Source organism: Camelina sativa, chromosome 16, assembly GCF_030686135.1.
Source record: "Camelina sativa cultivar CO46 ecotype springtype chromosome 16, ASM3068613v1".
Lineage (NCBI taxonomy): Eukaryota > Viridiplantae > Streptophyta > Magnoliopsida > Brassicales > Brassicaceae > Camelina > Camelina sativa.
The window spans coordinates 8,755,240-8,806,767 of NC_141895.1; the positions used below are offsets into that span (position 1 = coordinate 8,755,240).

Consider the following 51,528-nt stretch of genomic DNA (forward strand, 5'->3'; position numbering starts at 1 on the left):
AATTTGGTATTATATTTTGAATTTTAGTATAAGTTTTTTAAGTTTGCAATTTAAATGTTATTTTTAAAATTTTTAAAATTGTAATATATTTTAGATTATTATATTATTAAATCTTATAATCTTAAACATGTTTTCCCGATAACCAACTTCTTAAACAAAAATCTAAACTAGTGTTCTTACATTATTTTAATAATATTATTACTCTAACAACACCCAAAAAAATTCTCTCCGATGCAGATGCCCTTCAGCTTTTTGCGTACTTGAAGTCCATGGGCCTACAAAAACAAAAACACATTAGATAATAAGCATTATTAGATATTTAACTAATGAAAAAATATAATTAAATTATGCCCATGTTTAGAAAGAAATCCATGAAAAATATACATAAATGGTATGCGAATAAGCATTAGCCAAACTGTAATTACCATTTGGACAAGATTTTTTTCTTTTTCTCACCACACAAACTGCATAATAATAGTTGTCAAAAAAAAACTGCATAATAAAAAAGGGTTGAAAGACAAAATTTTCTCATTGCACCCAACAAAAATTGCTCTGAGAATTTTACTTTTTGATTTAAGGTATACACTCTTTTGAATCACTCTCATGTTTACTTTTTGATTTTGTGATTGAAAGTTCTCAATTTTGGAGTTTCTCTTTACAGTTTTCGTTATATTTGATTGTTTGGTCTTGAAATTGAAGGGTATGTGTGTTTTTCTCTTTTGTTATGGCAGTGAATCTGAGGTGGAGATAGACGCCACATCAGCGAATTCAACAACCCTTAAGGTAACACCACCACTAAACGAAAACCATTTTTACTGCACATGTACACTTCAATTACCTTGCTTTGTGTATCTCGTAATAATACTCATAGATAATATACATTTATGTTTCGCACATTTAATTTATATCTCTTAACTTTTGGGATTTCTAAGTGTATTAATCATAAGGGTTTTGTTTATACCAGTTTCTTTTTGTTTTAAGTGCTATTTGATGCGGACATAAAAGGTGTTTTAACTTAGAGTTCTGGTTGTGTCTTTTTGTGATGTGTAGTTTATGGTTTAATCAACAGTTATGTTTTTTTTTTAGTTTTCCAATAATGACCATTTTATTCAAATTTTGTTTTAAGGATTATGCCTTTTTAAGTATCACAATTAATGTGTGTCTTTCTTCTATACATGGAAGACATTAGATCGACCAATTATTATAATACTTGTTTGGTTTCAGTTGTGTACGTTTATGTTAGAAGAAGAAGTCTTTCCTATGACACTTTCTAAAACTTTCTTCTCTATTTACGCTTGTTTTTAAGGTGTAACTCGATCTTTGTGTTCTCTAGACGAGAAAAATGTTTTCTCTGGTTGCCTTAAATTGTGATCAACTTTGTGTTTTGTAGCTTATATGGTTCTTTTCTGATTCTATTTATTCAAGTAACTGGTGTTTATCTGAGTATAGTTTTATTATCACATAAATTTCATATTTGTATTATGCAGAGAAAAGCCAGTACTCCAGGGGGAGATTGACATTTACTCTGCACAATGTGAAGAGTTCATGAAATGAATGAAGATTGATACCGAAGAAATCAGAAATAAAATAAAAAAGACCCGTTTGTGTGCAATAAGAGAATATATCTCCTATGAAGATGCTGGAGTCCTAAAATGATTCCTCTAAAATATGGGTCCAATAATAATTCTCACAAACATGGGTCCTATGTTCTTGAGGAATCATAGTTTAGGTCTCCAGCATCTTCACATGACATACTCTGTTTCTGCTTGCACACCAACGGGTCCTCTTTTCTTATTCTACTTCTGATTTTTATGCAGTCTTCTTGGGTATCAATCTTCCTCCACTTCAGACACTCTTCACATTGCAAAACATAGATATCAACCGACCTCCCTTAAATACTGGCTTTTCTCTGGACAATACAAATATGGAATCTATGTGAAAAGGATAACCACTATCACATACACTGATACACACAAACTAGTTGGATAAATAGAATTAGACAAGAACCATGCCGCTAGTCGAAATCAAGAAAAGTTGATAACACAGCTCGTCTAAGCCAAGAGAAAAAATGTCTAGAAGTGTCACACCCTCAAAACGAGTGTAAACAGAGAAGATGTTCCAAAAAGTTTCATAGGAAAGACCATTTTCTCTAATATACAGTCGGAACCACAAACTATAGATTGCAACATGTCAACATAACAAGGCCAAACATACTAATAAAGAATCTTTGTGAACAAGAACCAAAAAAAAAAAAAAAAGAAACAAAACTCGAAGCCGCAGCCCTTGTCTACTTGAAACAAAAAAACAAAAAAAAACAAAAAAAAATTCGTTTTACAATATACAGTAGCACATTCATTAGGAGCACTGTAGATAATGATTGAGGTTCAATCTAAGTTTGCTTAATGATAAATTGTTGATTCATTGATCTGGTTCTGATGATGCTTGAGTTTAATGTGTCCTTATATTTGATGAATTGGTGATTAAATTCACTTAGAATGGAAAATTGATGATGACTAATGCCTGATTCAGATTGGAATGGATTTAACCAAAATTTCCAAATAACCAAATTTAACTGATCCAAATAATCGTGAAATGAGCCGAAAAATTGATAGGTAACTTGTCCTTCGATTTGGTTTGGTAACCAAATTAAATTAATTAATAACCAAACTGAACAAACAATTTATTCGCTTATTTTGGTATACTTTCCAATTTCGGAACTACAATAACCAAAAACCAAATCAGTTTAACCCAAAATAACCGAAATTGCATGCAGACACAGGATAAATTAAGGGATACTCCAATCATATTCCGAAGGTTTAGGAAAAACCCTATATTCTACGTAGAAGAGAAAATGTTATGTGGAGTAGACTCTTTTTTTCTTTTTCTTTTTTTCTTTTTTTTGGTCAAAATGTGGAGTAGACTCAATCATATATTTTTCTTGAGTTACTACCGATGAAAATTGTCGATATAGGAAAATAATTGTTGAATGGAATTAATGAGATACACATAATTCATCTTGTTGCTCTGATCTTATAATTGCTCTCGTTCATTGGAAACAGTCAGCAAATTGTTTTAGAATATAAAAAGTTTGCGGTCAATTTTTTTTTTTCCTTGTAACCTTGAAAAAAATCAGAACCAGCTCTATGCTTGATTTTGCAGATTTATTTTCGAGAGGACGGACCAATCAATATGTATTATTTAGGAATTATTCAGTCACAAAGTTTTATTAAAATACTTAGAATGCGCAGTTTACGTGTTCTAAATTTGAAGGTTAGTGGAAAAAAGAAAAGATGCATGGCTATGAAATAATAAAAAAGATAGTAAACTATTTTAGAATATGTCTCCTGAATAAATTACGAAAATTTAATCTAACAAAAATAATAGAAAAAACAATTTTCAATAAAAGTTACGTGCTGCAGTTCTTTTTATATTATCAGATTTGTTTTCCTATTATTCGGAAAATATAAGTGCTTGGTTTGATAAGTCTATAGTTCTTAGCTTCTAGAAGTTAACGAAGATGGAGGTAAAAGATGCAATTTCAAAAGCACAGGAGAATAGAGAACTGTCAAATCAACAAGTTGTTTAGGCCGATTTTGTACTGTGTTTGGTTGGGTATTTAGGTTACCAGCGACCTTTTTGGATCGCTTGTATTTTCGTAGCTGCCTTGATTCTTGTCAATACTCTTTTTTCCGAGGATTTTTTCGTCTTGATCATCATCTCAAATCCTCGGATGAGGACAAGTCTCATTATCTCAACGTTTAAGAATAAATTTTGTTTTTAAATTTTTTTTAATGTTTCCTATCATCTAGCTACTATGTGAATTATATCATCTAGCTACTGTGAATTATATATAATATAACATCCTTTTTTCACAGTGTCGGTTGATTTTTTTATATTTTTTCCTAGATAAACATATATTTGGCTATACTATGAATGGTTAAATTAAATCTAATATCAACAATAATTAAAGTTTAAAGAAGTTTCTTCAACGTAATTGATACCGTAATTTTATTTTCTCTCATATAAATAAACAACGGTTGTACTATTGTTCATCCATCAAAATCAAGCTTGATAAAGAAACATATTTAAAGTTTTGTTCCCTAGTGCAATATCTCATCATATCTATCAAAAATGTTGTTTTTCTTCTTGCAGTCATATGCGTTGTGGTCAGGGTCGGATCTACTGTGTAAGTAGGTGGGGCACGTGCGGCTCCACACTGATTATTATATTTTATTTAGTAACTATGTACAATAAGTATTCGTTGGATCTGTTGTAATGATTATTAATTATTAAAAAGGGCAGGTGTAGTGTTTCCTGTTTGTCATTTTTTGATATTTTTGTAGCATATTTTTATCATATGTATTAGTTGTTAAATATATTAAAACATGTGCCCCAACTTCAAAACTCTCCTAGATCCACCACTGGTTGTAGTGTCGGTAAATGCTCAACTACCACAGTTTCAGCCTCCCTTTCCTTTTCAATCAATTTTAAGTGTGCTAGAATTATCTGATATAACAAAATGTTGGTCAGTAGTGATGGATATTCCTGGATGCGTTACAGAGATTGCTCAATCGATATTCATTGGAAAATTTAGTAACATAGGTCATGCTTGTTGCAAAGCATTTTTGGATGCAGAAGCCAATTGCATGCCGAAAATTCCATTTAATCTGTTTTTTCCTCCTATATTAAAAAACAATTTTCAAGAATTGCTGGTGTTGGTGCGGTTCCTACTCCAAAATAGAGTTTAGATTTTATAATCTGTAGTTTTTCACTTTTCAAAAATTTTATAATAATTAAGTTAATCCAACATATTCAACTCCCAACAGAAAAATACATTAACAACCAACACAAACAGGGAACAAAAGTAAAGAAGAATAAATTAGCCACATAAACTAGTAGACAAAAATAACCATAAATTCACATTAGAACGTGTGGAAAAAGTGGCAAGATCAAAAACGTTATAGTGTTCGTATCAGTCTAGAGTCACTATTACTCCTTAATTATCTAAAATTTAGAAACGTTAAAGCTTAAAGTTAAGTAACGGTTAAAGCTTAATTAAACTACGTGACGTAAGAGTTCTTTAAGGAATGAGAAAGTAACGTCGTAAGATTGCATTTGTTACTATTTCAGTAAGATCTGGCTACATCTGTCAGCATAGGTACACATGCCTGGATACTTTAAAAAAAAAAATCTTTCTCAAGAATAATAAACAAAACGTGACGCTTGCATGTTGATGTTGGCGTTATAACGTTACAGTGATGTGTGGCGTATCTTCTTGATAAAGGGGCTTAAAAAACATGCAAATAATTGGATGGCGACATCGCAAGATTTAAGGCAAGTAACGTAAAATTGCATTTGTTGCTAGAAGTAAGTAAGATTCGGCTACATCTGTCAACATTTTCATTATGTCTTACTCTTGCGTTACACATTGATATTGAAAATTTAAAATATAAGAAACTAAATAATGTAACACTTGTTGATCCAAATTTATTTTATCTTTCAAATCCATATATCTATTAAAATTATTTCAATCCAAGCAAAAAAAAGTGATTGATATTTGGAATGATATAATACATAGTTTATGTGTCTATATTTTTGAAAATTATGTTGAAAATATAATTCTTGAAGTTTATAAAAACCTAAATATATAATATATATATAGGTATATTTATATATATATATATATATGTGTGTCTTTTCCATAAGATACTCCTCTTTTTACTTAGGATATATGAAATTTCGAAGTAAATTGAACAATTGTTTGCTAACTTAAAATTCATATAGTGTCCTCCAAATATGTTTCGTGCTAATTACAGCGAAGTTAAATGTAGTCCTATATAATATATATGTTGAATATCTGGTCCAGTGCTTGCCACATCAACTTGTTAGAAATAGTACCTATAAAAAAAACAATTATCGCATTGATATTTTTTTCTTATCATACTCTCCATCTCTTCTTCAATCGTTTTAGACTACCGGTTTTTAACTCGGTACTTGATAGAGGCTGACGATTTATTTCCTCCCCATCCCAAAAAAAAAATATTGTATCAAGATAGATGGAGCTCAAACAATAACCTCAACCTATATGTTCTCGAAAAAAAGTTTGAAAATCTTCAGAATAAACCTTTTTTTTTTGTAAATTAAGGGTACAAAATCCGATCCAAAACAGTATCTATCATCCTTTCTTATTTTTTTCGAACGGTAAGACTCTAATTTCCAACATCCAGATAAGTCATATTCAAATCTCCTACAATTTAATAACTTCTCAACTTCTAAATAGTTAAAAAGAAATTAGAAAAATATATACACATTGCTAAAGTTGGTGTACAAAAAGACACGACAAAAACTATACATGTTGAAATATGTCATTTTCCCTAGATTTGGGTTGTTAAATTTTACCGCACAGGAGTTTGATTAATAAGTGGACTCCGGAACACCATTGCAAGTAGTTTTAGGGAAACTGCCTCCAAGAGATTTGAAGGAAATGTATCTTAATTGGTGGGGTTTTCATGTCACTTTTTTTTATTTTCATTACAAAAAGATATGAGAATGTAACTAGAGATGTTCAAAGCATTTTTAGATTTTCTTATATATTTGTGTTATTAATTATGTGATGTTGGGTATAATAAAATATAGCATAATTTTTCCTATTAATTTCCATTTGTTTTTTTCTTTCTTTGAAGATGTTTTGATGTAGGGATTTGATTGTTTTATCTAAATTATATTTGAAGTTTATTACAGTTCTGTTGGAATATAATTTGTATTTCCTAATATATACATTTTTTTTTTGGTCTTGCAGCATATACTATGCATATTCTAGGATGGTGATATAACAACGACAATAGCACACATTACTAAGTTATATATATTTTGCTATTTTTCCTGATACCTTATAATAACATTTCATAATCAGTTTTTTTTATTTTTTGGGAATAAATTCTTCAAAATTTTTTTTTATAATTCTTACATATTTTTCTTACTAAGTCTGATGTCGATATTTAATACGGACAACTCAACGAATTATATCGCTTGTTAACTAAGTAAATTTAATAAATAAAGTCTAATATTTGACAAACAAAATTCAGTAACTAAATCCAGTGAAACAATTTACAACTGAAAATATTCAACAAAAGAAAACTTGGATAGTAATACACGTTTACATCATTGATCACGATTTCTCAATAAACTCAGTATTTTGAAGGTGCGAGTTGTAAGCGTTATAAATAGTTTTACATGCAAAAGTATTTTTGATCACAAGGATATATATGCATTTCCACATAGATCAAAGTCAAGTCACGAGACTTGGTTCTATATCTATTAGTAGAAAAGTGCATTGTTTGTTTGTTTATTGTTGTCGTCTTTTTGTTTGTTGTCTTTTGGCTGGAGAAAAAAAAAAGCACATTGTTTGTAACGTCTATAAATTTCAACTCTTTATCACTTCGAAAGAAAATATACAAGCATCTTTGAATTCAAGAACCAGAAAGAAAAAAAAGATGAAGGTGCTATTTTTCATGCTTCTTTTGATAATCTCATGGCTTACACAGAAGATTACTTGTGTTCCTCAAGAATCTCGAGTACTAGATAGAAGTAGTTTTCCTGATGATTTTATTTTTGGAACTGCTATATCAGCCTTTCAGGTATTTTAAGATGACAACTATAACATGCATTAACGAAATAGTTGGCAACATGAAATCAGTAATCGGTCCATTTCCGAAGTTTTAATGTTTTGTATTGTTCATCTCTTTTTTTTTTTTTTTGTCAACATGTTTTGTTCATCTCATATTCTTGTTGTGATTAGTTGAAGAATAATATGAGATCATTGAAGCCGTATATAATTATTAATTCCTTCTATGTCTGAAAATATTAAAAAAAAAAAAAAAAAAAAAAAAAAAAAACAAATCAGCCTTGTACTAGTAGTGTTTTAATGGTTCTTCTAAAATAGATTAAATCTTGGACATTAGTTTTGTTTTTGTTTGGGAGGAGGATCTGACTCATGTAGGTTCATAATCTTCGACATTGTGGATTATAGGATAGCTCCAATAAAGTGATATAAGTGAAGGTTTTTTTTTTTTTTTAAGGTAAAAAAAATGAAGTTTTTTTTTTTAAAGAAGAAAATATATAAAAATTAATATGTGTTAAGAAGTTATTTATTCTTTTATTTATTTATTTTTGATAAGGGCTTTCAAATGATAATAAGTTAGTTTCACCTTATCAAATTATAATAATATACAATGGTTTCTAGTTTTGTCTGCATATTAAATTTAGCTAGTCAATTTATCCATTATATAGAGTGAAGGTGCAACAAGTGAAGGTGGAAAATCGCCAACTATTTGGGATTACTTTAGCCACACATTTCCAGGTCTTTTTGTATTAAAAAAAATATTTATGGAATCTTCACTATATTAGTGAATAACAGATTTATAATAAGTGAGTTACTTAAGGGCTTAAAAGTGCAGAAAGAACCAATATGCATCATGGAGATGTGGCCGCCGATTTTTATCATCGTTATAAGGTATTACAAATTATGTATGTTACTGTGGATCCTTAGTTTTATTTACCTAATTGTTTAAATGACCAAAAAATCATTAAAATCAGGATGACATCAAACTGATGAAAGAGTTAAACATGGACGCTTTTAGATTTTCGATTTCGTGGGCCAGAGTAATACCTAGTAAGTGTAGTAGTGTTTATATTCTTGTTTTTCTCAAAAATGTATTTATCCAAATCCAAGTATATCAAATGTTATACTTTTGATATAAAGGTGGAAAGGTAAAAGATGGAGTAAACAAAGAAGGTATACAATTCTACAAGGCTCTTATAGACGAGCTTATTGCTAATGGTATGTCCCAATCAGTTAATATATATTAATAAAACTAAACCGTACCCCTCTAGTCAAAATCAACTACAACTGAGTAGGTATGGATGATTTTATATATGTTATACGGTTTGGTGGGCAAAATTATATAGGCATTGAACCTTCAGTGACTCTCTATCATTGGGACCATCCTCAAGCTCTTGAGGACGAGTATGGTGGTTTTTTAAGCCCTCAAATAATGTAAGCTAACTAAACAAAATATTCAAAGAGATATTAACTTACCTATTTTAGTTGTTTACAAAATATTATGACTAACACTTCTTTTTATTCGATAATTCAGAGATGATTTTCGAAATTTCGCAAGAGTTTGTTTTGAAAATTTCGGAGACAAAGTTAAGATGTGGACAACTATCAACGAGCCTTATGTCATAAGTGTTGCGGGCTATGAAACAGGCAACAAAGCGGTTGGAAGGTGCTCAAAATGGGTGAATAGCCGGTGTCAAGCCGGTGACTCAGCTGTTGAACCTTACATTGTATCACATCACCTTCTTCTTTCCCATGCTGCAGCAGTACAAGAGTTCCGAAATTGTAACAAGGTATATATATATATATATAGATTCTTTTCTATCATTTATAACACACTTATACACATTCATTATTGAATTTGAATGTGCATTACATGACGGTCGTATTACTATAAATATTTTGATGATATAGTTTACTAAGAAATAAATAAATTGGATGAATTTGGACAGACTTTACAAGATGATAAGATTGGGATAGTGCTATCGCCTTGGTGGCTTGAGCCTTCCGACTCAACTTCTTTTACTGACAAAGAAGCTGTTGAACGAGGCCTTGCCGTAGAGGTAGATTGGTAAGTTATACTTTCGAAATAACGGTAGAAAATTATATATTTTGGGGTCATATATATTCTAAATGTATTTCTGTTAGGCATTTACATCCGGTGATTTACGGAGATTATCCAGAAATAATGAAAAAGTATGTTGGGCATAAACTCCCTTCTTTCACACCAGAGGAATCAAAGATGTTAATAAATTCATCAGATTTCATCGGACTAAATTATTATAGCGCACGCTTCACCGCTCATCTTCCTCGCATTGATCCTGGTCGGACCCGATTCAGAACTGATCATCATTATGAGAAGAGAGGTAAGGATGCCAACTTGTAAAATCCCCAACATTTATTTTTCTTGTATGATTTAATTAAGGTGAAACTAGTAAACTAAACTATTTTCTATATATACATTACTTGTGTGAGCAGTAACAAATCACAGTGACCACCAAATCGGACCAGGGGTATATAACGTTTAATTATTTATAAATTATAACCCACATTTTTTAAAATATCTTAACAAAACTATCCATAAACATTTTAAGAACGTTTATTTTCCTTTGTTTCAAACAGGAAGAGCGAGGCATAATACACTCGTACCCAGAAGGTTTACGAAGACTTCTTAACTACATCAAAGATAAATATAATAACCCTATCATCTATATAAAAGAGAACGGTGAGACAAAAAAAAATAGAATAATTGCTTTACCTTTTTCTTAGTGAAATTGAATAATTATTTTTTCTTGATTAATTTATTTTATTTGCTAAATAACTCACTTTGCAGGAGTTAATGACTACGATGATGGTTCAAAATCACGGGAAGATATTCTCAACGACACATTTAGGATAAGCTACCATAAGGACCATCTTAAACAACTTCACAAAGCTATAATGTAAACTCCAGTCCACAGGTTACATATACATAACATATTAAAAGTATTATGTTTTAAAGGCAAGAAGTTATATTATGTTTACTACTAAAAATATTTATGTCTTTAAACATATTAAGTTATTTATTCTTTTCACTAGTATTATATTGGAAATTTTTTATATTAATTTTAACACAAATTATTAATATATAAGCATATACGAAAATACCAGATTCGATATAATTTCATCCAAAATTTTTGCAGTACGCATTTTTCATGTGCTAATAAATTATTATTTTTTTTCTTTTCTTTTTCAAAGATCTGTCCATAATCATTTTCACCAAATTTTTAACTGTTTTGGAACAGAGATGATGGATGCGACGTCAGAGGATATTACGTGTGGTCTTTACTAGACAACTTCGAGTGGGAGGTTGGATACTCATCCAGATTTGGTCTGTACTATGTTGACTACCAAAATCTCAAACGGTACCCTAAAAATTCCGTTAACTGGTTCAGACAGTTCCTGAGTAGACCAACGGTGGTAAAAACTGGAGAAACACACAATGAAGAAGTATGGAATGTGTTAGGTGATGAAGAATATAATAGTAATAAGACTGGTTTAGAGGGTTTCAAGAGTTCAGTTGATCCTATTGTCTATCTCATGATGAAAAATTGATCGAGAGTTGAAGAAGACGAAGAAGAAGAGGAGAAAGGTTTTTGTGCTCTTTTGAATCCTAATGACCAGTTGCGTTTCTGACTAAAGCCACGAAAATCTTTGGGGCTCTAGAGAACTCTATAGGTTTTCTAGTTGTGGTGTTTTAGTTCTATGGATATTATCAATAAGGGAAATATGAAGTCTATATGTATCAGTGAGTATGGACTCTAATTAATTACGTGAAACTAGTAGTGTATACTAGATATGTATGTTCTTTCGCTTTTTTTGTTGTTTGTTTCTGTATAAGGTTTAATTTGAAAATTGAAACAGAGAGATATTATCTCACTTGAGTAGACAAATTTAAGAGTTCTGTAGATAATTGCAAAATATATATAACACGATAGGCGAGTTTGTCGGAAGAGATAAAGAAATATGTGTTAAGTCTAAATTTGTTAATTTTTTCAAAAGAAATTAAATATGAGTACGCAACATCAAGCGACTAAATTTTTATTCGAAGATTTAATTAAGATGTACAGTAGCACTTGGTTGTAAAAACGGTTTTTATTTTAAAAAAAACAAAAAAATGTAAAATCTATTATTTAATATAGAAAAATGATCAATTTTTAGAAAAGAAAGATTTAAAGTAAAAATCATCTATATTAGATTTAATATTTACAATTTTTACAGATTAAAGGTGCAAACCTTATTGGAGGTCTAGAGTATCGCATCTAGGCCTTTTATTGTGGTCTTGTATGTTACTTGGAGAACATGTCAATTTTAGGTATGTCGTAAATGTAAACTGTCTGTTGTGGATTCGACTGCTCGGGATAAAGTTGTACCATGAAATCGTTGTTCGTGGGGTGGGAGTTGTTCATTATAATTACTTATATAACATGTATAGTTTTAGTACAGTAGAACCTCTATAAATTAATAAGGTCGGGACCATGAAATTTTATTAATTTATAGAGATTTTAATTTATCGATAAATTAATAAAATATTAATTTATGAAGAGAATTTTTTATCAGAAGTTCATAGTTTAGAAGAAATTGATAATACTATTTTTCAAGGTGATGATGTAGTTGAAGAAGATATGACGGTACCTTTAGAACCAGTTACACGTAAGAAAGCAATTATCGCGTCAAGAACTCTCTATAATTTTTAGATGCGATTTGAGAACACAACACTAGAAGTTTTTGATGCAGTCAAAAAGATTAGAGATGCTCTCAAACAAGAATGCAAATTCAAGAACAAACAAACAACAATAGATTCATATTTCACTAGATTTTCTTAGATATATATATATATATATATATATATACTAGTTTATTTCGTATATATATATATATACTAGTTTATTTGATTATTAATTTATGATATTGATGGACCATATTTTTACATGAGATTTTCAAAAAAATTATTAATTTATTATTTTATCGAATAGTGTCCAAAATTACACTGGTTCCAACTTGGGATCGAAGAAATTTATTAATTTATAGAGGTTATTAATTTACCGAATATTAATTTATAGAGGTTCTACTGTATTATCATAATAGGATTATTATTAGATGAATCATCTCTCATGGTGAATTTAGTTGACTACAAAAAAAGTCAAGGGTTTAAAGGCTTTTACACAAGGTCTTGCATTGAAATCCCAACGAATGCACTTTTCTGCATATTAATGATGCAAGACTAATCGGAAGTCTTAAAAATATTATAGACAGAGCCGTCCGTTATGGTCTCTGGTGTTAGAGGTAAGAATATTCATCTTGTAAAAATCATCACTAGATCTGAGTATTATGAGGAGGGCTGGACGTAATGAAATTGTATGTGGAGTCGTTCATGATAATCATATATTTTACATGTAATAAAATCTGATAAATTGATCATGTGTAATAGGAATATGTCAAAATATCTATGAAGATAATGTAGTTTTACGACAAAACAAATATCTTCTTTGCAACAATTTCTCTATCTTATTTGACTTTCATTTCTCTTTTCTGACTTGATCAATCTGATAAATTGATCATGTTCTTTTCACAGTGACCGCGATTGCGACAGCAACCAGAAAATAACACTGTTACGGGAACAAACTCAACACAAATGAGTCGTTGTGACTCTAACGGCAAGCAAAAACAGTTTTTAAGATCGACACTGGAATTTCCAGCGACTATTGAGACTCTGTTTTTTCTTAATTTTTCAGTCGCTGCGACAACATCGGCTCTCTACTTTACCGGACTGCAAACCGTTTTGGGCTATTTATTTGTGTTGCAGTCGCTGCATCTGCGATTGTAAAAAGAACACGGCCGACATAGAAAAAAATAGTTTATTTTTTTCCTTTCTGATTTTACATAAAAGAAAAATTACTTTCCTTTTTGTTTTGATTATTTCTCCCTTTAGATTGATACGTTAGCTGAGATGTAAAACTATTTTTTTTTATTTTAATGAGATTAACTTTTAATATGTTAGCCTTTCATTTTCTACTGTAACAACCAAATAAAAGTAGTTTGATTTCATTTTCCTTTTTTTCGTTATTATATATTTTAAATAGTATTTTTTTTTTAATTAGTAACTGACTGCATAATTTTACTAAATTTAATTTGAAAATGGCCAGAAATCAGAAGTGGCCAGAAGTGATGGAAGCAAGGAGAGCAAAAACTGTCATTAATATATAAATATAGAGAATATAATTGATAGATGGTTAGTATAGTTAGTTTATGAATTATGATTTTTTTTGGTTATACAACCCAATTTCCCTAAATTTTAATAGTTGGTTTGATAAAAAAAAATGTTAATAGTTGAAATTTTCTTAAAACTTGTTAAACTCATTTACATCTATAAAATAAATAATTTATAATAAAACTAGAATTTGTACCCGCACACACGCGGAATTTTAATTTAAAATATTTCTTATCAATAGAAATTGTTGAGAACAAATATTATCATTTCAATTTTTGAATATAAATCTATATAAATACTAGACTTACTTTACTCCGTGATAGACAACATATATATTTTTAAAGATAATATTTCTTTGTTATGTCTATTTGCGATTTTACGTGGGTTTAGCTATTTTTTTTTATCAATAAGAATCATTGAATATGAATATAATTTGAAGATTAAAAGATAAATCTATATCAATGTCGTACTTATTTTATTAATCTATATATAACATATATTGTCTAGTGTCGCAATAATATTGTTGACAATTTTCTGACCTTTTATCTTTGAAAGAGTCCATTCCATATCTATAATTTTAAAAGTTTTAACGTCAATATCGATCATTGACCTAACTATAGAGATTATTTAAACATATCGATATGCTACATTAATTGCGAATATACAAAGTTTCATGAACAGTTTTAGTGTTATATCGCTATAATGAGGTTGTCCAAAATACATCATCTGCCATATAAAATTTCCGACTAAGTCAAAAATGCTTAAATGATGAAACGTTTAAACTCCACAATATATATCTGTTCACTAATCCAAGTTACATATTTTCTAAAATCTCATATGTTATTTGCAGATGTTAATTTTGTGATGCAACCCCAGCTTCGTCTTTACAAAAAAAATCATAGTATGCTTTAAATTTGTTGTTTTTGCCAATGTTTTGGGTTAAAAGAATTTGATAATATATATATATATATATGTTTTATTTGTTATATATGTTTTATATCATGTTATAAAATTGTAGCTCCACAAATCACATGCCACTTTTTGTAACGACTTACATATCATTTTTCTATATTTCCTAACCATTGATTCTGTATTTTAGATAGATTATTTTTTCAAAATTCTTTTTCATAGTTTTCCCGAAAAAAAGTGTGCCCCTTACAATGTCTTTGTTTTAGGTCAAAACTTTTAAGTTAATTTAAGTTAAGTAATTAATCTTTTCTTTTTTATAAGTAAAATTTAGTAATAAATCTTTATGGTATATGTTTCTTAGAAACTAATGTTTCACTTTAATTTTATTTTCATGTTTAGATTTTAATAAATACAATTACATAACTTGTTTTTCTTACTCCACCATGCATTAAAATATTACTTATATTCTAAAACTCATTAACCCATTCTAAATTTTGGAATATAATCATTTTGGTAATAATTTTAATTATAATATTATTACTAAAACAAATTTATAGTACTATTTTTACTATTTTAAAATTTTCATTTTTATTTTACTTAATTCAGTTTTAGATAGTTATTATTTTTATTATTTACTAAAAAATTATATTATTGTTTATAATATTTTAAAATTTAATTAATTTTAGTTAATTCGTTTTTTATTTATTTTTTACTATTATTAATTATAAGTAATAAATATGCCATAATTGAATATTAAAATAATATTTTTTATGAAAAAAAAATTTGATTAAGTTGATACTAACCACCTAGTGAGCAAAGTTAACTTTTATACATATAGATACCAACCTCTTAGATAATAAGATATGTATGTTAAGTTTAATTCCTTTCCTCTAGAAACCTCTCTTGATTCAAAACGGGAAAGAAATCTACAAAAGAAACCACAGAGAAATCTCTCTATCTATCTCTACAACTAAAATCCACTGATCAGCTTCTACTCCATTAGCTGATCAATCAATGATCATCATCATATCAACAAATCGATCTCAATTTTGTGTAAATTGAAAGTAAAAAAGACGACGACGGACGAACAAGACACTGATCAATCATCAAAATCAAATGCGTTCTATTTTTTTTTACTTTCCGTTCAAAGGTAATATCAATCGTCTTTGGTTTGTAACCTCACGACACTGCCTCGAATCGCTTCTAAATATTGTAGTTTTGTCCTAATCTTAGACGAATTTAGGGTTCTTTGTAGTAAAAACAACAGTGTTAAAAGGACAAGCCTTGTCGGGTTTTTAATTGAATTCTAATTCTAGATCTATTCTGTCATAATCTTCATCTGGGTTTTTCAATTCTTAGTCTTGTGTTGTAGTAGTATCAGTGTTATCACCCACTATTGCTATGTTTCAGTGGTGCTTTCTAAAAAGCTGAAATTGTTGACTTTTATGTTTCTTTGTCTTCATAATTAAACTCCATGAAATTATTGTAAGCTTGGAATTAAAAAAAAAAGAAGAAAAGATTAGGTATTTTGTTGATTTGATTCCTTTGTTTTTGTTTCACTCTTTGTTAGTTTCATTGCCCAAAGTGGTTAGATATCAGGGCACTGAGTTATTTATATAGCTCTTGTGGATGGTTATACTGGTGTACAAGATTTTAGAATGGTTCTGTGAAATTTGTCTAATTTGTATAATAATATATTCTCAGAAAGTGGTAAGATAGTAGAGATTGGCTAACTTTTATTTCTTTTATGAAAGTGAGTTGGGAGATATTTTGTTTCTCTTCTCTCGTTTTATTCTTCTTGCGTGTTTTTAGTGTTGGGATATTTTGTTTTTGTTAGTGTTCTCTCTTGGAAAGTATTGTAGAAACTAGTGACTTTGGTTTATTATATGTTGTCATTTTCCAACGATCTGAATCCTGTGGGTAGATATTCTGATAATTTACTTACACCTTTTTTGACGTTAATATAGGAAGACTGGTGCTTTGATGGGATGATGGGACATCATATTGCTAAGGTTTATGGTGTTATCATATACTACTAGTACGTCTTATCTTGACCATGGAATCTCACCTGGGAAATGGAGTAGGCAGTTCGAGATCTGCCAAAAGTGTAAAGAACACTTCTAGTTCAGTTGATTGGTTGAGTAGAGATATGCTTGAGATGAAGATAAGGGACAGGACAGATGCTGATGAGGAGAGAGTAAGTTTTGCATCTCCTTTTTAGGTGTTTTTTTTTTATTTCATCTTGAACTGTTGTAGCTTATCTTCCTTTTCTCATCGACCACCCATCTATTGATGAACTAGTTTGCTATGTTGCAGGACAGTGAACCAGATATCATTGATGGAGTTGGTGCAGAACCTGGCCATGTGATCAGAACTACACTCCGTGGACGAAATGGTCAATCAAGACAGGTTAGATGGTCATAGTGTGTCTAGAATACTAGTGAGAGGTACTGATTCTTATAAAAAATGTTTAATTTTGATTGACAGACAGTCAGTTACATAGCAGAGCACGTAGTCGGAACTGGTTCCTTTGGGATGGTTTTTCAAGTAAGTTTGATTATCTTTCTTGTTGTCTTGCTATTGGTTTAAGATTCCCAAACTTTTTATATATCCTTGTGGTAGGCTAAATGCAGAGAAACTGGGGAGGTTGTTGCCATCAAAAAGGTTTTACAAGACAAGCGGTACAAGAACAGGGAATTACAAATTATGCAGATGCTAGACCATCCGAATGTTGTTTGTTTAAAGCATAGCTTTTATTCAAGAACAGAAATGAAGAGGTTTATCTGAATCTTGTCCTTGAATTTGTTCCCGAGACTGTCAATCGTACTGCCAGAAGCTATAGTAGAATGAAACAGCTGATGCCATTGATTTATGTCAAGCTGTACACTTATCAGGTGATTACTTCCTGTTTTTGACATTTATTGCTTATCTTTATGTAAGCCTCATAAGTACTTATTCAAGATATTCAGTTTCTTTGATACAACTTTTCGTTAGAAGTTGGAACTGTTGAACATAATTGATTGTCTCTATGCTTGAAAATTTTGTCGAAATCTAAAGTATGAAGCGAGCTTAAGAGTTCATAATTGGGTACAGATTTGCAGGGGGCTTGCTTACCTTCATAATTGTTGTGGTCTTTGTCACCGTGATATTAAGCCCCAAAACCTGCTAGTAAGTTTCACTATTCTGTAAGCTACTTTTGTTTGATTTCTTTTTATAGTAAGGTCTTTCACACCACGCATAAGGATTTTAAAGGCACTGCCTCACTACTTTTGGTTTTTAGCTTTTTTTTGGTTCAAGTATTTAGAATCCTCTTTTCTTCTGATTTTTCAAAGAATGAACTTGTTTCGGTTATGTTGCAGATGTCTAAGCTCACGGTAGCTTCAATTGATTAGCATTTTCTTAAAAAGCGTGGCATTTTTTAGTTTCAACAAACTTATATTGATGTGCAGGTGAATCCACACACACATCAACTAAAAATTTGTGACTTTGGGAGTGCGAAAGTGTTGGTAAAGTTTATCAGATATTGCTCTTAGTGGTTAAGTTTATCTAGTCCATGTCAGGATTATGACGTGTCATGCTCCACAGGTGAAAGGAGAACCCAATATTTCTTACATTTGTTCAAGATATTACCGTGCCCCCGAGCTCATTTTTGGAGCCACTGAGTACACAACTGCAATAGACATATGGTCCACAGGTTGTGTGATGGCTGAACTGCTTCTTGGACAGGTTGGACTACTATTTTTGTATTAGTTATATAATTTTGTGCTTGTTATTATATTTTTTCGTTCTCTTAGTCGTTTCTGCTCTGGTGGAATTTGTTATACAGCCTCTGTTTCCTGGCGAAAGTGGAGTAGATCAACTTGTCGAAATCATAAAGGTAGTATTTTTGCTATCAATTCTTTTAGGGTTAGTATTTACAAAGAAAATGACATCTGTTAGTGCTGGCACTGATTAATAGTTGCTCACTGCTGATGATTCTTTTAGTTGGACCTCTTACATTTTTTCTTCATGGGATTTTAATTGTCATGCAGGTTTTGGGTACGCCAACAAGGGAGGAGATCAAATGTATGAATCCAAACTACACAGAATTTAAATTCCCTCAGATTAAACCTCATCCTTGGCACAAGGTATGCCGCTAGTCACCTAATCAATTGGATTCTAGGTGTAAATATCTGTCCAATCTTATCTCCGATTAGTGAGGGTGATCACTTAACTTCATAATTTCATATTTCATTCCTCTGGCTCAGAGAGCAATTTGACAACCTTACTGAGAGACATGACTTAAGACATAGTACTTTTTGAATGAAATAAAGTACTTCTGTTTAATCAATGGAATCTTTGTGTATAAGATCGTTATGCAAACAATGAATTTGAAGTATCTTTTTTTTGTGCCCTGTGCTAAAATTTCGCTTTGGTGATCTTCTTGGTTTTTACAGCACAAAAATCATGTTTTTGTTCTTTTCAGGTCTTCCAAAAACGTTTGCCACCTGAAGCAGTAGATCTTCTTTGTAGGTTCTTCCAGTATTCTCCTAATTTGAGATGCACAGCGGTACACTGTTCATAGTTTTCTCTGATTTTGTTACATATTCCACTTTCATATATTGCTTGGAATCAGAATCAGAAGCTAACCCATTTATAAATATGTCTTTTGGTGTTCTGATAGGTGGAAGCTTGTATCCACCCGTTCTTTGATGAGCTAAGAGACCCAAACGCTCGTCTGCCAAACGGCCGGCCACTTCCTCCACTTTTCAATTTTAAACCGCAAGGTAAGGTTCCCTTATTTTGCTTCTTTTTTTTGTTGTTGTTAAAATTCTTTTTAGGGGAAGAAAATTATTGGGAAGCTCCCGACCTCGACTAGCTTGTAGGCTGCTTAATCACCTATAGTAGAAGCTCCCTACTCCTGATCTCTAATAGTCATAGAATTATAAACCATAATCAACAATATCATATGCTCTTTCAGCAATGAGCATAGTTAGTAAATTGAAGTTAGTTATCTAGAGTATAAGGACCGATGTGGGATTCTCTTGAGCCTTTTATAGAAAAAAAGTCTTCTAATATGTTCTTCATGGCGTTAAGATTCAAATTGCTCGTCTCTTGTAGTAATCACCACTCATTATTCAAATCCGATATATATGTGTGTGTGTGTGTGTGTGTGTGTGTTGCATGAATTGATTGATAAGCTTGTGTGCTACAGAACTCTCTGGTATCCCTCCTGAAACTTTGGATCGGCTTGTCCCAGAACATGCCCGTAAACAGAACCACTTCATGGCATTAGACTCGTAAGTCTCTTCCGGTTTTCTGTACGGCCTGTCGGGTGTTCTCTTCTTTCCTCTAAGCTCTCTAGATCTCAGTCTTTGGGAAAAACCAGTAGAGATCTCTTCTGTAAACATAAATCACTGGAAAAAAGAAGCAATGACTTTGTTGTATTAAGGTGCTTGCCCATCCTTTTGTTGTGTCGAACAGGGGATGCTTAAAATACAACACTACTTTGCTAGATAATGTTGATATAGAGGAACATACTTGCATTTGCAATACTAAGCCATAGCATAATTTTCCAAAAAAATTGTGACACAAATAAAATTTTGTTTCAGTTTGGTTTATTTGCCCATGGTTACGAACTAGATTTGAACCAAAACTCTTACTCGAATTAGGCCAAACAAATTGTGATGAAAGTAGTATCCTTTCTAACCAATGAAAACTAACTCCAAAAAAAATGCGATTCATAACAAAACGAACTACCAAAATATAACAAGAATACAAATGAAGTTGGTTTTCTTTTGATCTGTATAATAATGAATTAGACATAAAGATTGATAGTTAAAAGACAAGAACAAAAAAGGAAAGAAAGCGACAATGGGAAATCAAACTTGTAAATCTTCTTGGTTCACTTGATCGAAAGACGATGATAATCTCTCAAGAAAAAGGAATCAGACTTGGGACATAAATAGAGCTTCCTGACTGATGAGGCACTTCATCTATCTTAATCTTTTTGCACCTCACAACATAAACGTAAGCTTGTTTATTTTTATCGCTGCTACAACACATGATGAAGGTCTTTCCATATATATTATCATCCACCATGTATCTTGAAAGCTTGTGATAAAACCTGGGATAGTTAGGTCTTGAGACTTTCATGAACTTAATCCACACCACATCGTCTCCATTACTTCCACTGCTAATTTTCCTCTTTGTCACCCAAATCTTAATCTTCCTCGTTTCCTTGCACTGCTCTAACAACGAAAACCGATCTCCCTTGTAAACCGCGAGGACATGAGTATGGGAATTATTTCTCTTTTTACACGGTAGGACACAAAAGGGCTTGATTATCTCTTTCAAAACATCGAGGACGCGGATGAAGTACCGACCAGTTTCTAGATTATAAGCTGTCCAATACAGATTCCCATCCAAGGAGACATTATTATAACGTAGCGATTGTTCTCTAGTGTACTTTGCAACGTACGTGGCATGATCAATAATCTTCCACGTTTTGGTTTCGAATTCGAACATGAAAATTCCCTGGTGGCGATCGTGACAACAATAACTAGTCCCAACAATCTTGTTATAACTCTTGTCGGGTCCACTACCATTATAGACATGCCACAAAAGTTGAAAGGTCGAGCCATGGTTTGAATCCATCTAACCTGTCTCAACAACAGGTTCCACACCACGCCATGAAAGTCGTATCTCTATTATAGTAAAAGAGAAATACAACTTCCCTTTTAACCGAAAATGCCCCTACGCCAACAACATAAAAACAAAGAGAACAAGGTTAAATATGACTTAACAATTAGGGAATTTGGCTAATAATGCCATTTTGTTCAAAAAGTTTCTTAGAAATGCCAGTTTGCTTATTTCCTTGTGCAAAATGCCAGTTTTGCTTGTTTAGGGATAGGGGAAATGACGAAAGTATCCTTTCATTAAAAGAGGTGAAGAGAACACGAAGTGAATTGTGTTAAAGAAGACTTAATGGTCATGTCATTAACAGATCTGAAGAAGTGAATTGGTGAAGAGGAGGTGGAGTTGGTGGTTTTCGGACAATCGAAGGTATGTATTCGAATTAAATATTGGTGTTGCCCAAAGAAGCATGTCCTTGCATTTAATCTGGGAACCTGCAGATGGAAGACAGCGTGTGTTGAACCATGTTTTCGATGATTCTGCAGATGGAAGACAGCGTGTGTGTTCTAGTGGGTGATGGACATGTTCATATATTGGGTGTGGAAGTTTTTTGTCCGTCATGGGCAAATGGCTTGATTTTTTTGTCTATCGACAAAAAGACAATGTTTGTAGGGGTCAAGGCCAAGATAAGTGAGTTGTTGGGTGTCAAACAAGAGGAATGCAACATAGAGTTAAGCTTTCGACACCCATGAGACACAATAACTATCGGCATTGTTTAGAATGTAGACAATAGTAAGATGGGATAGACAATACTATACTTATATTGTCTATCGGCATTAGAATATCTATCGACATTAAATTGTCTATGGACAAGTTTCATTAAATTGTCTATCGGCATATTGTAATAGAGAAATGACAATAAGGTAGACCAAAAAATACTGTATTGATTGTACATCCTTAATGAAAATAGACAAAAATAACATAAATACATCTCCCCCGCGTGGGATAGACATACGCTTAAAGGTAGACAAAAACATCAGAAAATACAATGTCCAATTTATTGGCACCCATAAGACACAATTGCTATCGACATTGTTTAGAAAATAGACAATAGTAAGGTGGGGTAGACAACAATATACTTATATTGTCTATCGGCATTAGAATGTCTATCAACATTAGATTGTTTATGGGCAAGTTTCATTAAATTGTCTATTGACATATTGTAATAGAGAGATGATAATAAGGTAGACCAAAAAATACTGCATTGGTTGTACGTCCATAATGAAGATAGACAAAAACAACAAAAATACATGTCTACCGAAAAGTACTGAAAACATGAGAGAGAAAAAGCTTTCGCGCTCAACTCCCAAGATTTCAAAAGCTCTCCCTCAATCCTAGATCTACTCCTCTCCGGTAGACCATGGTAGTATTTCCGCTCTGCTCTTCCCACTCCTAGCCTTTGCTAAGTCTATGCTCCAAGTTCTGTCTAGCTTTTGCTAAGGTTCGTGTCTAATTGTTCGACAGACAACAACCATGTTACAACCATGTTAGTAAAACATTTAGTGTTGTTGTACAATAACAGACTAATGTATATTGTGTTGTTAAAAGTGGTCCATCAAAGAGTGGAGATCTATATTTGCTGTATGATCTGCTGCACTAGGGCCACATTATTGTCAGTGAGGACCCCATCAACATTACTGCAACGACAAGATATTCAGTTGTTGGTTAAGCGATAGACATACAAATTTTGAATAACAATTGTCACAATAAAGAATGGATGACCAAACAGATATGAACATGTGAATGGAGGACATATAAGATAGTGGTGGACATGGTTTCGATGGACATGTATCATGGTTGTTTAGTCTGGTCCACTCAAAAAGACAGAAAGAAACTATAGGGGTGGACATATCTTAGTTGTTGTAACTAGTCCACCTGATGGAAATATCTTGGCTGTTGTAATATGTCAACTATAGGGGTGGACATATCTTGGCTGTTGTAACATGTCAACTATGTATGTTGAATCTGGTCCACTAAAACGAACAAGTGACAAAATTACAGTCGACATACCTTAACTGTTGAAACTGGTCCAGCGGAAGCAGAACATTCCTAGTTCCTATGGCATCATCATATCTGCATTTGAGACCGAACCACTCACATAACAATGAATTTGATCAACCGTGGGCAGCACTGCAGGAGTTGGAGGTGAACAATAACCTTGGATATGGGTTGATGTCAATTGGAGTAGCGGCGATTTTCTATTGAAGAAGATGATAAGACTATAGAGAAGAAGAATGAAAATTTATGAGGAGAGAGATCAACTGCACTCAATTATTATTATTTATTTTTAATTAAAAGTGTTTCTTTGGTTGTCGAATAGGAGAAGGACATAAAGGTATTATTACATTCTCTTGTGGCAGGCGGGAAAAGAGAAAGGGGAAAATGACATTTGCGAGAAATAATGTTACTGTTCATGGCAGTTTGGCCTATATTCTCTAACAATTACTTGGGTCGGATCAAATTTAAAAATTAACCCGAAATACATCAGTCGGATACTTAGAGCCTCATTACTCGGTTTTGAATGGATTTTGGGTATTGGGTATTGGGTATTAACAATATTAAATGACCTAATAAATGACCCAATATTAATGGGTATTGATATCTCTCAACCGAAAATAAAAACTTCCCCAAATTTAGCTCCTTATCACGCTAAAACAGCCGATAATTATTATATTATCCTACTCAATCTCATCAATTAATTTTGCAAATATCAAAATCCTAACAAAAAATTGATATCTTACTAAACTGCTTCTTTATACACCTACTACATTTCCTAAACAGTATATAAAATATTACATTTATCATTATCATACCTCACCAAACTTCCGCGCGAATCACTGAAACCATTTACGAAAATCAATTATGAACAAATATTATACATACTGTTTGACAAAAAAACAAAAACAAAAAAAACAAATATTATACATACCAAATATACATACCCAATTGATCCTACTTTGGAGCAGCGAGATTTTTGATTTAACTAAAAGATTTGCAGTTCAAATACTATTTAATTACTATCCTAAACTAACAAATCTCATATATTCATAATTAAAAGAGAATTTCCATAGAATATATCCTAAAACTAACCTAATTAGTGGCTGATCTACGTCTTCCTATAGATACCCTTCAGTCATCTAGGTTGACTTCATCATACCTTCTACAATTTCTTTGCTTTGTTCTTTCAATACTCTTTAGAAATGGCGGCCATGGCCATTGTTCAATCAAGCCATACAAGACTGGCTGGAGGATTCAAGTCACAATTGTTCATTCTTGGCCACAATATATTATTTTCTCTGGTGAGACCATTGAAATGGTCGTAGGTGATGTGGTGGAAGGTTTATCAATTGTGTTATTCATTTCACCGTAGATATTACAGTTAGATATTAAAATGAATATTTGTTACGCACTATGAATATGTGAACTTATATTGTTTAGGGTACTCTTATTCATCTTATGTGTTTTTTTTTCCAACAATTCATCTTATATGTGTTTAGAGATCGAAGATCCGCTGCTTTTGGCTTGGTTTGATATAAACAAGTATTCATCTGAAGCCAGAGAACTAACGTTTGAGGACATACTATAGTAATTTACATGGAATCTAAAGACAAATGCTTCGAATGACGGAAGAGAACAAACGTGAATAAAAGAATATCTTATATGCAAAGTAAGTTTGATGGTCATTTATCTTTGAAATTTCTTTTCCCTTTTCTAAAAGGACCAAAATGTGATGAAGATTTAAGGACTTTTGAAGGTATTGTCTATGACACTTACAAGGAAGCGTATTTGGTAGAGGATTACTAGATGAATGAATTATTTTTATGTTGGAAGACTTAATAAAATATTTATGTATTTTTCAAAATATCTATGCTTTCATGCTGTAGTATTTTTGTTTGTTGAATAAAATCAATATTTAAAAAAAAAATTGAGATTAATTTTCATGGACATATCAAATAATTATATTTTTGTTTATATATAAATCAAATAACGAAAAATATCAATATTATTTGTTAAGAGTTTCGGGAAACACTGTCATATATGAAATACATAGCAAAATCTTATTGCAAGAACATGTGTAGCTACAAAATAAGTAACCCAGTAAGAAATGTAAAGTTACATATCATTACGATTACTTGGTATATATTCTTCATCTCGATTATAGCAATTTTGTATACACTCGAAACATAAGAAATTGTATATTCATCACATACAATACAATTGCAAAGCAAAATACATACATCCATTAAATTTGCCACTTCTTTGATTTACTTCAAACATATAACAAATGAAAGGTATAATAATAACAAATTGGTAAACTGTGGACAATATGTTTGATTTAATCACGAGAAATATGTATTTTTATTCTACCTGTAATAACATAAAATGAATGAGTGGATCATAGGCAGCTTACCAAATTAATTGTATTGACAAGGATCAGGCCAATAAACCAAAACCCAATACTGAATCCGCCGATCAAGATATCGATTGACTACTACATCTGAATGATCTTCGTATTTCTGAATTTGGGCTTCTCTGAAAACAATTGTAACAGATAAAATTCATCTCAAAGCAATTCATGTTCCATAAATAGAATAGTTGTCAGACTTGAGAACAACAAAGGTTTGTGTCAAATATATTTTGAAAAGTCGAGGGTTTGGAAATCGAAGGAAAACGAGATGGTGTTTAGGGAAAGAAGATGAGAAAACAGTTCTCATTCGGTCTTTCCAATGTAGATCCCAATTCATAGATCGGTAATTAAAAAAAAAGGCTCTCGGCCCAAAAGAAACCCAATTTAATGCATCTCTTCATGATCCATTGGTATGGGAATATGTTTTACAGCCTTAGATCCAGATGGATAATTACACGCAACAAAAAAAATGTCGTAAGTAATTAAAGCTTAGCTTCCCAAATTTGCAACAACCATCTCACTATTAAAAGCTAACATTGATAAGTTTATAATGTAAATATCAATAACTCTCACAAATTAATAATTTAAACACTTTTGGTCAATTAATTTTATACAAGTTAATTTATTTTACAACATTTTTACTAACAATATATACATAGAAAAATTTAACTAAATAACACGTAAACATTTCCATATGCTCCAGCGGACATATTCATCCTTTCTCCGTGCTGTAGCGGCTTTAACTGATAATTACTTTATATAAATCATTTTTTTAATTACCAAAATTAATTACTAACACAAATTATAATGTCTTTAATTTCAAATATTAAGAAAATTTACTCATTATTTGTATTCTTATTTTATTTCATCCAAATTTATGATAATATTAAATTTTTCTCTAATCTAATTTAGTTTATTTTTTCAAAACGCATCATACCATTTATTTTTCTTTCTACTATTTTATCCAAATTCATTGTATAAATATATAATCCACTATAATATATATATATATATATATATATATATATAATCGATTGCACTATACTGAACTGAGAGTGTAACATATTCCAATTTGTTATAAACTAAATGACTCTATGAATATTCCTCTGCACTGTAGCGCGGTCCGTCCCTAGTTTTTTATTATAATTGGAGTCATATGACTCATATGAGAAGAAATACTCATCACCGTTACCATAGTCGTGACCACGAAAATCAAAGTTTAAATCACGCACTTTTATAGTTTTTTTTAAATTGCGCACTTTTATAGTTTGATCGTCTTTATTGAGATTGATGACGCTTATCAAGTAAGTTTGATAATCAGTACGTAACATGAATTTTGGTCGGGCGACGACTTTGTTGGCAAATATCTTATCGTTGAAAAGAGTGTACCATTTTTTGCAAACGGTTCTGAAGCGAACGAGAAATTGAAGTGGAACTCGAACGAGTATCTGTTGGAAGTTGTCTCTGCGCCATTAGGGTTTTTTTTTTCTTCTTAACGAATGTATTAAGGAAGGGAAGAAGATTAATATAAAGTATTCATTTTTCTTCTAAACCACCGATCTTACGAATTTATCGAGGGTCGATATGAAAAGGAAAATTATTGGTTTAACCTTTCTCATTCACCTCCTCTAAATTCACCAATCAAAATATAACAAAACGCCATGTCATATCATATTTATAAAATAAATCAAAATTAAAAAAAAAAAAACAAATTAAGGAAACAAATTATGTATAGGTTTTTATTAAGGAAAATATATCGGTTTAGGTTTATAAAAGAGAATTAGGATTTAAATTTTACAACTAAACAAAATTATATGTCGGTTTGGGTTTACAAAAGAGTGGTTAGAGTTTAGATTTTATAATGAAACAAAATTATATGTCGGTTTAGATTTACAAAATAGTGGTTAGGGTTAAGATTTTATAATTAAACGAAATTATATGTCGGTTTGGGTTTACAGAAGAATGGTTAGGGTTTAGATTTTATAATTAAACGGAATTATATGTCGGTTTGAGTTTACAAAAGAATGGTTATGGTTTAGATTTTATAATTCAACGAAATTATATGTCGGTTTGGGTTTACAAAAGAATGGTTAGGGTTTAGATTTTATAATTAAAAACTACAATATTATGTTTAGAGTTAATAATTTTAAAATTAATTGATATACAGAATTTGTTTCTTTAATTAAAAATTTATTTCCATAATTGAGAGGGGGTGAATAAGAGAGGGGTGAACCCAAGAATTGTCCATATGAAAATCAGTAAGATCTAATTTAGGATAATTTTAGAAGAATATTAATATGATTAAATGTTAATATTTTAGTTTCTGAAATTTAGCAATATTACTGACATTTATGTGTAGGAGATTTAAATTGATCTCTTCTTTATATCAATAAGATATAATTTAGGATAATTTTAGAAGAATATTAATAAATGATTAAATGTTAATATTTAAGTTTCTGAAATTTAGCAATATTACTGACATTCATGTGTAGGAGATTTAAATTGATCTCTTATTTATTTTTTATTTTTTGTCAACCAGGGTCACAACTGGCCGGTCCATTAGCCAAATCTTATACATTCGTAAAGAACGAGACTCGATCACGTGTTTGATGGTGCCTTGTGCATTAAGGACTTACCATTGATCACTACACTAAGGTCACTTCACTTGATCTCTTCTTTATATAAAGACAAATTTGAATCTTAGGACATTTTTATTTATATATAATGGATATTCTTTAGGACTAAAAGAACAAAGTTGGTTTTGTTTCAATCCATAACTTAATATATCAGGGTGCAAATCAGAAATAACTGAAAATACAGTTGCTTTTCTGTCAATTCAATGAGACATAAATATATAAGGCCCAATAAGCCCATGTATACAAAAAGCCTTTTAAAATTAGTTTCATCACTCTCTCCCATTTTTAGGGTTTCACCAGAAACAGAGGTGAGAGAGGAGTAAAAAATGCCGGCGGGACACGGAGTGAGGGCGAGAACTAGGGATCTCTTCGCGAGACCGTTCAGGAAGAAGGGTTATATCCCACTCTCCACTTACCTCAGAACCTTCAAGGTCGGTGATTACGTAGATGTCAAGGTTAATGGAGCCATCCACAAGGGTATGCCTCACAAGTTCTACCATGGTCGTACTGGTCGTATCTGGAACGTTACCAAGCGTGCCGTTGGTGTTGAAGTCAACAAACAGGTTTGTGATTTGTTGATTTATAATGATCTGTGTGTGTTTATATTGTGATTCATGGCTTGTTGAAACTTGAGAGTTAGTGTTGATTGATTGTGATTCTTTGGTATCTGTTTCAGTTCTGAAATGTAAGTTTTTGTTTTGGTTTAGAGGACTCATGTTTTGGTATTTGACTTGAGATTTTGCCTTGTCTTAGTATCTGTTTTGGAGCTAACTTAGAGCTTGGCTTATGTATTATATGGTGTGAGTTTTGCAATTTGGAGAATTGAATTGGAGTGTGACCGAATCAGATTTGTTGATTTTGACTTGAGATTATGTGTTTGGGGTTTGGTTTATAGATTGGGAACCGAATCATAAGGAAGAGGATACATGTTCGTGTGGAGCACGTGCAGCAATCAAGGTGTGCTGAGGAGTTCAAACTGAGGAAGAAGCAGAACGATGAGCTTAAGGCTGCAGCTAAAGCCAGAGGTGAGACAATCAGCACCAAGAGACAGCCTAAAGGTCCTAAACCGGGTTTCATGGTTGAAGGTATGACATTGGAGACTGTTACTCCCATCCCTTACGATGTTGTCAACGATCTCAAGGGTGGTTATTAAGTTTCTATCTACTCAGAATTTTTGCACTTGCTTTGTTATCTTATTTTTTTGCACTTGCTTTGTTATCTTATTGATATGCTTTTGTATCAAAACAAGATTGATTTCTATATGGTATGACAGTGCAGTTCAGATTTTGTTAGGAGAGATTGGTTTACATTACCATTTTTGGTTATTGCATTCTTTTTTGTTTGTTCCTCGTCTATGAAATTGGTAGTACGAGACATTTTGATACTGGTTGTAGTCTTGTGTTCCACATTTTCCCATGTACACCAACCATTGTCTCGATGTTGGATAGATATTAATCACACCTTGGTAACATACAAACCTAGAATTCACGTAGGAAATACAGTTTTGATATCTTATTATATACTCGACTCAGAAAAATGGTTCTAGTTCATAAGGTATTGCTTCAATCTCCACTATAAAAGACATCTTTTTTGTTTTCTTCACCAATGATCTAGATAAGATAGCTTTCATCACTAGAGTCTTAAGAAAGAAACCATCTGCAAAATAAAGCAGCCATTGGTAGTGTAACTGTGAATTAGTTTGAACCTCCCTAAAAAATAGAGTGGAAGATTAAGCCAATGTCATAGTTTATCACCCATTTCCCTCGTAAAAATCAATTGCAATGCAATAACAGACTTGAGCTGAACATCAATTATCCAACGGATATCAACATTTTCAGATTATACCAAAAGACTAATGCAGAACCTCGGAACTCGATGGTTCACTTCAAACTGATCAAGATAGAAGGGTCAAATTTTCATTGCAATGTTATTGATATAGATGGAAAAGAACAGAGATGACACACATACTTGGATAAAAACTCACCTGAAGTTTTACTAATAAATATTTTTGTATAATCTTTTATCCAAAGATAGAATTCAGAGAAATGTTTATTCCTTCTTTTGTTTCCAATTGAACTACATCAAGCAATTGAAGCAAATTTGAATTATTTCCATTAGCAATTGAAGCCACACAGAAAAACAAAAGAGACAAAATCGAAACAAAAGCTTTTCTCAAACAGACGTATCAGTTGGGCTCGAAATAGCCACAACAGAGCCAGCCTGACTAGCAAGAATAACCATGGCTGGTGAGGCACACCTGTCAGCAGTCTTCATTTAGTAAGCCGAGCACTGCACCAATTAGCTCAACCGCTGAGCCAAACCATAACCATGGCAGAGCCAATGGAATGTGATATGTTTTCACTTTCTTCACACGATCATCTTCTCTTCCTTCATCAGATTGAACAGTCTCAGTGAGTAAGCCGAGTACTGCACCAATCAGCTCAAATGCCGAGCCAAAACCATGACAAAAGCGGAGTTAGTGGAACGTTAAATGCTTTCACATTTTCCACACAATTGCCATCGAAGATGTTCCACCAGTTTGATTTCAAGAATCGTTAAGTAAGGCTATCGTTTGATTCCTGAATCCGATACATAGGAGGAGAAGACAAGCTATTGAACAAGGAACTGTCGAAACATGTGGTAATCTCTTTCAATCTTAGCAATTGGTGCCACAATAACAGGGATCAATCAATGTTAGCAATCTTTCAATGTTATAAATTGGTGCCACAAAAACAGAGAGAGCAATGGTAACAAATCCCTTTGTAAAGTCATTAAGTTAAGAGATCTTTCCATCGTTAATAAAAAAAAAATCACATATTTATATAAAAAAAGGTTATACTCTCGAATATACAATTTAACCTATATAGATTGTTTTGTTTAGGGTTTGACTGGTCGCTTTTTAGGGTTTAACTAGATTTCCACAAACCCTAGCTTTTCTTATTCAGTCACATATTTATCCTTGTTCACCAAGTAACTCTGTTTCTTCTTTCTTTTTTTGATTTGAGTCAAAAGATTCGTAAAAGATGGCAGCGTCAAAGATAAAAACCCTGAGCAACCTCTTCCGTTTCGCTTACAAATGTCGGCAAAACTCCGCCTTAAACGTCACCACAGCCGGGACAAACCACGTCAGATATACTGTAAGAACGTCTGATGAAAAATAAAAATAAAAATGTAAGAAAAAAAATTCTACATTGTTTTTAAAAAATAATATGCAAAGTCCTTATATATTATTTACAATGAAATAAAGAAATTGGTGAGTCTATTTTAATTATTGAAAAACGATGCTCTATCTAACGTACTTGAACCACGTTTATATATCAGAACTTCTTGGTTTTGCTCCTCTTGAGTCTTCTTGACCTCTTACATGTGAGGAATTGATATGACCATTTCCAAGACTTTTCTTCTCACTTTCAGGAAAAAACTGATACATCTTTTTTCTTTTCTTATTCTGGAGGAAATTGATACAATGATACTCTGCTGTGGCCTTGTGTCGAATTTCATCTAGAACTCTCTCAAGCTCTTTAACAATTTCCTTGATAAAATCGGCTTCCGAACTGCAAAAAAATTGTGAAGGTCTTTTCTTTTACGAAAGGAAGCATGAAAGCAAAATAAAAAGCTTATCCATAGTCTTTAAGATCCACACATCTTTAAGATTATCTCTATCGCAAAAAAATTAGAATAAAAGACCCTAATTATAAGTCCCTTGCATTATTTTCCCCACACATGATTCGTTCTTTAAAAAAAAAAATAGTAGTATGTAAATGTGACATAAAAAGACAAAAGTGTTAAGATGCATGATAAAAATGAAAGATAAAATTCATATGAAAGTCACCATTATTTTAAGCGTTGTCATAAAACCAATTTACAAGAAAAAAAAAAAAAAAAAAATTGGACTAAAATCAATTGAAATGAAAATCTACCCTTTTAAGACCAAGTCGCTATAGGATCGTTATCCCAGTTATGTGAACCACCTTTGTGGCGCTTACTCGCTAAAGTCTATTTTTAAACAAAATTGGAATCTGTACTAAATAAAAATAGAAGCTATATAAATAAGTTACTAAAGTTGTCCACATAGAATTTAAAACATCCAATAGAAATTCGACATGTCATTAATTAACATTTTTAAAAATCTACAGAATTTTGTATATTCAGATATTTTAACTTTTAAACGACCAATCAAAATTAGAGATCTCAATCTTTAATATTTTGATATTATGTAAAATTTTTATATTAAAATACTTATAAATAAGTGTATGTACAACGTCCCACATCGGCTAGAAAAGTTTTAGACAATAGATGAGAACATTATAAATAAGATTAATATGCTTCCAACTACTAATGAACAAGAAACTTGATTTAACAAGCATCCAAATTTAAAGATTTAAAAATTTAAAAAGTTTTAAATATTAAAATTACAAACTTTTAAAAGGTTCAAAAATATTATAGTTTTAAATATTACAATTATAAACTTCTAAAAGGTTCAAAACTATTATAAATACTAAAACTCTATATAATATTTTAAAATATTATAAATACCTCCTTAGAAAGTTTAAAATATTATAAAAATTTCAATGTGTATGGATCTATAACCGAGTAAGTATACAAGTGAAAGAATAATTGAGTTCATGTGTTGATTATGCTGATCCATGAATTGCACAAATTTTACGAAAAAGAGGCAATAATTTTGGTTTTGGAGTTTGATGGGTTACCAAGTTTTGTGGTAGTTTAAAAAAAAATTGAAATGATTATTCAGTGGAATAATGTGAAATAGCTGAGGTGGAAGAGGAATAAGAAGAGTGTAATGAATAATCGGACGAGAAAAATAATGATGACAATTATCATGAAAATTTGAGAATGAAAATGACGAGAAGAAATATGAAGGATAAGAAAACAGTGGAATAATACACAAAGACATAGATGATGGTGGTCAATTAAATATGAGAAAATGTGATTAATTCATTATTCTAAAAATGTTTCGTTTGTCCCGTGGTCAAATGATTTAGTATATGCAACATCACCAGTTCAAAGGTTCAGTTCGCCTAACCCAAACGTCCAGTTCAATCTGATTCTTTTGATCAGATTTTATTTTTTTTAACACAAGTGATTTTAAGATTTTTTTTGCCTTAATAGTAATTTCAATTTTTCTACAAGATAATATGTCATAATTGTCATCAATATAAAATTTATCAAATTAACCCACTCATAGCGGGGTTCAAAACCTAGTACAAAAGAAAAGAGTGCACAAGGAAACAAATGGGCTAAAACATGTATTTTTACTTTGACACCATCCAAATTCAAATCCCCATGATATATATATTGTTGTACCAAAGAAAAAGAAAAGAAGATAAGCAGTGTATTTTTGCATGTGATTTAAACCAATAGCATAATACCATGTAAAATTATGTGTGTTGTTTTCTGGTATATAAAGTATCAATTGTTTAAAAGATGTACATAATTTTATATATTCTTTTAAAAACACCAAATGTGATAAATGAACCAATTAACTTTTTTTTTGTCATCTGACAGAAAAAAAAGAAGATAAAGCCGGTCAATCAATTAACTTATATACTATACCTACATATTTTTATTGTGTTGTTTTTGCAAATCAATACAATAAAACCTGCATGTTTTTCACCAGAGCATGACACCTCAGTTTTTGTATTGAAGCAGAGACTGACACATCATTTAAAATGAATATCCAATCAAATTAAAACAATTAATACAACTAAGCACAATATTAGCCAATTAAATTTATGGACGAAGGAACAAAAGTAATTCTTCTATTTGAGATGATGATAAACTCTGATTTGCCACCTATGCTTCTCGATCAACATCCGTTTAACTTCAATCTTCCTCTGATCTCTTCACCTCATCCGATACACTCTGGTGTTCCGTAACCACATCTCATAAGTCGGTGACTCCCCAAGATTCCAATCTTAAAAGGAAATCCTCGAGGTTTGATTTATCTCTTAATTTAAACCTAGAGGTACATTAACCAGACCGTAAAGCTATTTAATTCCCTTTTAAATAGTGTTTGAGTTCCATTTATATTTTCTAATCTTACTTACCTAGAAGAATTACCCAAGTAAAGTGCGACATAAGAGTTCTAATCCACACGGTGGTACTCTTCAATAAGGTGTTTGGATCACCAAAACAGAAAATCAACAAGTTTGTTATCTCCTTCTACTAAGTTCATCAGCCCTAAACGGGTATTTGTAATTCCTGCAACTATATTTTGTGTAAACGGTATAATGCTATTTACATGTTTGATTTTTGGTTCACAAAAAAATTGTTAACACAATAGCATTTTATCGTCAAAGCACCCTTTTAGCATTATTAGATGAATTTCATTGCTCATATACATGTGGTTATGTTCAGTAACAACCGCAATGTGACTGTAGGATCTTACGATTATTTAATTTCATATATGTATTGAAACTCATAGCGAGATAGGTAGAAATAGAGAAAAAAAAATTTCACTAAAAACTGAACGATGATTACGATCTTGTAGCTTACTACTCCGGCTGCAGCTTCTCTCTACCTTTGGCAAGCTTCACAATTATTTTATCAAAATCTTAGATTTAATGGCATATCAACTACTTCCAGGTTTGACTCCACCTAATTTTCCATGTTTGTGAACTCTTTTAATATTTTTGTTATTTGGTGAGTTTTAGATGTTTGGGTTAGTTGGTTTTATGATTTTTTTTCTCTTTTGATCATCTAAGTTTCTTATTTTTTAAATAGGTGTAGTCATTTTTTAGTTAAGAAAGGTTGACGTGAACATCTAATAAACACCAACTTCTGTAAGCTAGGCAGCTAAGTTTTGCAATTTTTTTTGTTGAGAAAGCATCAAAGTAGGTGAAACTGCTACTAATAAAGAGTTTAAACACCAGAGCCAATAGAGGAACATGTTGCAACACAACCAAAAAAAAGAGTACCAATGGTCCATGACTTCTGTTTTGGCATTCCTTCTGTTGGGAAAGATTTGGTTTGCTTGGATTCCCTTCATGGTGTCTAGAATTTCTCTCATGGCATTTCTTATGGTAATGTTTTGTGACACTTAAACTTAGTTTCTTATTTTAGAAGTTTTTAGTTGCTTGCTAAAGTGGCAGCTACCACCCTCCAAACAAACTAAAATACAACATGGAGGAAAGGATCCAACATTTGTTGCATGGGATTGATTCTTAGAAACCATATGGGTGCGGTTAAGTAGTATGGACCTAAGGCTTTTCCAAAGCTAAGATATATCTTGGATATGCATATATTGACAACCTAAGTTCAAAGAGGCATGTTTGAAAGTGATTCAAGATGTTTGGTTCAAGCCGTTGGTTCTCCTAAGCATGGCCAAGACTTCAAAGCTTTATAAAGAATATCTTGTGGAGAAGGAGACAATGACTTAAACTAAACACTTTATTCCAAGGTCGTCAAGCTAGCTAATCAACGTCTACGAATAATTTTTACAAAGGCAAATCTTATCCCGGTTTATCATGTTGTATTGGAAAATTGAACTAAATTGGATGGCTTCAATTATTGAGCTTGATTGACAAAAATATTGTACTTGATAGTAATATATAATGAGTAAGTTGAGTTATAATAAAAAAATCATATTTATATACAATATCATCCAATTTATATATCATTAAAGCCATTTTTAATGTTTATTTACTTATTTTTTTTGAAAATCATTTATGTGGACTCACCTACCAATGTGTAACAAAAATTATTATATTATATTAATATATATTAATCATATAAAAATCAATTTTTATGTAACAACCCGTCTCGTGGATCCCATTAGCCTCACTGCTAGTTTGTCCCCATAGGCCCAAAGCTGGCCCTGCATGACATCGATCCTAACCCCTCACCGTGGCAAATGGAACTACTCATCCAAATCCACAGTAGGTTATTGGTGCACCAGGCGTTCCTCGAACCCTGGTCCTCACCCTTTATCAACTTTCCCATAGGACAAGTTGCCACCAATTGAAACTGAAATGATCTAACCCGTTTTTTTTTTAAATAATAAATAATAAATATAATATAATAATAAACTACAACTAGTGGTCTCATACCCACTAGCCACCTAGCCACAATCACAATCAACAGCGGAAATACCAATATCAATATCCAATAAATAACCAGTAATAATTAAATAACCAACATTAATTCCAAATCATAAACTAATGATCCAAACAACATAAACCAGAGAACCATCAATCCTAAACAACATTCTAGGAGTCAACGCCAGCAACCTAACATAAGCTAGACAACCAAGCGAACCACTTGAACATCCTCCTCTTCATTGCCTTGATTCCACGATCACACTTTGCCTTTACCTGCACCACAAACACATATTGCAATGCTTGAGTATTTAATAAACACTCAGTAAGGCAATCCTCCCATCTACTGGGCTATACACACAAGCAATAGAGTCATCTCTAACCATCAAACAACTATCAACAATCAACCAATCACAAACCAGGACTCAGCATCGACCGACACCAGTTGGAGGTTGCGTCGACCGACGCAAGATCTGCATCGACCGATGAAAGGTTAACTTGCATCGACCGATGCTCCCATTGCATCGACCGATGCTCCCATTGCATCGACCGATGCTCCCATTGCATCGACCGACGCATGCTCGACATAGCACGAAAACCCTAGAATTTACGCGCTGTCCTCGCATCTGCATCGGCCGACGCAGAGTGTGCATCGACCGATGCAATGCCGAGCTTCGTTTTCCCCCAAAGCTTCTCGCCGGATTTTTGTTCCTGTAACCACAAAACACAATCCCAAGCCACAAGAAAGCTTCTAATCGTCCCAAATACCAATCTAACAAGCCTAACAACACAAAAAAGGCAAATTAGAGATTTCTCAACCTTAGATAAGCCATGGTCATGCACTTACCTTTGTCAAGACGAAACTGAACCTCAAACAAGCAAAACAACGCTCCTAGGAAGCTCCTACAAAGATCCCAGCTACAGATCTCTACAGGAACAGCCTCAAATCTCTAGAAAACACCAAGAACACTTAGGGAACTTTTCTCTCTTTTGTTTTCTCTCAAAAACAGCTAAACTCCCGAATGAGACAAAACCCTCGAGTTAAGGGTTTTCCTAACCCAAAACGCAGCGTTTAGCTTAAGTTAAAACGCAGAGAACTGAACCTGTATCGACCGGTGCACCTTCTGCATCGACCGATGCAATCCCCAAACCGGGATTTCGGTTCACGGATGTTACAATTCTCCCCCACCAATTTAGATTTGTCCTCGAATCTCAAACAAAACATCAGTCAAGGACTCCCGTGCAACCGTCTCCATGGAAAGCACTGCTCCGAACGATCTACGAAAGATCACCTCTAGGCGATAGACTCACGCTCCCGGCATTATTTGCTCTCGACTTTTGGAATCTCCTTTTTACTCACAGGTCTAAACCTTGAGTTTTAATTGGCTCCTGATCAGACCGAAGCCTGCATGCCATAATATTGGCTCCTCATCGGGCCTAAGCCCGTATTTCATAATATATATAAGGAAATCCAATACTCGTCTCTTGGGTTGCCACCCTACAGCGCGCTCCCAGATCGTCATCCAAAGTCGATATACCAGCCATACTCCCAAGCCACAAAGTCTTAGAATATGACGGTACTAGGAGAACCTAAGTTCCCCAAGAGTCGCGAGCAAACAATTCTGAACACGTCTTAGTCCTATCCCTATCCAGATTTCCTTTCCGTGGCTCACGTAAGACAACGCGATGCCCTACCAAAAACATATCCCCTCACTGGGATACCTTATGACCACACAAGGATCATCCCACTGCCCAACGGGCCGCCACAAAGACCAAACACATGTCCTAAATAGGACCGCCACCAAGGCCAAACAAATGTCCTAAACTGGACCGCTACCAAGGCCAAACAAATGTCCTAAAAAGGACCGCCACCAAGGCCAAACAAATGTCCTAAATACCAATCTAACATGCCTAACAACACAAAGCAGGCAAATTAGAGATTTCTCCAGCTTAGATAAGCCATGGTCATGCACTTACCTTTGTCAAGACGAAACTGAACCTCAGACAAGCAAAACAACGCTCCTAGGAAGCTCCTACAACGATCCCAGCTACAGATCTCTACAGGAACAGCCTCAAATCTCTAGAAAAGACCAAGAACACTTAGGGAACTTTCCTCTCTTTTGTTTTCTCTCAAAAACAGTTAAACTCCCGAATGAGACAAAACCCTCGAGTTAAGGGTTTTCCTAACCCAAAACGCAGCGTTTAGCTTAAGTTAAAACGCAGAGAACTGAACCTGTATCGACCGGTGCACCTTCTGCATCGACCGATGCAATCCCCAAACCGGGATTTCGGTTCACGGATGTTACAATTCTCCCCCACCAATTTAGATTTGTCCTCGAATATCAAATAAAACATCAGTCAAGGACTCCCGTGCAACCGTCCCCACGGAAAGCACTGCTCCGACCGATCTACGAAAGATCATCTCTAGGCGATAGACTCACGCTCCCGACATTATTTGCTCTCGACTTTTGGAATCTCCTTTTTACTCACAGGTCTAAACCTTAAGTTTTAATTGGCTCCTCATCAGACCGAAGCCTGCATGCCATAATATTGGCTCCTCATCGGGCCTAAGCCCGCATTTCATAATGTATATAAGGAAATCCAATACTCGTCTCTTGGGTTGCCACCCTACAGCGCCCCCCCAGATCGTCATCCGAAGTCGATATACCAGCCATACTCCCAAGCCACAAAGTCTTAGAATATGACGGTACTAGGAGAACCTAAGTTCCCCAAGAGTCGCGAGCAAACAATTCTGAACACCTCTTAGTCCTATCCCTATCCAGATTTCCTTTCCGTAGCTCACGTAAGACAACACGATGCCCTACCAACCACATATCCCCTCACTGGGATACCTTATGACCACACAAGGATCATCCCACTGCCCAACGGGCCGCCACAAAGGCCAAACACATGTCCTAAACAGGACCGCCACCAGGGCCAAACAAATGTCCTAAACTGGACCGCCACCAAGGCCAAACAAATGTCCTAAAAAGGACCGCCACCAAGGCCAAACAAATGTCCTAAAAAGGACAGCCACCAAGGCCACTCAAATGTCCTAAAAAGGACCTCCACCAAGGCCAAACAAATGTCCTAAAAACGACCGCCACCAATGAAACTCGTCCCGAAGGACCGTCACGAAGACCATCTGTCCCGAAAGACCGCCTCAACATGCACTCTAGCTAAACAGCCCGTCACAAAGGCCACACTCTGGCTACACAGCCCGCCACAAAGGCCACACTCTGGTTAAACAGCCCGCCACAAAGGCCACACAATGGGCTAAAAAACCCGCCACAAAAGCCACACAATGGCTAAACAGCCCGCCATAAAGGCCACACAATGGCTAAACAGTCCGCCACAAAGGCCACACAATGGCTAAACAGCCCGCCACAAAGGCCACACAAGCCCTCTCCAAGGCTATCCGCCACAAAAATGGACCAATTCTGGAAACTTTCCATTTTTAGCACTTTCCACTTCTGGAAACTTTCCACTTATAGAAACTTCTAAAACATGAACCTTTCCTCCAACACACTGCCTCGCGGAAACTTTATACCCTAAACACCACCTCATCTTGTTACTTAGTCGCACAACCAACAACCCCAAGCGACCAGGTAAACAAGAGAGATGGGCTGGAATACTCCATTCCTGCTCCAGCCACGGATTACAGATGGGACCAGGCTAGGCAAGCTCAAGTCGTGGCTTGCTTCTCATACCACTTCTTGAACCTTGCATTGATCCTCGCCTGAAGCTCCCAAGTCTGCTTTTCCACACCATCACAGTCCCAAAGGACTCTCATCAAAGGAATCTTCTTCTTCCGAAGTTCCTTGATCCTCCTCTCGAGAACCCTCACTGGTCTCGCCTCCAAAGTCATGTTAGGCTGAAGATCCTCAAGAATCTTAGCCAACAACTGATCATCCTTGCGGAGACACTTCCGCAACATAGACACATGGAAAACCTTATGGAATGCACGCATAACCTCAAGTAACTCCAGTTTATATGCTACTGGTCCAACTCGCTCAATCACTCTGAACGGAGCCATATACCTCGAACTCAACTTAGTCTCAGTCAATGACCTGTTCGGACCCCGCAACATGGCTATCTTGAGGTACACTCTATCTCCAACCTGAAACTCAGTATCTCTCCTCCTCCTATCGGCATAACTCCTCTGCCGATCCTGAGCTTCCTTCATGTTCAGCTTGAGAACCTGAATCTTCTCCGAAGTCTCCTGAACAAAATCTGCCCCGTACATGCTCCTCTCCCCCACCTGAGTCCAGCATAACGGTGTACGACATGGCCTCCCATACAAAGCCTCATAAGGAGCAATGCCAATACTCGCCTGGTAACTGTTGTTGTAAGCAAACTCTACCAAGCTCAAATGATCTGCCCAATGGCCACCCCAATCCAGCAAACACATCCTCAGCAAATTCTCCAACGTCTGGATCGTCCTCTCTGACTGTCCATCTGTCTGGGGATGATAAGTTGTACTCATATGCACCTGAGGGCCCATCTCTGCCTGAAATGCCCTCCAGAACACCGAAGTGAACTTGGAATCCCTATCAGACACAATACTCGCTAGCACCCCATGCAACCTGACTATCTCCTTCACATACTTCTTAGCCAAGACCGCTGCTCCATCAGTCTTCTTAATGGCCAGAAAATGTGCCGACTTAGTCAATCGGTCCACAATGACCCAAATAGCATCAAACGTCCTGGACACTAGCAAACCAACCACGAAGTCCATAGTAATCATATCCCACTTCCACTCTGGAATGGGAAGACTCTTCAGGAAACCACCTGGTACCTGATGTTCAGCCTTCACTAGCTGACACACATCGCACCTCACAACCCAACTAGCCACGTCCTTCTTCATCCCAACCCAGTGATAGTACCTCTTGAGATCTAGGTACATCTTAGTCGCTCCTAGATGAATAGAAAACATGCTAGCATGAGCCTCTCTCAGAATCTCCTGCCTCAACTCCTCATCCTTGGGCACACAAATCCGCCCATGCACCAGAATAGTACCATCAACCGAAACATGATACTCTGAGTCAACATCCTTTGAGGCATTCACCAGCCCCAAATCCGACTCCTGAGCCAACCGCACTCTACTCAACAAATCTGCTCTATCAGCTACAACCAAACCCAACGGCTCTTGAGAAACCGCACACAAGCTCAACGCACTGATCACCCCTACCAGAGACTCCATATCCTGCTCCTGAGCCGAAGCCGCCCGCTTCCGATTCAAAGCATTTGCAACCAAGTTAGCCTTACCAGGATGATAGGCTATCTCCAGATCATAATCTGCCACCAGCTCGTTCCACCGCCTCTGCCTCAAGTTCAGCTCAGGCTGAGTGAATATATACTTCACGCTCTTGTGATCTGTAAACACATGTACTTTAACACCATAAAGATAAGATCTCCAAATCTTCAGGGCAAAAACTACAGCACCCATCTCCAGGTCATGAGTAGGATAGTTGTCCTCATACTTCCGCAACTGCCGCGAAGCATAGGCAATCACCTTCCCATGCTGCATCAACAAACATCCCAAACTCATTCTAGATGCATCTGTATAAACCACATAGGGTTCTCCCTGCTCAGGCAAAGCCAACACCGGAGCAGTAGTCAACATCTCCTTCAGGCTTGCAAAGCCCTCCTCACACTCCTGTGACTAGACAAAAGGAACATCCTTCCCCGTCAACTTAGTCATAGGATGTGCTCTGCTGGCAAATCCCTGCCCGAATCTCCTGTAATACCCTGCCAACCCGAAAAAACTCCTGATCTCCATGGCATTCTGCGGTTTAGGCCAATCCCTGATAGCCTGAATCTTCTCCGGATCTACAGAAACCCCATCTGCAGACACAATATGACCCAAAAAGCCCATCTCACGCTGCCAGAAACTACACTTGCTCAGCTTAGCAAACAACTTCTACCCCCGCAGCTTCTCCAGAACTTCCCTCAAATGCACTGCATGCTCTTCAGGACTCTTAGAATAAACCAGGATCTCGTCGATGAAAATGATGACAGACACATCCAGAAACTCCTGGAACACGCTGTTCATCAATCTCATAAACGCATCTGGTGCGTTAGTCAACCCAAACAGCATCACTACAAACTTATAATGCCCATATCTCGTCCTGAAAGCGTTCTTCCTCACATCTGCCTCATCTATCGGGATCTGATGATAACCTGACGCCAGATCTATCTTGGAGAACCAAGTAACACCTCTCAACTGATCCAAAACCTCATCGATCCTCGGAAGAGGGTACTTGTTCTTCACAGTGACCCGGTTCAAACCCCTGTAATCCATACACAAGCGAAAACTTCTATCCTTCTTCTTAACGAATAACACCTGCGCTCCCCACAGTGATACACTAGGACGGATGAATCCCTTGCTCAACAAATCCTCTAGCTGTTTCTCCAGTACTGCCATCTCTACTGGAGCCATCCTGTAAGGAGCCTTGGATAACGGTGTTGTCCCTGGTTCCAATTCAATCGTAAAAGGATCAGACCGAGAAGGTGGTAATCCCTGCAATGACTGGAACACATCCTCAAACTCCTCCACAACCTGAATACCGCTAACCGTAGACTTCCCCACTGACTCTAGCATAGATATAGTAACCAAATAAGCCTCACGGCCCTTCTCGATCATCTTTCCAGCCTGAATGGCCGAGATAACGAGACTCCCTGAAGTCGGTCTAATCCCCTGATAAACCAACTTCCCTCCTGAGCGCTCAAACTCCACTCTACCCCGATAACAATCCAGATGAACCATATGCCGATGCAACCAGTCAATCCCAAAGATAACATCATAAAGCTCCACTAGGCTGATAAGCAAATCCGCAGGTCGGGACTCTCCCACGATCTGAATATCAATACCCCTCGCTCGACAATTGACCCTCAGAAACTTGCCTCCAGCAACTCTGACAACTTTTGCATGCTCTCCGGGATCTCCTACGATACTCGCGCTCTCTGCACACTTCGGGGTAATGAAGCTATGAGTAACTCCAGAGTCAAACATAACATGGGACTTAAACCCTCCCACCAACAAGGTCCTACACAAACCTCATGTGTTAAGAACCTAACAGTTTATCACAGGACAACATAAAATCTGAACTTACTAAGAATTCACAAAGACAAAGTACCAGAAATTATACCTGTGATCGCTCCGGCATTGGTTCCACCAGTCTCTACAGTCGTGTAAACCCGTGGCGCCTGCTCAATCCGTGCCACCTACTGCCCTCCCGGCTTCACCTACTACAACGCTGCCACTGCTATTGGCTGCAACTTGGGACAATAGGGCTTGATGTGCCCTGGCTCCCTGCAATGATAGCACACACGATCTGCTGCCGTCTGAGCACTCCTCTTAGGACAACTAGCAACCTTGTGATCCTTGCCTCCACACCCAAAGCAACTCGGACCACCCGGCCTCTGTGTAGCCTCCCATCTCCTCTTGGTTCCCTGCGCAAGCTTGCCGCCCTTGCTAGAACCTCCCTAATGATGTGTCTTGCTAGGCTGGACTGCTGGGCTAGCCACCACTGACTGTGCCCGGATATCCTCCTCAATCCCTGCTGCAGTCTCAACCAGCTCCGCACGCGTAGCGTAACTCTGCCCTCTACAGTGAACCCTCAAGTCATCATGTAGGGCCCTCAAAAACCTCCTAATCTGAGCCTCCTCAGACTCCATATCTCGACCCCCATACCTCAGAAGTTGACTGAACTCCAAGTCAAGCTCCCGCACTGACCGAGTTACCTAAGCTAGCTGAAGGAACTGATCCTCCAACCTATCCAGTCATCTCCCTTTGCAATCTCCTGGCTGCCACAGAACTCCACCACAACTGAGCATCACAGTTCAAATGGTGGACCCCAATGTCCACCCAAAACTCCTCAGGATGTCTAAGAGTATGGAAGTTAGGTTCCACACTCGTCTTCCACGCCTACGAAACAGTAGGATCTGTACCTCCCGAAAACCGCTCGATACGAATACGACCCATCTCTGTCAGCATGCTGATATAACGAGAATGGACCCCCACATCCGCAACCACTGGCTGCCGCTCCTCCGCCACCACTGGTGGCACAACCTGAGCCTGAGTTGGTGCCACTGGCGGCAACCCGCAAGGTCGACCGCCAGGACTGCAGCCACTGGGACACCCGCTCCTGGGGCCCTAACATCACCAGCTACTGGAGCATCAACACCGCCCCCTCCGGTCACACTCACGGAATCCCCCTGGACAACATGCGACTCGTCGACACCCTCTGTTGTCACACTATGGTCCTCGGTCTCACTAACCACTGGGACTCTGCCACTACCACGACCACGTCTGCGTCCTCGACCACGACCAGGACCAGCGACAGCATCCTCTTTAACCATCTGCCCTACCATGAACAGAAGGCTAAGCTCCCGAATGAGACAAAACACTCGAGTTAAGGGTTTTCCTAACCCAAAACGCAGCCTTTAGTTTAAGTCAAAACACAGAGAACTGAACCTGCATCGACCGATGCACTTTCAGCATCGACCAATGCAATCCCCAAACCGGGATTTCGGTTCACGGATGTTACAATTCTCCCCCACCAATTTAGTTTCGTCTTCGAATCTCAAACAAAACATCAGTCAAGGACTCCCGTGCAACCATCTCCACGGCCCGCACTCCTCCGACCGATCTACGAAAGGTCACCTCTAGGCGATAGACTCACGCTCCAGGCATTATTTTCTCTCAACTTTTGGACTCTCCTTTTTACTCACAGTCCTAACCCTTGAGTTTTTATTGGCTCCTCATCAGACCGAAGCCTGCATGCCATAATATTGGCTCCTCATTGGGCTTAAGTCCACATGCCATAATGTATATAAGGGAGTCCAATACTCGTCTCTCGGGTTGCCACCCTACAGCGCGCCCCCGGATCGTCATTCGAAGTCGATATACCAGCCATACTCCCAAGCCACAAAGTCTTAGAATATGATAGTACTAGGAGAACCTAAGTTCCCCAAGAGTCGCGAGCAACCAATTCTGAACATGTTTGAGTCCTATCCCTATCCAGGTTTCCTTTATGTGGCTCGTGTAAGACAACACGATGCCCTACCAAGCACATATCCCCTCACAAGGATACCTTATGACGACACAAGGATCATCCCACTGCCCAAAGAGCCGCCACAAAGGCCAAACACATGTCCTAAACAGGACCACCACCAAGGCCAAACAAATGTCCTAAAAAGGACCGCCACCAAGGCCAAACAAATGTCCTAAAAAGGACCGCCACCAAGGCCAAACAAATGTCCTAAAAAGGACCACCACCAAGGCCACTCATCCCGAAAGACCGTCACGAAGACCAACTGTCCCGAAGAACCGCCTCAATAGGCACTCTGGTTATACAACCAGCCACAAAGGCCACACTCTGGCTAAACAGCCCGCCACAAAGGCCACACTCTAGCTAAACAGCCCAATTGGTGGCAACTTGTCCTGTGGGAAGGTTGATAAAGGGTGAGAACCAGAGTTCGAGGATTGCTTGGCGCACCAATAACCTACTGTGGATTTGGATGAGTAGTTCCATTTGCCACGGTGAGGGGTTAGGATTGATGCCCTGCAGGGCCAACTTTGGGCCTATGGGGGCAAGCTAGCAGTGAGGCTAGTGGAGTCCACGAGAAAGGTTGTTACAAGTAACTCTGGGGGACGGTTGAGCCCGGAGGATGTTCTGGAGGATGCATTTGTTGAGGCGAATGTACGACTGGAGTTCCCGGAGGGTGAGGATGGGGAACCAGTGGTGACGATAGGGTCTGAAGTGTTGAACAGGATGCATAGTCTATGGAAACAGTGATGCATAGTCTATGAAGGTATTAGGGAGAAATATCACAATACCGGTTCTGCTACGGAAGCTTCGGTAATATGGAAACCAAAAGGGGCCATGTATGTTATTGATCTACCACGCCAGTTCTTCATGGTCCGTTTTGAGCTAGAAGATGAATATTTGACAGCACTTACTGGTGGACCATGGCGTGCGTTTGGGAGTTATCTTATGGTCCTGGCATGGACGTCGGAGTTCGATACTCTAGTGGATGAGATCGTGACCACTCTGGGGTGGATCCGTTTGTCGAATATTCCGGTTAGCTTTTACCATAAGGCTCTCTTAATGATTATTGTGAAGGGGCTGGGGAAACCGGTTAAGGTGGATCTTACTACCCTAAACTTTGAGAGAGGACGCTTTGCTCGCATCTGTGTGGAAGTTAATTTGAAAAGACTGTTGAAGGGGACAATAATGATTAACGGAGAGCGGTATTTTGTGTCATATGAAGGGTTGAAAAATATTTGCTCTCTTTGTGGCATGTTTGGTCATGTTGTGCATAGCTGCCCTCGTAAAAGTGTGGTACAACCAGTGGAAAAGCCGCAACAGATTGTCGAAACAAGCTTGAGTACGTCGGGTGAGAATCGTGGAGATGAGGGTTTCACGCCGGTCCGGATGCAGAATAGACGGTCAACTCCACCGCCGGGGATGGTTACGTTTGCGGCTGGAGAAGCCAGGGGCAATTTGGTCAATGATTGGGGGAGGACCCAAATTAATGCAGATCCCGTGAATATCACGGTTGCTAACAAATTTGGAAGCTTGAGTGATTTACCAGTGATTTCGGGGGATATTGATCAGATGATCAAATTTGAAACACGACGTGGGGTGCAAGGAAAGCCTCAGACTGGTAATGGGCGGATGAACAAAGGATAAGGGCTTGCACGTGATGGGCCTAAGGAGAAGCGTAATGGGGGGCTTACCTCTAAGGCCTCTGATGGGCCTTATGCTAAGCCTTTATCTAATAGGCCCGTGAAAGGTTTGGTTTATGGTCCGACGAGGAGTGACAAAGGGATGTCGGAGTCAGGAAAACGTTTACGGGTTGAGAGAGATGGTATGGGTCGACCAGGCGGTTTCTTCGATGTGCAAGGACAGATCAATGGAAAGATGGTGACCTAATCGGTTTAGTCGGCTGCGGGTCAGACGACGATGGTGTTGGATGAGTCTGTTCAGCCTAAACCAACAGTGGATATTCCGGTTTGCTTGCCGGAGGAAGATGTGGGTAGAGAGAGGGCATAACGGGTTACCCCGGTAATTCGATACTCTTGTTATCAAGCTTTAATGGAGTGCATATTTTGGAATTGCCGGGGGGCAAACAAACCCAATTTTCAGAGGGCTATGCGATATATGCTGAAATGATTTAAGACCGAGGTGTTGGCACTATTCAAGACCCATGCGAGTGGTGATCGAGCGCAGAGGATATGTCAGGGGCTCGGTTTTGATAAGTTTGTTAGGGTCGATTCAACGGGCCAGAGTGGTGGAATATGGCTTTTATAGCGGTCAGAGGTTGGTGATGTCGAGATTGTGAAGACATCTGATCAATTTATCTATTCTAGATTGGAAAAGGATGGAGGAAGTGTTCATCTTTTTGTGGTGTATGTTGCCTCATCAGTTACTCGGCGAAGTGGCCTATGGGATGAGCTTCGTAACGAAGTTCAGAACATATCAGAGCCCATCATTGTTGGAGGAGACTTTAATACCATTGTGAGATTGGATGAGCGATCCGGGGGAAATGGATTACTGTCTGCGGATTCGTTGACTTTCGGTGACTAGATGAATGACCTCTCCTTAATCGATATGGGTTTCAAGGGGAGCAAATTTACTTGGAGAAGGGGACGAGAAGAGAGGACATATGTGGCTAAACGGCTTGATCGGGTGTTATGTTGTGCGAATACTCGTTTAAAGTGGCAAGAGGCAACTGTTATGCATCTACCTTTCTTTTCATCGGATCATGCTCTGTTTTATCTCCATTTGAGTCTGATGGTGAAGGGGGACCCACGGAGGCGACCTTTCCGCTTAGAAGCGGCATGGATGCATCATGAGAGCTTTAAGGACCTTTTGATTGCTTCTTGGGATAATGGGGTTTCCACTCCAGTGGCTTTAAGAACATTGCAGAGGAAGTTGAAGCGGTGGCACGCAGACGTATTTGGAGACGTTCAGCGTAAGAAGGAGAAACTTCTAGCAGAATTGAAAGGGGTACAAGAGCAGCTTGAGTTGCAGCAGTCGGATGTTTTATTGGTTAGGGATATGGAGCTATCGAAGGAGTTTGATGTGGTTTTGGAGCAGGAGGAGATGATTTGGTTTCAAAAGTCTAGGGAGAAGTTGATTGCTCTAGGTGACCGGAATACCAAGTACTTTCATACGTCTACAATTATTAGAAGACGTCAAAACCGCATTGAAATGCTTAAGGATGAGAATGTTCAGTGGATGTCGGATCCACGAGCTCTTGAGGAAATGGTTGTAGCCTACTATCGTCGCCTGTATTCGTTGGATGATGTTGACCATATTGTCGGGAAACTCCCTGCTGAGGGATTTATGCCTCTCTCAGGGTCAGATTTGCGGTTTTTAGATAAGCCGTTTTCTCAAGCGGAGGTTGAAGTGGCAGTAAGAAGTATGGGCAAGTATAAGGCTCCGGACCCTGATGGTTTCCAGCCGGTTTTTTACCAAGAGAGTTGGGATGTGCTTGGGAAGTCAGTTAGTAGGTTTGTCTTACACTTCTTTGATCAGGAGTGTTGCCAGAACACACAAATGATGCCTTGGTGGTCCTAATTGCTAAGGTTTTGAAGCCGGAGAGAGTGATGCAGTTTAGGCCGATAAGTCTTTGTAATGTTTTGTTTAAAACTATTACAAAGACCATGGTAACACGTTTGAAGAGTTTGATGCCTTTGTTGATAGGACCAGCTCAGTCGAGTTTCATACATGGCAGGCTCAGTATAGACAATATTGTTATTTTTCAGGAAGCATTGCAATCTATGCGACGTAAGAAAGGCAGGAAGGGGTGGATGATGCTTAAGTTAGATCTTGAGAAAGTGTATGATAGAGTCAGATGGGATTTTCTGGAAGACACCTTACGGGTAGCTAGTTTTCCAGAGAAATGGATTGGCTCGATCATGTCTTGTGTCTCGGGACCTTCGATGAGCTTGTTACTGAATGGGGAGTAAACTGTAAATTTTCAACCAGCACGAGGTCTGAGATAGGGGGACCCCTTGTCCCCTTATCTCTTTGTCCTATGTCTTGAGAGGCTTTGTCATCAGATTACTAATTCGATTGAGTCTAAGGAGTGGAAACCAAACTCTTTATCGCGGGGAGGACCAAGGTTATCTCATCTTTGCTTTGCGGATGACCTTATATTATTTGCAGAAGCCTCTGTTGCTCAGATACGAGTCATAAGGAGAGTGTTGGAAACTTTTTGTGTGTCCTCAGGGCAGAAAGTATGTCTGGAAAAGTCTAATATCTTCTTCTCGGAGAATGTGTGTCGTGATCTGGGGAGAATGATCAGTGAGGAGAGTGGGATAAAGTGTACCAGGAATCTTGGCAAGTACTTAGGTATGCCGGTGTTGCATAAGTGTCTGAATAAGGAAACTTATAGTGATGTCTTGGAGCGTGTGTCAACCAAGTTGTCGGGGTGGAAAAGACGTATGTTAAGCTTAGCAGGTCAGGTTACTTTAACCAGATCGGTGCTAACCTCGATACCAGTTCATTCACTGAATCTATCATGCTTCCAGCTTCCATTTTGGCTAAGTTGGATAAGGTTTCTCGCACATTCATTTGGGGCAGTACAATGGATAAGAAAAAACAACATCTTGTGTCTTGAGAGAAGGTTTGTTTGCCAAGGAGTTTTGGTGGCTTGGGAATTAAATCTGCGGCGGTGATGAATAAAGCATTGATAGCTAAGCTTGGTTGGCAGATTATACATGATAAAGATAGCTTGTGGGCACGTGTGCTTCGATGTAAGTATAAGGTAGGGGAGCAATCTGATAATTCTTGGGCTACAGTTAAGAGCACATGGTCTTCTACATGGCGAAGTGTAGGGGTGGGGTTGAGGGATGTTGTGTTTCCCGGGATGCGATGGGTTATTGGAGATGGAAGATCTGTTAAATTTTGGAGAGATAAGTGGCTTGAGGAGGAACCACTTATGAATGGGGCGATACGGGATATACCAGCGGACCTTGTTGACCTGCGTGTGTAACGCCCCCAAACCGTACTATGACCACGCAGGCCATCGGACAGCCACGAGACGCTACGATGGGAATTGCAGACTTCCCGACCGGTTCATCCTAGTACAACTCCACCCGCAGCCGAGACTACTTAGGCTTTGCAACCCTTGCGGCCTGGTGCGTTGTGTCAGCCCGGACAAGGCCGAGTATCATTTGCAACTTGCCATGCCTTTGTAAAATCGAATGTATATTACTTCAATAGTTCTTTGCATTTGAAAACAAAAACATTAAAGCAATATACAAAAGATAGTCGGATAATTGTTTGTAAAAACATAGGATTTTGCAAGAAACACAAGAAAAACCCTATCTGGTACCCTAAAGCTTGCTCCGGCTCTAGACTCACTTAGGCTTCCCTGCAAGACAAAAGATAATATCATGAGTAATCTAAGATTACTCAGTGAGCCTGGGTACCCCTTTCATCCTAAACAGGATACTACTTCCCCAATCCGACTACCCCCAACAAGTAAAACAAACAAGCAAGGCAAGTCATCAAAGCTACACAACAGAAGCTATAGCGGAAGCAAAACAACAACAATCAAGAGAGAAATAAATAGAACGACACGACTCTACTCGGAAGATCTAAACTCGCTAACTGTAGAAAAGACGACTAAAGGAACAAGGATCTCTTGGACACTTTAGACTCTTAACAATATCACACAAAAAGTAAGGATAGCTAGGATAGTACAAGGGACTCTTGACATCCTAGACTCCTTCACCTAGGGCCCTTCGATAATCTGTTCCGTTCCTCCACACTACCCATGTTGAAACCTCCCCGGTAACCAACATGAGCTCCCATGCTGAAACCACAAAGGTAACCAGCAGAGATACACCAAAGTTACATCGTCATGTAACGGTCACGCTAATAGCTAGTTAGCCGTGACTGTGTCTTGCGTAAGTGGTTTGAAACTTCTTGCGAGACACGCACATACATACG

At 36.2% G+C, this 51,528-nt stretch overlaps 6 protein-coding genes, 1 long non-coding RNA gene and 1 pseudogene across 13 annotated transcripts; 6 read left to right on the forward strand and 2 right to left on the reverse strand.

Moving 5' to 3' along the window:
- Positions 1-7,349: 7,349 nt before the first annotated feature.
- LOC104750237 (beta-glucosidase 29-like) lies at positions 7,350-11,550 on the forward strand. Of its 4 annotated transcripts, none has more exons than XM_087493544.1 (13): positions 7,350-7,637; positions 8,290-8,359; positions 8,457-8,512; positions 8,596-8,671; positions 8,762-8,839; positions 8,968-9,055; positions 9,156-9,411; positions 9,571-9,689; positions 9,767-9,984; positions 10,097-10,131; positions 10,241-10,343; positions 10,452-10,578; positions 10,903-11,550. In XM_087493544.1, exons 1-12 carry the CDS (start codon positions 7,494-7,496, stop codon positions 10,562-10,564), a joined length of 1,356 nt encoding a protein of 451 aa, XP_087349670.1. In that variant the 5' UTR covers positions 7,350-7,493; the 3' UTR covers positions 10,565-10,578; positions 10,903-11,550. The 4 variants fall into 4 exon arrangements, 2 of the variants coding, with proteins under 2 accessions (XP_087349670.1, XP_010470310.3); XM_010472008.3 differs by having other exon boundaries at positions 10,452-10,560; XR_015585497.1 differs by lacking the exon at positions 10,097-10,131 and having other exon boundaries at positions 7,385-7,637.
- Positions 11,551-15,609: 4,059 nt separating this feature from the next.
- Positions 15,610-20,203, forward strand: LOC104750238 (shaggy-related protein kinase delta-like). Of its 4 annotated transcripts, none has more exons than XM_010472009.3 (13): positions 15,610-15,927; positions 16,745-16,974; positions 17,094-17,186; positions 17,265-17,324; positions 17,400-17,671; positions 17,871-17,945; positions 18,227-18,283; positions 18,363-18,503; positions 18,604-18,654; positions 18,809-18,904; positions 19,243-19,326; positions 19,441-19,543; positions 19,972-20,203. In XM_010472009.3, exons 5-13 carry the CDS (start codon positions 17,624-17,626, stop codon positions 20,058-20,060), a joined length of 744 nt encoding a protein of 247 aa, XP_010470311.3. In that variant the 5' UTR covers positions 15,610-15,927; positions 16,745-16,974; positions 17,094-17,186; positions 17,265-17,324; positions 17,400-17,623; the 3' UTR covers positions 20,061-20,203. The 4 variants fall into 4 exon arrangements, with proteins under 4 accessions (XP_010470311.3, XP_087346684.1, XP_087346685.1 ...); XM_087490558.1 differs by having other exon boundaries at positions 15,618-15,927; positions 17,079-17,186; XM_087490559.1 differs by having other exon boundaries at positions 15,699-15,927; positions 16,749-16,974.
- LOC147925315 (shaggy-related protein kinase delta-like) lies at positions 16,834-17,564 on the forward strand. Its single transcript, XM_087492574.1, has 4 exons — positions 16,834-16,974; positions 17,094-17,186; positions 17,265-17,324; positions 17,400-17,564. The coding sequence occupies exons 1-4, from the start codon at positions 16,834-16,836 to the stop codon at positions 17,562-17,564; spliced, it is 459 nt and encodes a 152-aa protein (XP_087348700.1).
- Positions 20,204-20,690: 487 nt separating the features above from the next.
- On the reverse strand, positions 20,691-21,413 carry LOC147925316 (putative F-box protein At1g58090 pseudogene; annotated as a pseudogene).
- A 7,323-nt stretch (positions 21,414-28,736) lies between these two features.
- Positions 28,737-29,791, forward strand: LOC104750239 (large ribosomal subunit protein eL21z/eL21y-like). The gene is made up of 2 exons (XM_010472010.3): positions 28,737-29,059; positions 29,392-29,791. Exons 1-2 carry the CDS (start codon positions 28,823-28,825, stop codon positions 29,647-29,649), a joined length of 495 nt encoding a protein of 164 aa, XP_010470312.1. The 5' UTR covers positions 28,737-28,822; the 3' UTR covers positions 29,650-29,791.
- A 1,450-nt stretch (positions 29,792-31,241) lies between these two features.
- LOC104750240 (uncharacterized) lies at positions 31,242-32,391 on the reverse strand. Its single transcript, XR_761569.3, has 2 exons — positions 31,796-32,391; positions 31,242-31,643 (listed from the first exon to the last, which is right to left on the reverse strand). It is a non-coding gene; the product is annotated as an uncharacterized LOC104750240 (long non-coding RNA).
- Positions 32,392-46,443: 14,052 nt separating this feature from the next.
- Positions 46,444-47,253, forward strand: LOC104753532 (uncharacterized). The gene has a single exon (XM_010475774.1). It carries the CDS (start codon positions 46,444-46,446, stop codon positions 47,251-47,253), a length of 810 nt encoding a protein of 269 aa, XP_010474076.1.
- Positions 47,254-48,150: 897 nt separating this feature from the next.
- On the forward strand, positions 48,151-50,566 carry LOC147925317 (uncharacterized). Its single transcript, XM_087492575.1, has 4 exons — positions 48,151-49,032; positions 49,335-49,451; positions 49,632-50,036; positions 50,198-50,566. Exons 1-4 carry the CDS (start codon positions 48,151-48,153, stop codon positions 50,564-50,566), a joined length of 1,773 nt encoding a protein of 590 aa, XP_087348701.1.
- The last annotated feature ends 962 nt before the right edge of the window (positions 50,567-51,528 follow it).

Coding starts and splice junctions, on each gene's coding strand:
- LOC104750239 (XM_010472010.3), top strand. CDS start 28,823: ATGCCGGCGGGACACGGAGTGAGGGCGAGAACTAGGGATCTCTTCGCG. Junction 29,060..29,391: donor GTGTTGAAGTCAACAAACAG/GTTTGTGATTTG, acceptor TTTGGTTTATAG/ATTGGGAACCGAATCATAAG.
- LOC104750238 (XM_010472009.3), top strand. CDS start 17,624: ATGAAACAGCTGATGCCATTGATTTATGTCAAGCTGTACACTTATCAG. Junction 18,905..19,242: donor AACCTCATCCTTGGCACAAG/GTATGCCGCTAG, acceptor TGTTCTTTTCAG/GTCTTCCAAAAACGTTTGCC. Junction 19,544..19,971: donor TTTCAATTTTAAACCGCAAG/GTAAGGTTCCCT, acceptor TGTGTGCTACAG/AACTCTCTGGTATCCCTCCT.
- LOC104750237 (XM_010472008.3), top strand. CDS start 7,494: ATGAAGGTGCTATTTTTCATGCTTCTTTTGATAATCTCATGGCTTACA. Junction 8,672..8,761: donor GTGGGCCAGAGTAATACCTA/GTAAGTGTAGTA, acceptor TTTGATATAAAG/GTGGAAAGGTAAAAGATGGA. Junction 9,690..9,766: donor CTTGCCGTAGAGGTAGATTG/GTAAGTTATACT, acceptor TATTTCTGTTAG/GCATTTACATCCGGTGATTT.
- LOC104753532 (XM_010475774.1), top strand. CDS start 46,444: ATGTATGTTATTGATCTACCACGCCAGTTCTTCATGGTCCGTTTTGAG.
- LOC147925317 (XM_087492575.1), top strand. CDS start 48,151: ATGAATGACCTCTCCTTAATCGATATGGGTTTCAAGGGGAGCAAATTT. Junction 49,033..49,334: donor ACCCTGATGGTTTCCAGCCG/GTTTTTTACCAA, acceptor GTTATTTTTCAG/GAAGCATTGCAATCTATGCG. Junction 49,452..49,631: donor TTCTGGAAGACACCTTACGG/GTAGCTAGTTTT, acceptor CTTTGTCATCAG/ATTACTAATTCGATTGAGTC.
- LOC147925315 (XM_087492574.1), top strand. CDS start 16,834: ATGGAATCTCACCTGGGAAATGGAGTAGGCAGTTCGAGATCTGCCAAA. Junction 17,187..17,264: donor GAAATGGTCAATCAAGACAG/GTTAGATGGTCA, acceptor TTTGATTGACAG/ACAGTCAGTTACATAGCAGA. Junction 17,325..17,399: donor CCTTTGGGATGGTTTTTCAA/GTAAGTTTGATT, acceptor TCCTTGTGGTAG/GCTAAATGCAGAGAAACTGG.